The sequence below is a fragment of the Papaver somniferum genome, unplaced genomic scaffold (genome assembly GCF_003573695.1).
Source record: "Papaver somniferum cultivar HN1 unplaced genomic scaffold, ASM357369v1 unplaced-scaffold_24, whole genome shotgun sequence".
Lineage (NCBI taxonomy): Eukaryota > Viridiplantae > Streptophyta > Magnoliopsida > Ranunculales > Papaveraceae > Papaver > Papaver somniferum.
The window spans coordinates 1,292,977-1,365,065 of record NW_020634374.1 but is presented as its reverse complement, the minus strand read 5'-3'; the positions used below and the strand labels follow the sequence as shown (position 1 = coordinate 1,365,065).

Sequence of the window (72,089 nt, the reverse complement as noted above, 5' to 3'; positions counted from 1 at the left end):
AGTACCCCAACCAGGGTCATCCGGGTCAAGAAGATTATACCGGTATGTTTTTACTGATCAACATATGTTTCACTGTTTGCCGATGAATGACAAAAGTTTTCTTCTGTATAGAGATATCCCATCGGAGAGTGCGTTACCATTATTGATGAAGATGATTCAGTCAACCCTCTTCCTTCATGCCTGATCCCACGGACTGCTGCAGATATGGAGAACGCCGATTTAGGAATTTCTTGTCATGAGTATCCCAATGCAGGTTCGTCGTTCGGGACCCGTATGAGGTGTCTTTCCTCTAACTACCGGAACGTTGGCGGGTTCCTGGTGCGGAAAGAATTCATGACTCTTTACACGAAGATATGGAGGATATATGGTCACATTGCCACCAGGAGTGTGGTGAAGTGTTGTTCGCCTGCTCTAGTTTCCATAGTGAATTGTCTCTTGCCGATGGTTGCCGAAATGGAGAGTATGTCTATCCGTGCCGTCACGGAATCGACTACCTGTGAATCTCTATATTTTAATGTCAGTTAGTTGCGACATCGTCTTGATATTGTGAAAGTCGACAGAGCCGGTATTTTTGCTGGCGTGGTCCCTGCTACGAAAGCTATGCTGGAAGAGGAGAAAGCTTTGGCCATGGAGTCGCAGAAGGTGGAAAAATCAATCCGGAATTTGAAAAGTAGGACTGAAAGGTATCAAAGACGGTTAAAGATTATGCTTTCGAGGGATTACAATCTGTTAGACAGGCTTTTCTGAGTTATGTAGTTGAGAGATGTTTGATTTCTTTCTGGGTTTTTAGGTGCGTTTTTCCCTTTTTTTATCACTTTTGAAAGAATAAGAAAATTTTATTGCCTTGCTTTGATCCAACAAAATTAAAGGAATTTGATATGTAAGATGTGGAAAGAAAATGAAAAGATGCCTGGTTATCCGTGTTTGCGATACGACGAGGCGCAAGCCGTAGTTAGGCGTAGTATGCCTTAAGCCACTTTCCGTTGATGACCGCTTCCAGTTTTCCTCCGTCTTCGTTGATGACCTTATAGTACCCATTTGTAGATGGTGGATTTTCGACAAAGGCTAAAATCGTAAACCCATAATTATACGAACTTCTGATCCAGAAGTCAGACGTGAGTATTGAGACACGTGTCTCTCATCGAATCCTCTGACTGAGAATACTTTCTCTCAGAGTACATGCAGATATGTAGTCTCTCGGCTGGAAAACGACGTATCTCATGAATACTGAACACTTTAGTAATTATTTCTATATAGAATCACGAGATGGACAGCTCCTAAACAGCTTGCTCTGCTAGTATAGAGCGATACCGTCTTCAGGATACAAACAACGAGTTTCCATGACTATATAAAGGATATGAATCTCCAGCAAGATCATGTCAGAATAATTAATGCTCCTAGACAGCTTTCTCTTCTAGTATAGAGCCATAAGTTAATTATTCCTAAATTCTTGGATTCATCCACTGAATTTCCGAAAATATTCAAATATTTTCGCAGATATTTCATTACTGCAAACTATGGTTCTTCCCAGCAGAATTCCATGGGTTAGTAATAAATATTCAACGTGCGGGCGTCTGAGCTACCTCCGAGTAAGCCCCGACTCAAAAGGTGCAAGTGTACTCAACGATGATACACTAACAATCACCGCACGAACGAGTATTTCAAAATACGACGACGAAACGATGAACCTATGCAAAATAGGGAAGAAAATAATAAATAATTAAAATATTGACCAAGGCGCCAGGGGATTGGGCTCACCGACCGGCCGACCGTGCCGTGACCAATCCCACGCCAGTTTTATATTTTATCATATTTTTTGTTATTTTCCTTGGTCTTATGAAAATCCTTTCATTTGAACAAATATCCTTCGTTTTGAGAGAAACTCCTCAGTTTCATGGTGATTCCTTCGCAAAAAGGAAATAATATAAAATTGGGAAAAATATTATGGGGCCGTGATTGTTGGCCAACCGACCATGCCTTGATCCCTGCCGGCCCCACACCTTATGGTTCCTCATTATTTTATTATTATTTCCCTCATCTCATGAAAAACCCTTCATCTCATGGTATTTTCATAAATCCATAAAAATAACATATAAAATTAGGAAAACCATGGGACCAGGCCCCAGCCGTCCGGCCATGCCCTAGCCGGTCCCACACGCCCCTTTATTTTATTATTATTATTTTAGGGTTTCCTTCATCCCATGAAACTCCTTGATTTCATGGTATTTCTCTCAAATTAAGAAAACTCCTTCAAATCATGGAAAAATATACAGAAAATACATAAAAATTAGGGAAACTTGTGGGACCGGGCCCAAGCCGGCCGACCATGCCCTAGCCGGTCCTACACACCCATATTTTTATTATTTTAATATTATTTGCTTCCTTGATCCCATGGAAACTCATTCACTTCAAGGAAACTCCTTAATTTCAACAAACTCCTTTATTTCATGATATTTTCATAAAATCATGAAAAATAATATAAAATAAGGAAAAGGCACCATGGGACCGTGGTCACTGGACGATCGGCCATGCCTTGGACTCAGCGGTCCCACGCTTCATCATTCCTTCATTTTATAATTATTTTCCTTCATCTCATGAAGTTTCCTCAGTTTCAGCAAAACCCTGATTTTGTCATATTTTCTCGAATGGTTGCTCATGCGCACCGAAAAACATCAAAATTCTCAGAACTGAGACAGGGACATGTGGACGACGTGAGCATGTTACCTTGACCGTCCAAGGTTGGCTTTTTGGCTTGTAATGAGCCGGTCCCGCATATTTTCATGATTTGACCTAATTTGCGCAATTGCATGTATTAGGTCCAAAACTCTTCCAAATAATTTTGGAATATTCATGGAGTAATCGTCATTCGATCCCGTGATCGCACATGGCCGGTTTCATGACCCCTTGGTCGGTCTCTCACCTCTTAATAATTAATTATGTTTTATCACCTAAGGCTCAGACGAGCATTATTTTTGTTAGAGCATTGCTCGGTTGAACCCACCAAGCGTTGGTATGTCAAGTTTGGTTGTCATATTTTAGTGAATCAAAACTCATGTTAAGAGTCGCTTGATTATGTACTAGAGTTATACATCGTAAAGGTTAGCTTGAAAGCATTAGGATATGAGACATTACAAGTATTGCGAAGTCTTGAAGATGTGAAGAAGCGAGGAGCTACAACGACTACAATCATCCTTCCACTTGAGGTTAGTGATATTTGACTTGAACTGTTTCAGTCCCTAACGAATCTTTCAAGTCGTGCATATTGAAAACATAACCGGGAAGCATGTTGAACTCTATATAGACATAGTATTAAGGAATACAGTACGAGTTTATTGCTTAACCATTAAACTTTGTAGATAAGACATCGCCATAATCATTTGAATGCTATTGTGATTATGTATGAGTATAAGGTGAGGATTTCATCCTAGGTAACAATGCTTTCATGTGATCTAAAGAAGTAAGTTCATAAACTTGTTTTGTGAACCGAAAAGGAAATTGCCAGGCGTTATTGGTTTTGTTATTCATTGCATATCTTATGAACAACCAATATGTGTGATAGAGTAGAACCGCTCACAACTTGTTGTTTTCTTGGTAGAACTAATTCACAAAGGCCTGACTTTTGTATTGGTAGAACTTTTATTAGTAAAACCAATCTTAAGTAATCACCTTGGTATGTATCGGTTTTGCAGCTGCCAATGGTAAAAGGGGAACCGATCCTTGTAAGGGGTGAAGGGGAACCGATCCTAGTAAGGGGTGCAGTGCAATAGGGGAACCAATCCTTATATGGGGTGCAACACGTTTACAGAAGAAAGGGGAACCAATCCTATGAAGGGGTGCAACACATATAAGTTAGATACCATATATATGTGGGGAACCGATCCTAGTACCTAGTCAACCATATCTTTGGTAAGCTAGTGTGACTATGCGTAGTACTCACATGGAGGTAGAACCGAAACTTGTTTTCGTAAAACCGCAAACTCATGAGTGTGATTGAATGTTGGTTTGATCAATCACATAGTTCTTGAAAGTCAGATGAACCAATTCTAAACTTGTTTGGAAGTGTGGCAAATAGGTTTCAAGGTTGTAAGTGTGAAAGAGAACTTATAAAGTAAAGATGTCGACAAACTTTGAACACGTGATGAATGCTTATTTCTATAATTGTTCAAAGATATTCCTTAAAGGCTAAATGGAAGAGAATCCCAGAATCGAAACATAAGTAAGTTAAGAATCTTTTAATTAAAGTTATTAATTTATCTTGATATGGAAATTATGAAATTGGTAATGTGAATTTACTAATTATATTTTCCAAGAGATTTCGATTGTTATTTTTGGACAGAGCATTTCCAGGAATTATGAAAACCGAATCTGTGCATTAATGAATATCTTGAGTATATTTTCGGTTTTGGAAATTCCTTGGTGTCCAAACTTCCTTGTCTATAAATACACGAAGTTTGCCTTTCTAGCAAACTAATCCTTCGTAACAATTTGACTTCCTCTTTTGTTATTGTTATTGGTGTAGCCGACTATCGGAGAGGAGAGTAATCTAATTAGGTGAAATCTCTTACGACCGCTCGTTTTAAAGATTTCTTTGGGATTGAGAAGCTCTAGCGCGACCCGTTGGTGGGAAACTAGATAACTGCGGTTTATCTTTGTTTTCGATTGATTTGATTGACTAACGGTGGTTGAAATATGTTTGCACCTAGTTTGTTTATTCTTGAGAATCTTCTCTTCTGATATAAGATTCACTCAAACTAGTACAGAGTTTCGACAGGGATCTTTAGACTGTTGTTAGTGCTAAAGACGATCTTGTGATAATCCATTGTTAACAGACTCCGTTCTGTGCGTGATTGATCACAAGAAAATTCAAGTGATTGTGTGCAGGTGTTTATTGAAGATTTAAGAAGATTTGAAGACAAAGAAGATATTGAAGATCTGACTTGGGTTTTATAATCTTTGGTGTGCACAATACTTGTTTGGGAAAAGAGGATCCAATTAATAATCGGTTTATCCTTGTGGTAGATTGGATTGATTAATTGAGTAGATTGGCATCAACACGATTCCTTGAGATTAAAGGTGTTGTTGGCTTAATCTTAACCGATTACCTTAGGGTGATTGAACATAAGATAGATCTAGACCTGAAAAAGGAGTTTATGTTGAGATAAACGGAAGAACCTGTGTACAACTCATATCACTTGGTTGAAGAGAGTTGATACCAAACAGATTTCGTGTTCCTTTACTGCCTGGAATATGAACCAAAGGGATTGTTCCAAGTACGTGACTGAGGCGTGGGAATACATACGGAACTAGGTATACTATAGAGTTAGGTGCTTGGTCTCAACTATACGAAGTAAGTGTATTTTGTGTAGCGGCTTAATCTTGAGAGTATTCAATTCTGGACAAGGTCCCGAGGTTTTTCTGCATTTGCGGTTTCCTCGTTAAGAAAATCTTGTTGTATCATTTACTTTATATTTCCGCATTATAGTTGTTCTTATTATAATTAAAGTAAATCACACAAACGTTAATCTCCTATTACTTGATAAGTAAATCCTATTGTGTTTGGTTAAGTCCGAACCTTTTTGATCAAGTAACAGACTTTGTCGTTGTATTGTCTCGATCTCGTATTCATAGAAAATCACACAAAGTGTGAACCGATTAGCTGTATTGTCTCGATCTCGTATCCATAGACAATCACTTTCGGAGGAAAGGACTTATAGGTCGGAAAGGTTTTAGCTTGAGGTATATTTGGATACCCTCGCCTTTTCAATTTTAATAAATGATTGAACCAACATTCGATCATCATCTCACCAACTCTTCAAGAGATCTTGGTATTTGCTCACGCGAGCGTATGGGCGCTACATGGTCAACCCACGGTCCCATGAAGCCGGTTACCCTTCATTCCATGGTTAATTTTCAATTAACCATCAACTGATCATCAATTGATCAAATTAGGGTTTCTGAGTCCAAAGATCGTAATTCCAGACTCGAACACTAATAATTTTAAGACGATCTCATGATCATCATTTTATTTATTATACTCGGTTCAACTACCAGTATTCTAATTTTATTTTGGTCACGCTACCAATAATTCATCAGACGAACAACACTTGCTCAAATCAAGGAATATTGGTCCAGCTATCAATATTCAACAATTCATCGAATGAGCAATACTTGCTCGCCTCAACGTGAGAATTATACCTCTGTCTCAACAGACACAACTCATGAGTTTCAGAACATTTTGCAGAATCATGTTCAACTCAACAAATACATGGACTCATCGTCCCATGAAGTCAGCAACTGACTAACTAAATACACGTCTGCCTTGCAGACTCCACGTTCACAAGACATCAATCGTGTCACTTTGGGGGGATATCAACTAGGGTTTTGGTTTGGCGGTCTACGACACGTGTGTTCATACACACGTTGGAATGTGATCGATTCGTGCAATCAGTTGAAGGAGTTAACAAAGTAGTGGATTGAAAATCGACCAAGTCTCCGCAAGATGAGCAACTGGTTTCAAACACGATTTCCATTTCCCCACTCTTTGATTCCATCAACTGTCACACTTCATGGGATCATGGTGTCTGCAATTCCAGCAATATAAATAAGTCTCTGAATCATGAATGAAACATTATCAATCTCACTTCTCACAGACAACACGAGATCAACAACTCATCAATTGAGCAATTACTCTCAACTGATTAATTTCAATCATTCAGAACTTATCTTATTCAGAATACACAACACACCTACAATCTTTGATTACCATTAATTCTACACATTTCTCAGCTTCCCTCCTACAGATCAACCCATCCTCTCTTGTGACCGAATTTACTCTGAAATGGCCATTGTCTTGGTTTAGGCCGGAGTACTACAGATTGATCTCTCGAATTCAAAGCACTCCCTTCTTGAAGTGCATCTGTACGAGGTTGAACATTTCGCTCGGATCAAGTAGTTCCCTCCGTACGGTCGTCTCCTCAATTCCATAAAAACCAGCAAATCGTTTTGCCTCATCTACACCATTGTTGTATGATTTCGTGACTATATAAGATCCTTCCCATTTCGCGGAGAATTTTGGTGCGGATGCGTCTTGTTGAATGTGTTTTGCAGTCTTCAGTACCAAGTCTCCTACTTGAAAAACCCGAGGCCTCACGGTTTTGTTGTATGCTTTGGAGACTCGATTACTGTATGCTCTCGCGTGTTCTCCCTCCTTGGACCTTCTGGAATCTATAGTGTTCAACTCTGCGACTCTAGCGCTTAATTCTTCAGCTTCATCTCATCCTAATCCGCTTGCTTCAGCAATCCTAGCCGATGGGATTTTAATTTCTGATGGGAGGACGACGTCTGCGCCGTAAACGAGAGAGTAGGGAGAGGTGCCGGTGGAACTTCTTGGTGATGTATGGTACGCCCAAAGCGCCATTGGCAGTTGCTCATGCCATATTCGAGGATTATCATGCACGGTCCGACTGAGGATTCGGATCAGAGTCTTGTTGGTGCTTTCAGCCTGCCCATTCCCTTGGGGATAGTACACGGTAGAGAAGACTTGTTTAATTACGTATTCTTCGAGTAACTCTCGTACTTGTTTGTTTGCGAAAGGAGTGCCGTTGTCGGTGATGATATGTTTAGGTACGCCAAATCGGCAGACAATGTACTCCTAATGAAAGCCGCGATTGTGGCTCCATTCGTTCCTCGCAAAGGTATGGCCTCGACCCATTTAGTGAAATATTCGATTGCTGTTATTATGTACTCGTGGTGTTTTGAAGACGACGGGTTGATCTTCTCAATGATGTCGAGTCCCCAGCTGTGGAAGGGCCACAGGCTGCTTATCGAATGCAGGGGAGTTGATGGGACATGGATAAGATTCCCGTGAATTTGGCATTTTTTGCATCTCTGGACGAAGATAGCTGCATCATCCTCCATTGTTGGCCAGTAGTATTTCTCATGTATTTGAAGAAACAATTTCCGTTTCCCTTGATGTTCACCTTCGTGCATCTCTTTCAGCATGATTGGGATTTCTACTTCACCCAGACATCGTAGCAAACTTCCTCCAAAGATTTTATGATATAAGATTCCTTCGTGGAACACGAACCTCTCAGACTTGTGTTTTATCTTGGCTGCATCCTTCTTGTTGGCGGGGGAGTGCGCCGTCACGAAGGTAAGTGATGTAGGGCTCTTTCCAGTCCCCAGTGTGACCATTATTGAAAACTTCTAATTGATGCGGCGGCGCTTGACAGCTGGAACAGTCTCTTTGAAGCATCCAGGATTGATCATCCATTTCTTGCCAGTAGTAGCCAAGGCGTTGCAAGCGGCGGTAGAGTGTTACCACTAATGTTTCCCAGCAGACTTCATTATGGACGTGGTTGAGTTGTTGTTGTGCTTCTCCCTTTCCAAGACATCTTGACAAGGAACCGTATGGATTTCGGTGGTATAACACTCCTCGGGGCATGAATAAATTTTATAAGGTTTTAAAACTGACCTTCCCATGTAAAAGTGAGTTGTTAAGCTCTTGGATAATTGGTGTTCTCCAGTCGTCAGCTTCATCCTCTTCGGGTTGTGAGAGCCATGTTGAAGCCACGGTTCGTCTTTTCACCGTCAAGGTTTCCTCAAAACCTTCAAACTGTAGTTTTGATGCTAGTGTAGCTAGGCAATCAGCTTGTTGGTTTCCGCTGCGCCCGATGTGCGTTATGGTTGCGTCAGCGAAGTAGTTTAGCAGCTTTTGTGCTTCGGCTCTGTATAGAACCAAGGTTACTGGTGAAGAAAGTAACCTTAGAGTCACCTCTTATTTCTAGACGTGTGGCTCCGGCTCGTTTAGCCAAGGATATTCCGATGAGAAAGGCTTCATATTCTGCCGAATTGTTGGTGCAAGGGAAGTCTAGCTTGAAGGAGTGCTAGAATACTTCGCCAGCTGGGGATACTAGAACTACACCTGCTCCTCCAGTACCGTTGTTGGGAGTAGCAGAGCCGTCAAATAATAGTAGCCACTTTTCTCCTTGTGTGAAAGAGATTTCCGGAAAATCTCCAGGGAGGTCTTCGTGTAGTGTCACGGTATTTTCTCCTGCAAACGCCGCCAATAAATCTGCGACTGCTTGCCCTTTGATGGATTTCAGGGAAGCGCAGGTTATGTCGAACTCTGACATTTGGAGGAGCCATTTGGCCGGTCTTCCTATCAGGGCCGGTTTTGAGAGGAGGAACTTCACAGGATCGGACTTTGCGATTAGCACCACTTTATTGGAAAGTAGGTAATGCCTGAAATTTTGGATGGAGTGAACCAAAGCTAAGCACACTTTTTCTGCTTTGGGATACCTGAGTTCTAAAGTTCGACTGAAGTAGTAGATGTGATGTTCAATTCCTCCGTCATCTTCTTGGGCGAGGAGAGCCCCGACAGCGGTGTCACTAAAAGCAGTGTAGAGGTGTAGTGGTTTCCCTTGTACGGGTGACTTCATGACGGTTGGGGAGAATAATGTCTGTTGAATCTTCCGAAATGCCTCCTGTTGTAGTGCAGTCCATGCGAAGCTCGCTCCCTTCTTTAGTAAGGGGGTAAATGAAGCAACAAGTTGAGTTAATCCTGGTATGAAGCGGCGAATGTAGTTTATTTTACCCATGAATCTCTGGAGTTCTTTCACGGTTCGCGGTGGTGGCATCATGAGGATAGCTTGCGTTTTGATTGGGTTAACCTTAATTCCCTCGGCAGTCACCTGGAAACCTAGGAATTTGCCCGAAGAGACTCCAAAAGCGCACTTCAATAGGTTCATCTTCAGTTTGTACTCACGACATCTTTCGAATACTTGTCGCAGAATTCCTATATGGGATGCCCGGGTTCTTGAATTGACCACTATGTCATCTACCTAATCTTCGACTTGCTTGTGCATCATATCGTGAAAAATGGTGGTCATGGCGCATTGGTATGTGGCGCCAGCGTTTTTCAAACCGAACGACATTACAGTGTAGTAAAAGTTTCCAAGAGGAGTTCAAAAATCCGTCTTACTTGCGTCGTGCTCGTACATCTTTATTTGGTTGTAGCCGCTATACCCATCCATGAAAGAGAACATACCATGTCCACTGGTGGCATCTACTAGCATTTCAATGTTGGGGAGCGGAAAGTCGTCTTTAGGGCAGCATTTGTTCAGATCTCTAAAGTCGACACAACACCTGATCTGACCATTCTTCCTTTTTACCGGAACTACGTTGGCCAACCAAGTAGGGTGGTGAATTGGTTTGATGAAACCAGCCGCTAGTAACTTTTGAATCTCCGCCTTAATATGTTCTTCCACATCGTGTCGGAATTGTATCGGGGTTTGTTTAACCGGTATGGATCCAGGTATCACATGTAAATGATGAGTGACTAGATTTTCGTCCAAGCCAGGTATCTCCTCATACGTCCATGCGAATACGTCTTGATATTCCTTGAGGAGGTTTACCAGTCTCACGCGTTTGTCTGCGCACAAGGTCGAGCTTATCGAGATGGGTCGCGGAGATTCCTCACTTCCGACATTAACAACCTCAAGTTCGTCCACGATGGAGTTGTTACCGTCTTGTAGTTGTCGTGGTGCTTCAGGTACTTCTTCATGCGTCTCGTCACCTCGTTTGTGTTCCATTGGGCGGGGAGACTATGTGGTAGTCTCCCCTGTTAATTTCTAACAGCGCCGCTGATATACGTTTTTCCTTTTTCATCATGACTCATAAAAGTCCGCCCTCGTTTGGTATGGGTGTAAGCCGAATTCCGGTTCGGCGGGTGGAGATTTCCGTGTCGCTCTTTAGAAGGAGTGATGTGAGATCGGGTTTCTTCCTGGAATTGTGCAATACTATCACTTTCTTCAATAGACGCCCATTTCGACAGTGGAGTGTGGTGAGCTTTGTCGGTCGTGGCTTGCGGGCCTTTTCTTGGCTCAAAAATCTCCATGCCACATATTGGTGCATAAGGAGACAATGACGTGGCGATGCGAATGACTTCTCCGTTAATCATGGTTTTCAAGCACTGGTGATATATTGACGGGATGATTCTATTGTAGTGTAGCTATGGTCTTCCAAGTATCATGTGGTAATCTGGTTCCTTTTCAATTACTTCGAACCTTACCTTTGACTGGACGGGTCCTACCGATAGATTCAGGTTGACGTATCCATACATGTTGGTTTGGTTCCCTTTAAAATCGATCGTTGTAGTGGACCGTCGCACAACTTCGTTCGGTCGTACCCTGGTTGTTCTCAGCATCCTGAGGGTAACTACGTTGGAGGATGCTCCTGTGTCGATGAGAGCCCTTTTGAATTCCGAGTCTTTGATACGAGCCATGACGTGCAGGGCCCGGTAATGGACTTTCTTTGCCATCATGTCGTCGTCGGTAAACGTGATATTGTTGATGGACATCTCCGGCGTTCTTGACGTTCCAAGTCGTGAAAGAACCAGGGACGCGTTTTACGTTATTCGATTGATGGCGGTGAATGTCTCCAGCCGTTGATCCTTCGAAAGATGAAAGAGCTCGCATAGATTTTCCACCAGTGAGGCCGCTTCCTGGCGTACCGGTTTCTTATTAGTAGTGAAGCAGTTGACCTGGGGGTGATCGTTTGGGATATTAGTCCCCGGTCTTGGAGTTTCCGGAGCAAGTGAATCGCTCGACTCCGCCGTTAAGTTGATGAGGAAGTCTAGTATGGTGCTGATCGCATATTTCATCATCCCCATGTTCTTGGTATCGATTTCCTGCATCCGCACCAGGTCAGTCAGACTGGGTATCCCTTCGTCGATTGCGTTGTTGGGCATTGTGTTAGGGGGGAAAGCATTGTCGTTCTCCTAAGCGGAATTTGAGGACACTTATTCAACCCTAAAACCGACCATCCTCTTGAATTAGAGGAGCGTATTCTAAAATTGATATTGGAACCGAGAGATTGATCTCCCACTGTGGTCGCCAATTGTTTGTGGGTGAAAATGGTTTCTGCTGATTTCGGTAATTTCGGGTGTGTGGGTGATAAACGAATTTAAACCCTAAACAATGTACTGCACGGGAGTACTTTAGATTCGAGAGATCAATCTGTACAAGTCCGGCCTAAACCAAGAAATGGCCGTTCCAGACTTGATTCAGTCACAAAATGAAGGAGAATGGGTTGGTTTTGGGGAGGGAAGCGAAGAAAGTGTTGAGACCAGGTTGATTCTGGAAGAGTAGTTGTTTCAAGACTTGTATCATAAAATGGGAAGCTAACAGATGGAAAGCTAGCAAATATTTCTGAGTGTTGTATTGCTCCTGACTGAACTTGTAGTTCGGTGGAAATAGGTAAGACCTATTTATACAAGTCGAAGTGAAACATACACTGGTCTCATTAAGAAATGGTAAATGAGTGAGTAAATGGGAGGAGGTGATGACCGGCCATGCTTGGAATTGATGTTCCATAAAAGAAAGTGTTTCACCATTATTTCCCATGTTTACTAACCGCCCCATTCTTATTACACTTTCTTATAACGGGCGTAGTGTACGCCGCACGCTGTAAACCGCCAAACCAATACCCAAATAGGATCCCCCAGTTTGTGATATATGTTGATGTCTCGAATGTTTTCGTGGAAACCATGTAGCTGTTATTGTTGCCTGGTAAGTCGAGCTTGGGAGACTTGCTAGCTTGGTGACCTTCGACGGTCGAGATTTTGCATCTCAGGAGGAAAGGTGGCCGTTGATCGTCGCACACTTTCATATTAGTAGTCGCATAGAGAGGCCATCATGGTGGCGGGGATAGGTTGGCAATGCCATTGGCGTGGCCAAACTAGGGTTTCGGGCCAAAAGGTTACCATGCGTTGTCTGGCAACCTTGGATGGCTAGGATTCGATCCTGGGATTGAAGGGCGACCGTTGATTGTCGCACACCTTCGTTTTAGTAGCCGCATATGGAAGGCCAACATGGTGGCGCAGTTTGGTTGGCATGCCATTGGCGCGGTTTGGCGTGGCCAAACTAGGGTTTCGGGCCAAAAGGTTACCATGCGTTGTCTGGTAACTTGGATGGCTAGGATTCGATACTGGGATTGAAGGGCGACCGTTGATTCTCGCACGCCTTCGTTTTAGTAGCCGCATAGGTAAGGCCAACATGGTGGCGCGGCTTGGTTGGCATGCCTTTGGCGTGGCCAAACTAGGGTTTCGGGCCAAAAGGTTACCATGCGTTATCTGGTAACCTTGGATGGCTAGGATTCGATCCTGGGATTGAAGGGCGACCGTTGATTTTCACACGCCTTCGTTCTAGTATCCGCATAGAGAAGGCCAACATGGTGGCGCGGCTAGGTTGGCATGCCATTGGCGCGGTTTGGCATGGCCAAATTAGGGTTTCGGGCCAAAAGGTTACCATACGTTGTCTGGTAACCTTGGATGGCTAGGATTCGATCCAGGGATTGAAGGGCGACCGTTGATTGTTGCACGCCTTCGTTTTAGTAGCCGCATAGGGAAGGCTAACATGGTGGCGCGGCTAGGTTGGCATGCCATTGGCGCGGTTAGGCGTGGCCAAATTAGGGTTTCGGGCCAAAAGGTTACCATGCGTTGTCTGGTAACCTTGGATGGATAGGATTCGATCTTGGGATTGAAGGGCGACCGTTGATTGTCGCATGCCTTCGTTTTAGTAGCTGCATAGGGAAGGCCAGCTTGGTGGCGCGGCTAGGTTGGAATGGTGCATTTGGCATGTGGGGTCAAGGGTTTGGCATGCTGTTTGGCACATGGTGCGGCTATCATGGCTAGGTGCGTTTTGGCATGTGGGGCCAAGGGCTTGGCATGTTGTTTGGCGTATGTGCGTCTAGCATGGCTAGGTGCGTTTTGGCATGTGGGGCCAAGGGCTTGGCATGCCGTTTCGCACGTGGTGCGGCTAGCATCGCTAGGTGCGTTTTGGCATGTGGGGCCAAGGGCTTGGCATGCCGTTTGGCGTATGTGCGGCAAGCGGTGGCTAGGCGCGATTGGCTTGGCATAGCGGGTCCAAGGTATTGGCATGCCGTTCGGCACATGTGCGGCTATCATTGGCTAGGCGCGTTTGGCTTGGCTTAGCGGGGCCAAGGGCTTGGCATGCCGTTTGGCACATGTGCGGATAGCATTGGCTAGGCGCGTTTGGATTGGCATAGCAGGTCCAAGGGCTTGGCATGCCGTTTGGCACATGTGGTGCGGCTGGCATGGTTGGCATGAATTGGCACGGAGGTGTGGTTGGCTCGGTTTTCCATTGGCACAGTGGTGCGGATGGCTTGGTTGGCATGCCTTGGCGCGGAGGTTTGGCTGGTACGGTTTTCCATTGGCACATCGGTGCGGCTGGCATGGTTGGCATGCCTTGGCGCGGAGGTGTGGCTGGCACGGTTTTCCATTGGCATAGTGGTGCGGCTGGCATGGTTGGCATGCCTTGGCGCGGTAGCATAAAAATATTAGGGTTTTGTACAGGTGATGTCGACCAAGGTTAAGGGTTCTGCCGTGGAACATGACTCATAAAAGAAAAAGATATCCTGGTAATTATGACGTAAGCATGCTGAACAATTCAATAAAAGTGCTAATGATCATAATGACGTCGTGTCAGATGTGAGGTTTTACGATTTTAACCATAGGCTAAAAACCACCATCAACATGCATTATAATTTTTTTATTATAATTAAAGTAAATTACGCAAACGTTAATTCCTATTTACTTGATAAGCAATCCTATTGTGTTTGGTTAAGTCTGAACCTTTAAATCAAGTAAACATACTTCGTTGTTGTATTGCCTCGATATCGTATCCATAGAAGATCACACGAAGTTTGAACCGAATAGTTGTATTTTCCCGACTCAGTCCATAGACAATCACTTTCGGAGAAAGGACTTATAGGTAGGAAAAGTTTTAGCTTGAGGTATATTTGGGTACCCTCGCTATTTCAGATACAAAATAGTTAGGGTTTTGAGGTTTTGGGGATTTGAATATAATCTTCTTCCTTAAAGGCCTTCACATAATAAGCTCTCACGTTGAACGGTGATGAGACCCTTGCTTCCTATTGGCTGAAATAGGCCTTTTCTAATGTAGAAGCCATGGTGAGGACACTTGGCATAACTCTATTAGTTAGAATATTAAAAATTGGGTTACACTTTGTTTACATCAAGTATTTAACCGTTCGTCAGTAACGTCGTTGAATAAAAGGTAGGTCGACAACACTTCAATCAGAATTATGAATACTTTTGTTACATCGTGTTTACACCAAATACGTAACTGTACGTTAACCTGAATACTTTTGTTACACCGTGTTTACACAAAATACGTAACTGTACGTTAGTAACGTAGTATCAGGTAGACAACACTTCCGTCTATAAGGGAAATTTTCTCCATACATAAAATCTTGCTATGACCAAAAATTTTCCGATAAAATATTTCTATATTTATAAACCTAAACCGTGTAAAATTTAAGGACCTACACCGTGTATTAACAAAAAAAAAACGTGTTTAATTAGGAAACCAAGTAGTTCATGATATTAAGGAAACTGGGTTAACAAGTTGTTGATGGTGGTTTTTAGGACAAGGGTAAAACCGTAAAGCCTCGTACCTGGCATGACGTCACTAAAGCATTTATTAAATCATTCAATGCGCTTGCGCAGAAATAACCAGGGGTATCTTTTTTAATACTGAATTAGGGCTTCGAAGTACCAAACCCTAATTCTCACGTGCACCGTTCCAGCAGCATGCCAATCATGCCAGCCGCGCTACTGTGCCAGCAGCATGCCAATCATGCCAGCCGCGCTACCGTGCCAGCAGCATGCCAATCATGCCAGCCGCACTACCGTTCCAGCAGCGTGCCAATCGTGCCAGCAACATGTCAAACATACCAGCGCTTCCCTTGCCCCAAGCCTTGGACGGCCTCGCCACATGTGCCAAGCGCACATACAAAGCGCTTCCCAAAACATGCAATCATTGCGCTATATATGGCAACCATGCCAAAAATCCCAAAAACGCAATGATTGTGCGCAATATGGCAACCATGCCAAAATACCAAATGCACAATCATTGCACACGCCACACGCACCATTGGCACATGCCACGCAACCCTTGCAACCTGGCATGCCAAGCCGTGTAAACCTAAGGCCAAAGCCGCCACACGCGCCATTGGCACATGCCATACAACCCTTGCAACCTGGCATGCCAAGCCGTGCAAACCTAAGGCCAAAGCCGCCACACGCGCCATTGGCACATGCCACGCAACCCTTGCAACCTGGCATGCCAGGCCGTGCAAACCTAAGGCAACAGCCGCCACACGCGCCATTGACACATGCCACGCAACCCTTGAAACCTGGCATGCCAGGTCGTGCAAACCTAAGGCCAAAGCCTCCACACGCGCCATTGGCACATGCCACGCAACCCTTGCAACCTGGCATGCCAAGCCGTGCAAACCTAAGGCCAAAGCCGCCACACGCGCCATCGGCACATGCCACGCAACCCTTGCAACCTGGCATGCCAAGCCGTGCAAACCTAAGGCCAAAGCCGCCACACGCGCCATCGGCACATGCCACGCAACCATTGCAACCTAGCATGCCAAGCCGTGCAAACCTAAGGCCAAAGCCGCCACACGCGCCATCGGCACATGCAACGCAACCCTTGCAACCTGGCATGCCAAGCCGTGCAAACCTAAGGTCAAAGCCGCCACACGGCCATTGGAACATGCCACACAACCCTTGCAACCTGGCATGCCAAGCCGTACAACTAAAATCTAACCTTGACCATGCTGCCACCCCTTCCAAATTCTTCCTGATTTTACTGTCGAGCTGTTTTAGCCCCCTAAACAAGCTCAAAACCTAAATATTCCCGCGTGAGGAGATAAAGAATTCTGTTTTGTTTCTGATAAAGGGGCGGACCGTCAAAATCCGAGTATGTATGCGGATTCTAGTAAAGGGCGCTAATTAGGGTTTCGGCATGTCAAACCCTAATTTAGACAAAGTCGCAAGCGCTTCCCTTCCAAGTCGCCCGCTACCAGCGGCTCCACACATGCCATTGGAAATGCCGTGCAACACTTGCACTTTGGCGTTCGCACCAGACGTGCAACCTAGGGCAAAGGCATACCACACATGGCATTGGCACATACCATGCAACCCTTGCACTTTGGCATGCCGCGCCTAGATCAAAGGCCACGATTCCTCTTAAGATGCAAAATCTTGACCGTCGAAGGTCTCCACTAAGCCGGCAAGTCTCTTAAGCTCAACTTATCAAACACCAGCGACATGCTACATGTTTTCCACGAAAACACTCGAGACATCAACACATGTCACAAACTGGGGGATGCTCATTAGGGTATTGGTTTGGCGGTCTACAGCGTGCGGCATACACAAATGCCCGTTTCAAGACAGTGTCATAAGAATAAAACGGTTAGTAAATGCAGGAAGTAATGGTGAAACGCTCTTTCATTATGGAATATCAATTCCATCAATACCAGGCGTTACCCCCTCTTCCCATTTAACTCATCAGTTTCTTTTCTTACGAGGCCAGAGTACGTTTCACTTGGACTTGTATTAATAGGTTTTACCTATTTCCACCAAAACACAAGTTTTTGGTCAGGAGAAATACAACATTCAGAAAAGGAACTCTTGCTAGATTTCTCAAAGCTTTCACTTTCTGATACAAGTCAAGTACTACTCTTCCAGAACTGTTCTGGTCTCAACACTCTCTTCGCTTCCCTCCCTAAACCAGCCCTTCTCCTCCTCTTTGTGACCGAAGCAAGTCTGGAACGTCCATTTTTTAGTTTAGGCCAGATTTGGATAGATTGATCTCTCGAATCTAAAGTACTCCCGTGCAGTACATTTGCTTAGGGTTTAGATTTTTTTCTCACCCACTCACCGAAATTACCAAAATCAGCAGAAACGATTTTCACCCATAAACAATTGGCGACCACAGTGGGAGATTGATATTTCGGTTACAATGTTAGTTTTCAATCCTCGATCTCATACTTCGATCCAGACATCAGGACGACAGAAGCAAGCGATCTGTGAAGGGATCCACAACTCGACTACCAGACAACCTGGTTACCAGTCGCAAACCGCAAGACACGGCTGGGGACTTCACAGAAACCGAAAGCAAACGATCAAGTCATCAAGTGACTCAAAAAGACTGGGGACTTTCCACAATCGCGGCGGTGCTTCCCACAAAACTCGATCCTACGCACAGAGGATCCCTTTTTCATCAGGAGATTCGGTAAACCGAGTAAGTCTTGCCTAGACATAATATATGGTTTACAATTTTAAGTTTTCACGAGAATGATAAAACCGATAGCCATGTTATATTTTATCCCATGTCATCTACAAACACGCAACGTTCAAGATTCCATATCTTCCCTGAGATGTTCGTATCGTTTACAATCATAACCAAAAATGACATCATCATAAAACGTTCATCCTGAATAATAACCCAAGACCCTCATAAGAAACACTTGTCTATCAACCCAGAAATCCAGAAAATCAAAACCATAAGCCAGGTTTTTCATTTGTTTTCAAAAAAAAAAAAACAGAAGAATTTCAGAAGACCGAAGTGCATCCAAAGGAAGCCATTCAACAGTGGTTTACTCTTCTCGAAGAAGAAGTCCTTCGTCATTTGGAGGACCGCCTGTTTCAGCTCCAACTCTTTGTACAACCTTCCAACCTCCGCCTCTTGTTGTTTGACCACATCCGTAGAAGGACCTTTGGTCACCTTGGCCTGCAACCTTGGGTCTCAGAGAAACCCTAACACCCAGTATTCGTGGAACCAGTTGCATGCTCATGTGTACCTGCTTTGCATCATAACGATTACCAGTCACTATTCATGAGGTATATGACGCTACTACGGTAATATTCGAAGAACAATATTTCTACAGATTTATGGGAGGCATACCTATGGCTAGGGTTTGCACCAACACAATAAACGCTACAGTACAAACCTGGAATATGATGGCCCACTTTATTGCTACCGCGCCACGCCAAGACAGCGCCCACGCCGGAACCAGCACCCACGCCAAGCCAGCGACGTGCCAAGCCAGCGTTGTGCCAAGCCAGCATCCATGCCAAGCTAACGCTCGTTCCAACAAGATCCAGCGCTAACAATTTGCATCTTTCCAGGGCCAGCAGCTTGCATCTATTCCAGCGCGCTGACAGCTTGCGTCCTTCCAGCATCGGCAACCTGCGTCTTCCAGCGCTGACAACTTGCGTCATTCCAGCGTCACACTTGCACTTCCAGCTTGCATCTTTACAACAACTTGCATTTTACAGCAGCCTGCATCTTTACATCAGCTTGCATCTTCCCAGCGCTAGCAGCTTGCATCCTTCTAGCGTTACACTTGAACGCCCCGTAGGGAATCAGCAATCCGATTTCATCACACTTAAAGATCAGGACGACTTCTCCAAAATCGAAGCAAGGAAAATCAGCAAACCCTCTGGGTTCACGAAGACCCTCTTCCTGTCAAGAGACGCATGATTTCTGGGGACTTCTCCAAAATCGAAGCAAGGAAAATCAGCAAACCCTCTGGGTTCACGAAGACTCTCTTCCTGTCAAGAGACGCATGATTTCTGGGGACTTCTCCCACAAAACTGTGCGGTCCATGATGAAAAATTTATGTGAGATTCTATGTTTCCCCAAGGCACAACGTCAAGATATATTTGCATCTCTCAACCGCACCGCATCAGGGAAGCAACCTTTTCCAACCAGAGAAATTGTTCCCAAATCCCAACCTCTCTTGGAAGATCACGATTGATAGATGAAACTGGGGACTCCTAACCGCTGTCCGCTTGAAGGGCGCCCAGACTTACAGTACACTGATTGACGCAGCCTCTCCATCAGCTCAGCTTCAATGTTCGCTTCAGCAGCCACTCCGCCTTAACATACGCTCCAACAGACGCTTCACTTCAACGTTCTTTCCATAAGCTGCTCTAGGATACGAACACGAAACTTCAGCGTTTTTACTCCATAAGTTTCAACGTCCTCTCCGAGAATCGAAGCCACTTCAATGCCTCCTTCCTGCCAAGGATCGTGTCGTAGCCGTTGTTTTTCTTTTTAAGGATCTTGTCGTGGCCGCCGCTCTTCCTTGCCGAGGGTCGTGCTGTAATCACCACTCCTTCATTCCAAATTTGCTCACTTCGCATCCAGACAATCCATTTACTTCCATAGACAGTCTCTTCTGATCACATCTGATGCCAAGAAATGCCACCGTCCGTTTGACGATACCAGCCAGAGTTTCACCATGGAAACAATTACTATAAATGTAACTCATACTCCTCCATATTTTAGTTACGCGTGGAAGAAGTTAAAAAAAAATCATAAGTACGGATATACGATGGTGGTATCCTTATCATGGTCAACCCACTGACCACAAAAGATGGAAACATGCAAACTACACTTGGGGACTGGGAATATACACGAAATCCCTTCACTGTCGAAGCTCAGAAGACACGATCAGCCATCAGATCACGACCAGAAAAACCGAAAATATACAGGAAATGCCTTATTCAATTATTCAAGAGCTCTGAAGGGATTGGAAGGTCGAACAACCTAATCTAATGGAAGATTAAGGTCTTTCAAATAAGAAGTTTTATTCAAAGATGTGAAACCGCAAGCGGGGTGCAAATTGGCGAAATCCTAACTTCGCCATGAATACGAAGAAGATAACAATAAGTCTGCAAAAACATAAAGATGTCTATGCGACAAAGAGAAACAAAAAAAATGGAAACTGGTCATCAAAAGAAAATACACGAGTTGACGACGCCTCTGTCAGAAATTCTTCAAGCACTTTCCTCAACAATCTCTCGGGAAACAAAGGTTCCACCCGAAAGCAGTACGACCAGTAGCCGACGCCTCAACATCCCACCTGGAAACCGCCTCAGCAGCAACATTATCCGTCTCCTTCCCGACGTCCGCTTCAACAGCCGACCTAGCATAGGCCACCATGACTTCCCCAGCGCCACCACCAACAGTTTCGTTGTCCGCTCCGTAAGTTGTTTTAGTCTCACCGTCAACCGCAACGTCATCTTTCTCAAAAATCTCCTCAGAAACCTCTTAAAGAGGATTTGCCGATTCATCCGCATCGGAATAAAGGACTATGACACCACCTTGAACAGGGAAGTTACGATGTCCTTCTCCTGCAAGTTTTACAAACTCAGATTTCTGTCGTTTCAACCGAGAGGCGGACCATTCCGCCCTAACACCTGGCCGTGAAGAATTTTTGTTACATTGAAGCCTCTCAATGCACCGGGATACTTTGTCATCTTCCCGCTCTTCCTCCATATTCACCGAAGCCAAGAGGGTCTGGACACACACCTTCATCTCGCCTAGATAGGTAGAAAGGCAATAAGATACGAGGAAAGTTTCACATCTTTCCATACAAAATGATTCGGATTTTGTGAGGAACGCAGAAAGCGTAATACTCTCTGAATTTGAATAAGGAAAGGATTTCCTATTTTGCCTAAGTAAGGAGGAGAGGAAATCAGGCCCGCAAAGACAAGCCAACACCGTGCCAATAAATCTGCGCTTTTCCTCTGCACCAGCACTATGCCAAGCAGTCTGCACTTCCCTATGCCAGTACCATACCAAATAGTCCGCACCCTTGCTTCGCCAACGCCATTCCTGGACAAAGCGAAGCAGCCCACGCCCATTCCAAGCCAAATCAGTGCTAATGGGTCCATTTCATGCCGAGTCTATGCTAGCAGCTCCGTCTCGCGTTCCAAAAGCCTAGACCTGAAGATGCGCAATCATACCAGGATTTACGCAAAGCTGCAAGTCGCAAGGATCGCGGATTCTACTTATCTCTTGGAAAAAGGAGGTATGATCGTTGCTAGGAGATTCCATCACAGTACCAAACCAGGAGGAGGAACGAGCTTTACCCTACCTTCACCAACAAACAACTGGAAAGAGGAAGATGATACAATTTCACCAGCAATATATGTATTGCACAAACCCCAAAAAGGGGAAAGGAGAAGTAACGCTCTCTTGTGGGTGTAACGCTTCCAGATTTTTGAATAAGGAAAGAATTCACTGTTAAAGCCGCGCATGAAGAAAGGCAATCGGTCCTACAAGAGAAAGCCTTACCACTCCCAAGACATCAACGCTTTCCTTGCCAGTGGCAGTCTTGCTAGCGCTCCACGTTCAGTTTTGCAACAATCTGCGCCTGCTAATGCCAGCCATGCCTTTCCGTACCAGCGCCTTCCTTCCAGCACCGGCCTCACCAGCGCTAAACGTTGGCCCTTGCCAATTCGCGCCAACCATGCAGTCCGCGCCATCCACACCAATCTACACTCCCCTTACCAACGCCATGCTCTGCCAAGCGGCCCACGCCTATTCCAAGCTCGTTAATGCAGATAAGTCCTTTCATACCAAGTCTATGCTAGCAGCTCCGCCTCGCGTTCCAAATCCTGGCCCCAAAGACACCTAGTCATGCTGGGATTTGTGTAAAGCTACCAAATGCAAGGATTGCGAATTCTACTCACATCTCGAAAAAGGTCATAAAAATCTCTTCGGCCCTCTTTCGCGACTTACTGTCCCAGTTCTGTCCTCGTCTGTCACCATCTTATGCTTACCTCGCAACAAGGCCCCTGTTCCAAGCTAAGAAGGGGACTTAATGTTTATGGTGGTTTTTAGGACAAGGGTAAAACCGTAAAGCCTCGTACCTGGCATGACGTCACTAAAGCATTTATTAAATCATTGAATGCGCTAGCTCAGAAATAACCAGGGGTATCTTTTTTAATACTGAATTAGGGCTTCGAAGTACCAAACCCTAATTCTCACGTGCACCGTGCCAGCAACATGCCAATCATGCCAACCGCACTACCGTGCCAGCAGCGTGCGAATCATGTCAGCAGCATGCCAAACATACCAGCGCTTCCCTTGCGCCAAGCCTTGGCCGGCCCCACCACATTGCCAAGCGCACATACAAAGCGCTTCCCAAAACGCGCAATCACTGCGCTATATATAGCAACCATGCCAAAAATCCCAAAAGCGCAATGATTGCGCGCAATATGGCAACCATGCCAAAATCCCAAACGCGCAATCATTGCACATGCCACACGTGCCATTGGCACATGTCACGCAACCCTTGCAACCTGGCATGCCAAGCCGTGCAAACCTAAGGCCAAAGACGCCACACGCACCATTGGCACATGCCACGCAACCCTTGCAACCTGGCATCCCAAGACGTGCAAACCTAAGGCCAAAGCCGCCACACGCGCCATTGGCACATGCCACACAACCCTTGAAACCTGGCATGCCAAGCCGTGCAAACCTAAGGCCAAAGCCGGCACACGCGCCATTGACACATGCCACGCAACCCTTGCAACCTGGCATGCCAAGCCGTGCAAACCTAAAGCCAAAGCCGCCACACACGCCATTGGCACATGCCAAGAAACCCTTGCAACCTGGCATGCCAAGCCGTCCAAACCTAAGGCCAAAGCCTCCACACGCGCCATTGGCACATGCCACGCAGCCGTTGCAACCTGGCATGCCAAGCCGTGCAAACCTAAGGCTAAAGCCGCCACACGCGCCATTGGCACATACCACAAAACCCTTGCAACCTGGCATGCCAAGCCGTACAACTAAAATCTAACCTTAGCCATGCTGCCACCCCTTCCGAATTCTTCCTGATTTACTGTCGGGCAGTTTTACCCCCCTAAACAAGCTCAAAACCTAAGTATTCCCGCATGAGGGGATAGAGAATTCTGTTTTGTGTCCGATAAAGGGGCGGACCGTCGAAATCCGAGTCTGTACCCGGATTCTAGTAAAGGGCGCTAATTAGGGTTTCGGCATGTCAAACCCTAATTTAGAGAAAGCCATAAGCGCTTCCCTTCCAAGCCGCCCGCTACCAGCGGCTCCACACATGCCGTGCAACACTTGCACTTTGGCATTCGCACCCGACGTGCAACCTAGGGCCAAGGCATGCCACACATGCCGTTGGCACATGCCGTGCAACCCTTGCACTTTGGCATGCCGCGCCTACATCAAAGGCCACGATTCCTCTTAAGATGCAAAATCTCGACCGTCGAAGGTCGCCACTGAGCCGAAAAGTCTCTTAAGCTCAACTTATCAAACACCGGCGACATGCTATATGTTTTCCACGAAAACACTCGAGACATCAACACATGTCACAATCTGAGGGATGCTCATTAGGGTATTGGTTTGGCGGTCTACAACGTGCGGCATACACAAATGCCCGTTTCAAGATAGTGTCATAAGAATAAAACGGTTAGTAAATGCAGGAAGTAATGGTGAAACGCTCTTTCATTATGGAACATCAATTCCATCAACTTCCATCAATACCAGGCGTTACCACCTCTTCCCATTTAACTCATCCGTTTCTTTTCTTACGAGGCCAGAGTACGTTTCACTTGGACTTGTATAAATAAGTTTTACCTATTTCCACCAAAACACAAGTTTTTGGTCAGGAGAAATACAACATTCAGAAAAGCAACTCTTGCTAGCTTTCTCAAAGCTTTCACTTTCTGATACAAGTCAAGTACTACTCTTCCAGAAATGTTCTGGTCTCAACACTCTCTTCGCTTCCCTCCCTAAACCAGCCCTTCTCCTACTTTTTGTGACCGAAGCAAGTATGGAACGACCATTTCTTGGTTTAGGCTAGATTTGTATAGATTGATCTCTCGAATCTAAAGTACTCCCGTGCAGTACATTTGTTTAGGGTTTAGATTTGTTTCTCACCCACTCACCGAAATTACCAAAATCAGCAGAAACGATTTTCACCCATAAACAAAAGCAAACCAGAAACCGGTCTTTAAAAAATTTCAATCAATTTCTTAGGGAGTTTGAGCTTTCTGTTATTTGTAGCTTCACAATACTTTTCTTTTTGTTTCATTCTCTTGATCCAGCCAAATTCTCAACCTCTGTTTCCATGGTCGTGCAAGTAGGAGGAGAAAGCACACGTGTATTCACTTTTGCAATTTATTGCGCTATTCTTATTTTTTTCAATTATACGCATGAATGAGTGTCAAAATTACAACCCATGATGATTTTTCGAATCGAAAAACACTACAAGATAAATGGCTTTTGACAACGGAAATATGACAGTGTTTTGCGAAACGTTGTCGATAAGTGAGCTTTCCACAACACTTACCCTATAAAACCATTGTTGAATCCTGTTCCACCCAAACAACAGTTATAAATTTAGTTTTTCGACAACGTTTCTTTTAAAAACGTTGTTGATCTTATATTTTCACAATGTTTATAGTGCATTGTCAAGTTAATTTTTTGTTTATTTAAAAGCTTTGAAGGGAAAGATACTAGGATTCAAATCGGATTTTAGTAAATATCAGTTGTAGTGTGAATCACGTAGAAAAATTATGAGGTTCGTCATGAAAGGCTTACATTCACATTGTGAAGATGTAAATTGCTCTAGTCTGATTCTTCTTAATCGTTTTTGCAGAACAACAACAAATTAAGTTATTTATAACGAGCATTGGAGATGGTTCGACATTTTGAAAGTTTACACATCCTCCATACTTTGTAAATATCGATCAGTACGAGCACTCTGTAACCTCATGTGTTTACGACAATAATTATTGATGTGAGTCTATCATCACCCTGAGCTCAGATATACTCCAAATCAACATGAAAATAAATATAAATAAATTTGCGACATGGATGCATCAAAAACTCGCAAACCAATCCTAAGTGCAGATTAGTTGGATCAAGGAAGGTGCAGCCAATACTCAATACTTTCATACTAAGATGAAGATAAGGGAAGCAACAAACTTAATAAGTGAAATTGAAGATAGTCAAGGAAATATTATTACTGATCAAACACTTATTGTTGACCATTTAGTTCATCACTTTCAACAAAAACTTGAATTTCAAGAAGTCCAGATTGCAGACAAATTGTTGGATGTTATCCCTTCATCAATTACCTCTTCAGATCAAGCAATGTTGGATGCATTACCAAGTACTGAAGAAATTAAGAACATCATTTTTGACATGTATCCAGAGAGTGCTCCAGGTCCTGATAATTTTCTGGAATTTTCTATGGAACTTGTTGGGAGATTATATGCAATGATCTGGTAGCATCAATTCAATTCTGTTGGGAAAGAAGATTCATTCCAAAAGGGATCGATTCCAATTTTTTAGTTCTTCTTCCCAAATGTCAAGGAGCAAAAAAAACTAATCAGACCCATTGGATTGAGTAATGTATTATTCAAAATTTTCACAAAAATCATCACTACAAGGATGAATCAACTAATGGTGAAATTGATATCTCCCCAACAAGCAGGTTATATTAAAGGAAGGAGTATCCATGAAAAGATTTTGCTTGCATCAGAGATGGTGAATGAAATGAAAAAGAAGAGAAGAGGAGGTAATGTTTCTTTCAAGTTAGATATATCTCAAGCTTATGATTCTATTAGCTGGAGATTTCTTTTTCAAGTATTGCGAAAATATGGATTCTGTTCTTCATGGTGCAATTGGCTTCTAACATTATTTGAATCAGCAAAAATGTCTTTTATGGTCAATGGTGGACCTTGTGGCTTTTTTTCAGTTGCCAGAGGCTTAAAGCAGGGTGATCCATTATCACCAATACTCTTTGTGCTAATGGAAGATGTACTCAGTAGTAACATCTCTCACTTAGTTGAACAAGGTAAAATACTTCCAATGGTGGTCAAGAATGGTATTCATCCAACTCACCTCTTCTTTGCGGATGATGTCTTTCTATTTTTCAATGGAGCTAAGAGCACTTTAAACAACTTATTTACTTTACTTGATGAGTACCAAGCTAGTTCTGGTCAATTAATAAATAAGGAGAAAAGTAAGTGTTTTATAGATGGTGTTACTTCAATCAGGAAACATCAAATTTGTGAAATGGTAAATATGGAACTATCAAAATTTCCTGATAAGTATTTAGGTGTTATCTTAGCTCCTGGAAGAGTAGCTTCATCTATGGTTTGGCCAGTGGTAGAAATGATTCAACACAAATTAGCTAAATGGAAGGGTAAACTACTATCTTTTGCTGATAGATTAGTTATTGTCAAATCTGTTTTATGCAGCATTCCATTATATAACATGACAGTTTATAGATGGCATGTTTCTGTCATTAATATTTGTGAAAAGTTGATCAGAAATTTCTTATGCTCTGGTGACAGTGAAGTGAGAAAGTATAAAACATTTTCATGGAAAAAAGTATGCACACCAAATAAGGAGGGAGGTCTTGGTATTAGGAGATTGGATATCATTAACAAAGCTTTCTTAATGAAAATAATGTGGAAGATGGTGAATTCTAAAGATGAATGGACATTATTTTTCCTCGCGTTTTTAGGGGCCACTCAAAAGGATTTATGGGCCAACAATAAAACAAAAAAGGTCATCCAAAGGGAAAATGTAGCCAGCCCTTATCTCGCGTAATTCGTAATGGCGAAATTACCCTTATATATTCGGAGGATATGATAACATTGTTATCCTCCGATTGTAATCGGAAGCCAAAATATTACACAGACTCCCGATTGTAGTCGGTGCAGTATTAGAATGATTTCTGTTTCATTTTTTCCATTTCTTTTTCATTTTTGAGTTGTTAGAATTATAGAGAAGAATGTGAAGGAAAAAAGGGAAAACCCATTTTATCACTACAAAAATGGATGGATATGAAGAAGAAGGTGAGAATCATGGAGAAGAACAAAATGTTGAGGGTTCACGACCATTTAGAGAAGACGATTTGGGCTATATGTTGAATGATCCAAACTTTTGTGGAGAGGAAAACCTAGACGACCCTTTCATGGAAGAAAATGGAGAATCGCCTGATATTGAAGCTAACGATGCATGTAAAACAAAGGTATTGTGTTAAGAAACTCAAATACTCGATTTGCATGCGTTTGTGTGCTTTTGTAAACAAGAAAAACCGATTATTGCATGCATTGAATGCCATGAACTATCCAGATTCGGTAGATAATTTCTCGAATAAACTTACGAATATAACACACTGAGTACCAAATATGTATATTCGGTAGTTCCAAGATAGTATTTTACTGCCGAGTATGAGAAAAAACCCCAAACTGGTTTTCCAAAACAATCTACATTCGGTAGTTATGTAGAGTTATTTTCCCCCGAATGGCCCCAAAAACGAATTCCTCAAAAAATTTCAAAACTCAGTATTCTTATCCTTTACAATCGGTAATAGTTTAACATTATTTGACTGCCGAATATAACAGTGGCCTCAAAATAAAATTTCCGAAAACTTGAAAACGGATGTGAAGTGCCGAAAGGGACTGAAGACAATCGGATCCAAGTATTGGATGACAATGCCTAAATTTGGATATCTCCTAGCGGACGTTTTGAATTGCGTGGTACATTTCTTTGTTCCTCCTATGTATGGACTTAGCATGACGTTTGCACCCACAATAACGGCTTGCGACGAGTCGGCTAAAGATAGAAGAATCGTAATGGCATTTGTGAATGAAATGCATTTTATCGGTTTAAGAGTAAAGAAAGATTGTCCGTTACCTCCATTGAGTAAGTGGCACGATTACTTCCCGATGAACCATTGCAAGGATTGGGTGAAACAATATGAGTCCAACATGGTTGATTGAGATCGCGTTATGGACCACAACTTTCGCACTGAGTTACTCGAATTGATCCCCTCGGATGATGACGATGTTTGATATTTTTTTTCGAACATGTAATTTGTACAAGTTTTTTGGAAACTTTTTTGTGAAGATATATGATTTAATCGGTCGCAGATAATACAATGTTGTCTCCCGAATGTAGGAATCGGGCTCTTTGATACAAGTTTTGATTATGAATATTAATCAGTAATCGGAACAACAATATTATAACACTTCAATCCGATTAATCATATTCGGGAATTCCATATTTTATCAAACCGCCGATTAATATTAAAAATTTGAATTTACAACACTCAAACATCACATGTTATTCTTTTTCCCAGTCCGAGATGCAACAATCAATGCGGCTTCGAAATGTAGAAACGACTCTCCTCTCCACTTGGAATAAGCATCTTGCTCCGCAAACCTGTCGTCTCTGTGCCTAGCAAGAATACAGTTGTACTCGGTGCACAATTTTATAACATGGTGCACCCTTGAAGAAACATGGGATGGTTCATAATTGTGGCGTGGCTTCTTGTACTTACCAACAAAAGGACCCAATGAGACGTTAATCCAAAATATACGATCGTCCTGCTGTTCTTTGGGTAGATCTTTCACAATGTAATAATTTTTTATCCATTCGGTCTCTTCCTCAACTTGTTTTAATCTTTCTCTATGATGGAATTGTTCTTCACCTCGCTTCTTAGCCTTGATTTTCTCTTCCTCCTCCTTCGTTGCCACTAACGATGGTTTAATTTTTTTGGGTTGTTTGTTCCTTTTTTGTATTTCTTTTTCCATTGCTGCAATTGATGTAGTTGTTCGCTTGCATCTTCGAAGTATGTTGTCGATTGATGATGGACTTTCCATTGAAAAGTTTTTTAATTCTGATTTTTTACTCAATAATAACTGAGAGGGGTTACCCTCCTTATATAGATTAGAGTTCCAACGGCTCTAATTTTTGAAAATATGGCTGTTGAGGTTTCTGAAAATATGGCCGTTGAGGTTTCGTACCAATAATGCACTACAATCGGTTGCTAATGATACACGTATTCCCTCCGAATAAAACATTCGGAGGATAATTTTTTTTGTAAAGTTCCGAATGAACGATGGCCCAAAAATCAGAATTTGGGAAAAACTGATACTTTTCAAATTTTGAACTTGAAATAATCGGAAGGTAACTCAGTTACCAGAACTTCCGAATATGGGGTGTCTAACCTTCTATATTGGCCCTTGGAACCACCTAGAGCCATGGCATGGTTTGTTTTGAACTTGTAATATTCAGAGGATAATTTTTTTTGGTAAAGTTCCGAATGTACGATGGCCCAAAAATCAGAATTTGGGAAAAACTGATACTTTTCAAATTTTGAACTTCAGATAATCGGAAGTTAACTCAGTTACCAGAACTTCCGAATATAGGGTGTCTAACCTTCTATATTGGCCCTTGGAACCACCTAGAGCCATGGCATGGTTTGTTTTGAACTTGCAATATTCGGAGGATAATTTTTTTTGTAAAGTTCCGAATGAACGATGGCCCAAAAATCAGAATTTGGGAAAAACTGATACTTTTCAAATTTTGAACTTGAAATAATCGGAAGGTAACTCAGTTACCAGAACTTCCGAATATGGGGTGTCTAACCTTCTATATTGGCCCTTGGAACCACCTAGAGCCATGGGATGGTTTGTTTTGAACTTGTAATATTCGGAGGATAATTTTTTTTGTAAAGTTCCGAATGAACGATGGCCCAAAAATCAGAATTTGGGAAAAACTGATACTTTTCAAATTTTGAACTTGAAATAATCGGAAGTTAACTCAGTTACCAAAACTTCCGAATATGGGGTGTCTAACCTTCTATATTGGCCCTTGGAACCACCTAGAGCCATGGCATGGTTTGTTTTGAACTTGCAATATTCGGAGGATAATTTTTTTTGTAAAGTTCTGAATGAACGATGGCCCAAAAATCAGAATTTGGGAAAAACTGATACTTTTCAAATTTTGAACTTGAAATAATCGGAAGTTAACTCAGCTACCAGAACTTCCGAATATGGGGTGTCTAAGAGCGTCCACAGTGGGAGAGTAAACCCAAATATTTTTTCTTTTGAACAGACGTAGTGGAACGTACTATCGATCAAATTTTGATCAACGACTAAAACCCAGAGTATATTTGGTCTGGGACCAAGACTAAACCCAAATATAGTCGAGCGTTGGTATACTTCACGCCCCACCACCAGGCGAACATATAGTGCACGTCCCACATCAGGCGGACGTATATTCCACGCCCCACATCAGGCGTTGGTATAGTCTACGCTCCACATGGGGCGTACGCAAAGTTTACGCCCCATTTTTTTTATTATTATTTTGTATGGGGCGGGCATTATACCCCCGCCCCATTCTTTGTTTTCAAAACCATTTTAGTGGGGCGGGCTTTATACCTCTGCCCCACTTCTTTCATTTTTTTTTTTTTTAGGATCTACCCAATCAGGCGTTGGTATAGTCTACGCCCCACACCAGGTGAACGTATAATGTACGTCTGACCAAATTTAGTCTTTCCACCGTAGCGTCACACACCATACTAAACCCAAAATTTGATCTTTTTTTCCCTCTTTGGTCTTTGGTTATACTCGCACCACTGCAGTTGCTCTAACCTTCTATATTGGCCCTTGGAACCACCTAGAGCCATGGCATGGTTTGTTTTGAACTTGCAATATTCGGAGGATAATTTTTTTTGTAAAGTTCCGAATGAACGATGGCCCAAAAATCAGAATTTGGGAAAAACTGATACTTTTCAAATTTTGAACTTGAAATAATCGGAAGGTAACTCAGTTACCAGAACTTCCGAATATGGGGTGTCTAACCTTCTATATTGGCCCTTGGAACCACCTAGAGCCATGGGATGGTTTGTTTTGAACTTGTAATATTCGGAGGATAATTTTTTTTGTAAAGTTCCGAATGTACGATGGCCCAAAAATCAGAATTTGGGAAAAACTGATACTTTTCAAATTTTGAACTTCAAATAATCGGAAGTTAACTTAGTTACCAAAATTTTCGAATGTACCACACAAATCATTGTCATTTGAACTTGTCTAACTTAGTTACCCAAACTACCGAATGTACAACACAAATCATTGTTATTTATCTGCTCTTCTTTACTTTACGACCGTGACTACCTCCCAGTCCTGCACGACCACGGGTTTGAGCACCTTCAGTTGGAGCAGCTTCAGCGCTCGATGAAGCTCGAGTTCTTTTACCCGTCTTTGATACTGCCACCTTGGGCTGATGCCTCTTCGTGACTTTCTCCCCAAACTGGGCAGCATAATCTTCGTTATCCATATTATCAACTAGGATGTGATACCTTGTTATACCAACTCATATAGTCTGGAGAATTTTCATCACCTCGGGTGGTTCGTCTACCAGTGTCGATAATGAAGTCATTCCTCTTATCCCAGTTATCAAGAACAGTAGGTGGGCCTGTGTGAACAATCGTGAGATTATCACCACTAGAAGAGCACAACTCCAACTCCAATTTGTAGTAATCCCCCATTTTCTCCACAGGTTGCTGTTGTATATACCCGTGTTGTCGCATCACCCTAGAGGGGTTATACATCACATATCCTGTGGGGTGCCACAACGGTCCAAAATAAAGGGACAAGTCCGACCGAACATTTATATGCCCACTGGCTCGATCTTCCTTGTATGGATCAAAGCATACGTCCGAGGCCTTCAATTGGTCCAAAATCTCCCTCATGCGAATCAACTGCTGCTCTTTTGTCCTAGAACGGTTGTCTTCAAATATATACTTTGTTCCTCTAGGAGTACCTTTGCACCACCCCGGGTTCTCTCCGGCCAACTTCAGGATAGGGAAGTGGTCATAGATCCATGCCTATATACATAAGAAACCAAGTTTTAGTAAATAGATTGTGTATATTCGGTAGTAATTTCCAAACTTTATTTCCGATTATATATAATCGGAAATAAAACTGAATACCTATCCACCGAATACCAAACATTCGGAAATAGATGGATCATTTCCTACCGAATATGCGTCATTTGGAGTTCAGTAACCTATAGTTTTTTGGCCTGTATATTCGGTTCTAATATCAAAAGAATATTTCCGATTATATATAATCGGAAACAAAGTAAGTACCTAACCACCGAATAACCAACATTCGGAAAGAGATGGATCATTTCCTACCGAATATGCGTCATTTGGAGTTCAGTAACCTATAGTTTTTCTGGCCTGTATATTCGGTTCTAATATCAAAAGAATATTTCCGATTGTATATAATCGGAAAACAAAGTAAGTACCTAACCACCGAATAACCAACATTCGGAAAAGAGATGGATAATTTCCTACCGAATATGCGTCATTTGGAGTTCAGTAACCTATAGCTTTTTGGCCTGTATATTCGGTTCTAATATCAAAAGAATATTTCCGATTGTATATAATCGGAAAACAAAGTAAGTACCTAACCACGAATAACCAACATTCGGAAAAGAGATGGATAATTTCCTACCGAATATGCGTCATTTGGAGTTATGGATATGCATCATATGTATTGTCTACCGAATAACTATAGAGTGAGTTATAGAGTTAAAGAAAAAACCTGCAATAGAGCCACGTTCCCGGCAACTTGGCAGGTTCCTAGCCTCGAAGCCTTTCTCAACTCTTCCATCAAGAATGCTAGGCATGCCGTGCCCCAAGAATAGTCACCGACTTCATGGAGAGGATCCAAAAGTTGTATAAGGTTGGCGTCGATCCGGTTGCCAGAAGTATTGGGGAATATGACACATCCCAATACACAAAGGAGATATGCGGTGGCAGCGTGGTTCACTTGCTCATCAGTTAACGTTCCATTCTTTTCCTTCTCCAAGGTGCCTCGAACATATTCATCAAAGCTGTAATGTTGATCTGTCTTGTTCTGTAACTTGCATGCCTCCTAAACTCTGCTGTTGTTGTCTCTTCATCCCAACCTAAGCACTTTTTAGTTAGAGCATAAAGTTGTGCCCAACTTAACTGCTTTGTGTAGTTAAACTTCACAGCTGTGCCTTGGTCGGGAAGGTTAAGAATCTGCACAACATCATCCGGAGTAATCGTCATCTCCCCAAACGGCATATGGAAAGTATCGGTCTCAGGATACATTCTCTCCACGAACGCCGATATGGCCACACGATCATGTTCCAACAATGAATTCTCGGCGGCATTAGCTAACCCCGAGTTGGCAACAATTGACTTGAACCTTTCACATTCACCGGATAAAGGCCACGCAAGCATTTTTGTTGGTGCGGCGGTAGGTTTGAGTAGACGGACCGCATCTTGATGATCCTATTAAAGTACATAAAAAAATCCTTAATACAAATATTACGATATAACACATAGACAATACATTAATAAAAAATAGTAATTTTATTACCTCGGTTTCGTATATTTCTCTGGCCCATGAGTCTTTGTATCCAAATAGCAATTTTCCTCCATCCGCCGGTAGCCCAAGGATTGTGCCTGCTAAATACCCTTCTTCTTCAAGTGCTGAGGGACAAGATGTGATGCTTTCTTAGCAATATCCTTCTTTACACCATCTTTTCCTTTTTTGGCTTTTTGGGTACCACTTGGTTGTCCTTCTTCTTCTACTCTTGGCACTGGATCAACTGGTTCAATTTCATGGTGGGGTGTAACTTGTGGAGCAGTTGGTTCTGCACTTTGTTGAGCGGCTTGTTCAACACTTGGTTGCACCCCTTGTTCACTGCCTTGTTGTTCTACACTTTGTTCAGCACTTGGTTGCACTCCTTGTTGACTGCTTTGTTCTTGTAAGCTTTGTTGAGCACTTGAATTATCTTTGGCGCTCCTTTCCCTCCTAGCACTAGCTGTCACTTTCTTCCTCCTTTCTCGACTTTGTCTAAACAACAAAGAAAGGAACAATATTTACAAACTATACAATCGGAAGACAAAGTATGGAAATATAACCCGAATGTACACATTCGGACGTAAGACACATATGTTCCCGAATACAAAACAATCGAAAGCTAACTAAACATATTTACAACCGAATATGCATCAATTGGAGTTCAGAAGCTCTAAATTTTTCATCCTACACAATCGGAAGACAAAGTACACAACTATAACCCGAATGAACAAATTCGGAAGTAAGAAGACACATATTTTTCCCGAATGAAAAACAATCGGAATATAACTAAACATGTTTACAACCGAATATTCATCAACTGGAGTTCAGAAACTCTAAAATTTTATCCTACACAATCGGAGGTATAAAACATTATATTGTCTTCCGAATAAATACTGGCCCCAAAATGGGATTTTTCCTATATCAGAAATTTTGAGATTTTTTCAATATATATATTCGGTAGTGAGTGTACTTCCGAATACTGTGTGTCTACTTAAATATATTCGGAGCCAAAAAATTCATTAAACTACCGATTATTACCAGTTTGTATCCAGGAAGATATGGCCAACAATATTCGGCAGATAACCATCAAATATTTCTCCCGAATACTGTCGATGTTCTTGAGAAATGAAGAACACGACTACATTCGGAAGTAAATAAGCATGAATATCGCCCGAATCTGGATAAAAACCGAAAACCCTAGAAATTTTTTTTCTCGATTCGTCGAATTAAAGCGAAATAAACACCAAAAATGATAGATTCTTACCTAATTGGGGCCATTTGAAGTTGACGAAGTGTTTGACTATCGGAATCGCCACCACCGACTACATTGCGGGTACTTGTTCTTCGCGTTCTTCTTCATTTGCAGCAAGAATTTCTTTATTTCTTGCTAAAATCCCAATCTTTGGATCGATACCCCGAGCAACATTTTTGGTTCTAGGTCTGTGGGTTTCATTTCCCTTATCCATTGTTTTATAAACGAATCGACGATGTTTTGATTTTACGATTCGCGGCGATGTTTCGGTTGAACGAGGGAAAGTTTTTTTTCTTCCACAATCGGAAGATATGAAACTGGAAGAAGAAGAGTTGAAATGAGTAGAATTTTTTTTGATTTGGTTTTTATACGGTTTTACCAGAAGGGCATTTATGTAACTTCAATATCATATAGGGTACCCCTTAACTAGAGTCTTTGGATGGGTATAAATTGATGGCCCCTAAATCCTTTTGAGTGGCCCCTAAAAACGCGAGGTTATTTTTTGCTGCTAAATTTTGAAAATAAACAAGGTCAATGGTTTAAAAACTGGAAACAAGCATCTGTCTATTCTGGACTGAAATGGGCTTGGCCTACTTTAAAAGAAGACATTAAATGGAAGATTGGTGATGGTACTGCTATTTCAGTGTGGTTTGATTCTTGGTATGAATCATTTCCAATAATTTCTCAAGTTGGATATTCAGATTTTGTTAAAAGTAACCTGCAAATGAAAGTGAAGGATTTGATAAATAGTAGTAACTGGAAATTCCCATTGAATTGCAGTCTATGTTTGTAATGAATGGCATGCCTGCAATTGGTGGTGGTGATGATAACATGGTTTGGACTGGAAGCTCTAATGGGACATTTACTACTGCAATGGCAGTGGAAAAGCTAAGCAACAACTGGTATGGCCTTCTTTATTTGGAAATCCTTCTTACATCCTAATATTGCCTGTAATATATGGAAGCTTTTACAAGGTGTATATATAGATGATGAAACTATGAGAAATGAAAGATATGAAATGCCCTCTAGATGTTGTGTGTGTGAAGCTAAACAGGATAATATGGAGCATACTCTATGGCACTGCCATTTTAGTGTTCAGATTTGGAACTAGCTTTGTACAGTCTTTACATTTCCCAGGCCATTATCATTTACAAAAGTTTGTGCTGCAGCAAATCATCAGAGTCCACTTGTTAAGGAAATATGGTTTACTGCAGCCTGTGTTACTATGAGGGAGTTATGGTTTCAAAAAAATTCAATTTTTTTTTTTACAGTGGGAAGGTCAATACTAATAAATTCAAATGCAGAATTCTTCGGGTGGTTCATGAAGAGGGTGTAAGAATGAAGGGTAATAGATGGGCTCATACATATGATTCCCAGATAATATCTTTTTTCAATTTAAATTCCAGGATAGCTAGTCAAAAAGTTTAGTTTGATTCTTTGAAGTTTTAGTTCTTTTCTCATTAGGCCTGTAAGTTACATTTCTTTCGGCTTCTTGTTTGCTCTATCTTGATGTAAACTTTTTGTAATTCTTTAGTTATTCAACTGAATAAAAGTTAGCAAAAACTTTTTGTAATTCTTTAATCAAACCTTTCTCTAATCATAGCAACATATTTCGGGTAGGGTCTCGAATATCAAAACTTCCCCTAGAGTTCAACTCTCAGTAGCCAGGAACGGAAACGAGGTGGGGAGCGGGAGCGGGAGCGAGGTCGGGAACGGGATTCGTGAAAATCTCAAAAAATGAAATTCGTGGAACGTATCAGGAGCGTAAATTAGGTTCATAGAAAAATTAGATATACTACTAATTTTCCTACACTATCGTTCATTTTCTTTTTTATTTTTGTGTCTTCGGGAATTTGGAAGCTAGTTTGGTGCATAGAAAATATAGTGAAGATATTGGGCTTGGGCTCCAACTTAGCCCACGGTAAAAACAAGATATTTTTAATTAAAAATAACCCAAGCCAATTCTAGGGTTTTAATTCAAAACAACATTTTTTCTTCTTCTTATTTTTCACGCAGCCGTCTTCTTCTTCCTTGCTTCTTACTTTCTTGCCCAGTCTTTTTTCTCTGCTCTCTTTCTTCCTGTTCTTCTACTATACTTTCTTTCCCCTTTCCTCTTCCCTTTCTTTTTCTTTGCGATTTTTCCCCTTTCTTTTTTTTCCCTTGCACTGAAACGTTTCTCACCGAGTGGGAGCGCGTTTCTTCCATGTCAGGAGCGCGTTCCCATCACGAATTTCAGTGGGGAACGCAAAATCGCGATTTCGAATGAGATTCGTGAGGTAGTTGGACGTTCCTGGCTACTAAGGTTCAACTGTTCATTGACAAGTGTATCTAGAATATGCTCCCTCTTACCTCTATTGTCGCTAGATACACTAATATAGTTAACTCTTGTACTTTTTCAATTACCATGGCAAGACAATGGAACATCTCTTTCTCCAATGTCCTTTTGCTAGGAGTGTCTGGTTTGCCAGCACTGCTAACTCCTCCTCAGGTTTGATCCACATTTCTGTTAAAAACTGGATTCTGGATTGGAATACTAACCCTGCAGGATGGTATAAAGAAGGAGACTGGAATGCCTTTTGTGCTTCAATTCTCTGACACATTTGGTAGGCTAGATGCCAGAATATTTTCAAGGAAACACGTCCTGACCCGGGAAAGACCCAACCTATGGCTAGACCTTTCTGTCTAGAACATTCTAAAAAAAAAGAAGCAGAATAGGTAGACTGCACCAGCTGACACTCACTGGCAACTTCCACCCACTAACATTCTAAAACTCATTATGGCTGTAAAATTATGCAAGGAATCCAATATTGGGATCGTAGCTCTAATCTTAAGGGACTGTTGGTGCTTGTGCAGCGAAGTAAGAAGCAAAACTTTGACAGCTCAGAATAAGGACGAGGTGGACATGCTGGGAATGGTGGAGGCACTTGTTTGGGGGCTTTCTACTGCAAATCAAGAAATTATTATAGATACAGCTGCAATGATCTTGTTAAAGAAGTCGATGGAAGAAGAACCAAATGGGATGGCAGGCAAAGGCTTACTGGCAAGACCATTAAACCACACACCTTTTGAATTATGATAGCTTTAAGAATTTAAACTCTGTCTGTGTAACTAATCAGGCGGCTTTTGCATCAGTCCACCAAGTTATTGCAAACTCTACCTGTTTAAATAGCTATTATCCACCAAGTTGATGCAGTCTCTACCTGTTTTTAGCCACCTAGTGGGACTTTTCACATTTTGAACTCAGACAGGAAACAAGCTACTAGGCCAGAGTCGAGCCTTTATGCAATTTTTCTTTTGCTAATCATAGAATATTTGGATCCTGGTTAGTCATGCAAGAGTTGTTGGATCATGTAATTATGTTACAGTAATTTTCTGGAAGCAAAATCCCATGTTTGCCACATGCGAACATGAAGGTAAAGCAAAATCCCATATGTTTGACATTACTGATAGTGTCAGAACTCTCCACCTCCAATTGATGGTGATGGTGATACCAGTCAAAGATCCTAACTCTGAACCTTCAAAACGATGACAATATCCGTTGAGCAAAGGAAGAGGAGGTCGATATTCAAATAAAGATTTTTCCTCCGGTCCGGAAAATCAACAATCATTGCTTACCGGAGATCCACATTTTCGATTGGTTGAAGATGCAAGAAGTTGGATTCAGGCAGGAAAATTGACGGGTAATCAACAGTACGGTACACCACCACCACAACACGCATCCATTTCCGCATCCTTCACGACACGCATTCATTTCCGCATCCTTCACTGCAACAATAGCCATCTCCGGAAAAAAAAGAATTACAAGAACCAGCCATATACAACCGCAGAGTGAAGAGAGCGAAAATTCATAATTCACCGTTGAATTTGCAAAAGAAAAAAGATTATTCATCTCGCTTTGTCTTTGTTTCGTTTTTCTACATCATTGACAAAGACAACCTTGATGGTGGAAGAACCCATTGTGTTATTTTCGAAAAGGAAAACACTATGGATCCAACAAAAATGGAACCCTCTGGTGTCCATACCCTTCTGGGATGCATAAAACTGATCAAGGCCAAGATAAAATTTGTTCATATTCTGGCAGTTGGCACTAAATAAAGTTAAAAGGTGTATTACTGACTTCAGAAATGTGTAAATTATGGTACTGAATAAGCATTTTCTTGACGTTTCAATAAGACAGAAAGTAAACAAAAACACGTAGTAAATGACAATTTTATACAGCACTAACAAAATAGCTCAATGGTTGTTCAACACTGTATGGTGTTGGCATTTCCTCTTTTTACGCTGTTATGATATCTTACTCCCCGAACTCTTACCATTATCCCAAGTCAAACAAAGATATCACAAATTCACTGACCTTTCAAGAACACAAAGTAGACAAAAACTATAATCTTTAACGGATGAACAATAAAGCTAAATCACATTGGATTCACATAAAATGACGATCTATACTAATTAACAAAAGGCGCCAGATCTATACCAAGGAAACAAGGGTATTCATGTGAGGAATTGCTTGAAGGCATGAAAAACGATTACCATTCCAAGCTTTGTTAAACTTGAGGTACTATTGTCATAGCGTTTTGCTAGGTGTTTTAAAGAAACAAGGGTATTCATGTGAGGAATTGCTTCAACCCATGACATTCTTTTACCTTCGCTGTCCCAAAGCTTAGTTAGAGTTGATGTATCTTTGTTGTAGCAATATATCATCTTCATGCCATAATAAAACTTCATTGCTCCTTGTAATTGCAAATGGCCTGCACTTATACTTATCTGGGTCTGCGATATTGCTATACTCTCAATTCTTTTTTTGAATGCCCAAATTATGATTGCTCCGCCTCCAACATACTGAAGTGCACATAAGTTGCGTCTTATAACGTGCTCCACGGCACCCCTTGCCCATCCAATGAATATCATCGAGAAAGGAGAACGAGAGAGATTGTGGTAGTTCATGCATACAGCGCACCTCATAGTTTAAGACGTTAGGTAAATCACGCCATCATTGCCGCGGCGACCTATAAGTCTTTCTTCCCTCTCCAAAAACATTATTTTCTTCTCTAAAACAACTCACTGATCAAAATGTCTGGGGACGCAGGTTTTTGTTAATAGCCAATTTTTCTTCATATGATTTCAAATATACATGTGGAGTTGTTCAAGATTTTCAGACTTTTTTTTGGTTCTGCTAGGAACTTGAACATTTATGGCAAGATTTGAGATCAGAAGTTATCCACAGTGAATCCTAAACTGGTGAACATCTATGTGGACAACTTCTACTCTAAGTTCCGCTCATAACCGTTCAAGATCCCAAACTAATACACATAGTGATTGAGAAGGCGAGGGGTTTCGCCCGGCCGGCTGCTGCTGATACAATGCATGTTAATATTTCCATCACTATGGTCTATGGTTGCTTCAAAAAATGATATATAAGGTTACAACATTCCATATAAGATCACATATTCTGAACATTTGGGCCTACATTTCCATCACTATGGTTCCTTGAATCCTTGCAATGTAGAAGCATATTATGAACGATTTTTTGGTACCATGATTTTATTTTGGGTAAAGACATTAGAAGTAAATCTAGGTCATCTCTTATCTAGATATTTATATTAATACCTAAATTACCCTCCTGATTAATTTTGGGTGATGATTAGTTAGTGTTAATAGTAGTTAGTGAGATGATTAAGTTAAAGATATTAGTGAGATTAAAAACTCAGATGGTTTTTTTTTTAAGAAGTATAATTATTGAGAGAGTAAAGTTAGAGAAGATGAAAAAGGAAAACATGAAAAATGATGGATTTTACCAACCACAACCGGAGGAAGGGTATTTGGGTACCCAAGTATGCTTCAAACTTAGATAATGTTGGTTGAATTGTTCCAAACTTTCAAAAAAAATGAAATTTTTTATGTAGATTTGTGCCAGTTCGGTTACCATATGTCAAGAACATGTAACCGAACACACCTGAAAGTGTAGTTCGGTTACGTTTTCCAAACATGCAGGTTACTGAACTCGCTCGTTAATGGAGGTTTTGGTCGTACAGTGTAATGTTCGGTTACCTAGGATAAAATGGTAGGTAACCGAACTTTGAACTTAACAATTTATTTGGGTACATCTTGTGTGTTTGGTTAGTTCGCAAACTTCAACGCAACCAAGTTCCCAACCGAACTACATGTTAAAAGTAACCTAGTGTTAGAAGTTCGGTTGGTTCACAAACTTCAACATATTTTGCGAATCAACCGAACTGGGCTTATATATGCATATATGCAATTAGGCAAACGTTGGGTTACGAATTTTCAAAGGTAGAGTTCAGTTACAAAGAAAACTTAACATTTTTGCGAACAAACCGAACTTGTGGACTTCTCATTATTTTCGTAAACTAAAGTTCGGTGATATCCTTATTTTGCGAAGGAACCAAACTTATGGACTTGTGTTGTTCTAATACAAGGAGTTCGGTTAAAAGTATTTTTTGCGATTCAACCGAACTCTGAGTTCGGTTAAGAAAAAATTAATTCGTGATAACCGAACTTTTCTCTGGAAAAAAACCCTCCATTAAACCTCTTTACAACTTCCATTCTCAACTCATTTTAATGATTACTTCTCATTTATTCAACCAAAAACGAATTAGTAATGGTTTTGTGAGAATATCTTTGTTAATGTTTTAAATTAAGCTATATATATAGTGGTGGTGGTGGTGGTAATCGGTGGTTGGTGGCGGTGATAATCGGAGGTGGTGGTGATGGTAATCGGCGGTGGTGGCGGTGGTGGTGGTGGTAATCGGTGGTTGGTGGTGGTAATAATCGGAAGTGGTGGTGGTGGTAATCGGCGATGTTGGGAGGTGGTGGTGGTTATATATATATATATATATATATATATATATATATATATATATAGGTGGTTATTGGGTTGGTTTTAAATTAAATTAGGTTAAGAGTAGGTTAGTCATTTCAATGTTTTAGGACACCCCTTATAATTATAGGGAATGTGACCTAATAAAACTATGGTCCCTCAAAAAAAACCTGGTCCTGAAAAATCGTGTTCCATATTATGGTTAATTTCCCAAGGCCCAAACAATAGTATGCTTGATTTTGCTCACCCATGTATCAAAACCAGTTTCAACCAAAGCAAAAGAAAACAACACATCATGACAGCATCAATGTTTGTTGCTTGCTTCCAGAGAAAACAGAAAAGATAAAGCTCGCTGGACCATACTTACATTTTTTTTGTCTTTTTATCTCAATTGCATCTTCTTCTCCATCCAGAGGAGGAGAGATGAAGAGAAGGCCAACGGCAGTTGTTGTTGGGGGAAGTATAGCAGGGATATGTTGTGCTCACTCACTGATAAAATCGGGATGGGACGTAGTGGTGATTGAGAAATCAGATTCGCCCCGGACTGGTATTTCAACCGGCGCAGGTCTTGGACTCGACCAACAAGCTCAAAGTTTCATTGAACTCTGGTTGAACCAAACGGAGCTCCACAACGCTACCTTGCCTCTTACAATCGATCTGGTACGTATTCCTCTATCATATGCTTCGGTTATTCCTAGTGATTGCATAATTTTAACAGAATGAAGGTTATAAATCTCATAATTTGAACAGAACCAAGCAACAGACAGTGAGAAGAAGATTTGTAAGTATTGACAAGAGATGACAATTTCAATTTTAGGGCAGCTCATTGGGAGCTTTACCGCCAGATGTTGTCCTTTGGGGCCACCACTTTCTCTCCTTCTGCATTTCAGATGACAAAGCTTCTGTAAGAGTTAAGGCAAAAGTACTACAAACAAATGAGACAGCAGAAATAATTGGTGAGCGGATGGTTGTCTGTCAACAATTCGTAAATATTTCCTCCCAGATTTTAAGTTGAGGTAGTTTCAAATCAATCTACCAATGACATTTGGGCTTTAAAAACAAATTAAAGTGGTAATTGTTGAACTTCATTCGCTTTCTGTTTAATGTACTAGAGATAGCTGTACACAGGTATTCAGGTTACTCTGCATGGAGAGGAGTACTTGATTTTATGGGAAATGAAAATTCTGATACTATCACCAATCTCCGTAAGGCTTTCCTTGAGCTTGGGAAATGCTTGTATTTTGATATGGGTTGTAGAACTCATTGTGTATTTTACGAGCTTCAAAACAGAAGGATCAATTGGATATGGTATGTCAATCAACCAGAACCAGAATTGAAGGTAATTACTCTACTCTTCCTTACTTCAAACTACTGCTCAATAAGTACTGAAAATTTTGAACTTCTATTCAAGTTCTCCTAAGCTAATAGAGAAAAAATGGTTCAGGGAAATTCAATGACAATGAAAATAAGCAATGAGATGATTGAACAGATGCATAAAGAGGCTGAATGTGTTTGGGCTCCAGAGTTGGCAAGGGTAATGAAAGAAACAAAAGAACCTTTCATCAATCTCATATATGATAGTGATTCTTTAAAAGAGATTCACTGGGATAATGTGGTGTTAATCGGAGATGCAGCTCATCCCACATCTCCACATGGTCTAAGAAGCACAAATATGTCAATTTTAGATGCTGCAGTTTTAGGCAAATGCCTTGAGAAGTGGGGATTAGAGAACTTGGGTGTGGCTCTGAATGAATTCCAGGCTATCCGGCTCCCTGTTATCTCTAAGCAAGTTTTACACTCAAGAAGAATGGGACGGATTAAACAGGGACTAGATCTACCTGATCGTGAAATTTTGGATCCCATGAAAGCCGTTTCAGAGATTTGTCAAGAACTTCAGCAGAGAAACATGCCATTCTTTGCTGATGCACCTACAGCAGTAAATATCACTTGATGGTTCCCCTCCATCTTTAAAAACCAGACTAGTTTTGGTACTTTTCTTGAGACCATTGCTGCAAAAAATGCTTAACATTGTTAGCCATGATAGCATATATATCCACAGCATAGTAATAACCTTTGGAGATACGGTATGTTTCAAGCTATATATAATTGTGAAAAATATATATGATATAGAATACATCAATACCATCTAAATGTACCTCATTGAGTGAGCTGATAACAGATGGGGCTACATGCCCGTATGATTTATGGCTCCAAAAGTTAAGTTCTACTGTGGACATGTATACCAAACACATATTGGTGACCTCCAAGTTGCTTGAACTGAAAGTATTGTGAGCGTCTCCATGTGAGTGACAGAGGGTAATTTTAATGCCAACCAAGATGTTTCAGATTCTGCTGCACTGACAAGGTATAACTATTTTAGATCACTCAAAATCCAAGTTCCTAGAATTATTAGGTTTCCAACATTTCTCTTGCACCCAATGTCCTGTTAGGATCAATGCTTAGGATTAACCTCACAAGACACTAATAGTTCTTTGGATCAACGTAGAACTAAAGAAAACAGAAATAAGATGCACTAAACGAAGCAAAGAAAGACACAAGATTTAACGTGGTTCGGCAATATGCCTACGTTCACAAACGGCTACGATCAACTCTTATTATAGAACGAATTACAGAGAATAAACCACAACTATGACCAGCAGGATGTTGTTCACAAATCTTAAACAATTCTCTATGAACCAAACGTTCTAAACCCTAAAATTCTCTAGTTATGAGAACTCTTCTATGAATTGTGTTGTGTGTTTTCCCTTAAGACTTGTACACCTATTTATATAGGTTACAAACTTGTCTTCCAAGTATATGAGTTATACTAGGAAACCTAAACATAGCTACAAAAGGAAACCTTGAGTTTAACTAAATTAGGAAACCTCTAGCTATACTAAATTAAGGAAACACCTAGACGATTCTAGAATACTCTAGAATCTTCCTAAAACATCGACAACATAACAATTCTCCACCTTGCCGATGTTTCCACCAAACTGATCTTGATCTTCTCAAGTTAACCGTAGCCTCAAATTCCCCTAGGGCCTCAACAACGAGCAATATTGATCAAGCTGAGACACCTCTCAAAATTGACCTTCGGAACGACTTTCGTCAACATGTCTGTTGGATTATCTTCAGTATCAACCTTCAATTGTTGTACTAATCCGTTATCAACAACTTCTCGTACCTTATGATAACAAACATCAATATGCTTGGTGCGTGCATGATAAACTTGGTTCTTATCTAAATGAATAGCACTCTGACTATCACAGTTTACAACAACACTCCGTTGTATAATCCCCAAGTCTTTAACTAAACCACGAAGCCATAATGCTTCCTTAACAGCCTCCGTCACAGCAATATACTCTGCCTCCGTAGTAGACAAAGCTACGATTGGTTGTAACATAGACCTCCAATTGATAGGTCCTCCACTCAATGTAAAACAATACGTTGAAGTAGAACGACACTTATCCCTATCACCCGCATAATCAGAATCAACAAATCCACAGACCTTCAAATTCTGCTCCTTCTCAAACACTAAACCAATATCCAAGGTCCCTTGAAGATATCTCAAAATTCCCTTCACCGCGTACCAATGTGCTCTTCCAGGATTAGCCATATAACGACTAACTAAACCAACTGCATGTGAAGTATCCGGACGAGTACAAACCATAACATACATCAAAGAACCTACCACATTAGCATAAGGAACCTTTGACATAAACTCTTTCTCCTCAGTTGTAGTAGGACACAACTGTTTTGATAACTTAACTGTAGGCGGAATTGGAACACTAATAGCTTTGGAGTTATGCATTCCAAAGCGACGAAGAACTCTCTCAAGATAGGATTTATGAGTAAGACATAACTTCCCCTTAGATCTATCTCGAGTAATCTCCATACCCAAAATCTTCTTAGCTGGACCCAAATCCTTCATCTCGAACTCTAAACTCAATTGTTTCATTAAAACATCAATTTCTGACTTGCTCTGTGCGGCTATGAGCATGTCATCCACGTAGAGTAAAATATAAACAAAACTTCCATTTGGAAACTTCTTAAAGTACACACACTGATCATACTTGCTACGAGTATACTTTTGCTGCAACATAAACGTATCAAACCTCTTGTACCATTGTCTTGGCGACTGTTTCAAACCACACAATGATTTCTCAAGTCGACACACATAATCTTCCTTACCAGCAACTTCATAACCAATGGGCTGTGACATATAAATGTCTTCCTCCAAATTTCCATGCAAGAATGTTGTGTTGACATCTAATTGCTCGAGCTCTTAGTCAAACTGCGCCACAAGTGCTAAAAGTACTCGGATAGAAGTGTGTTTAACAACCGGAGAGAAAACTTCATTATAATCCACACCTTCCCTTTGTGCATATCCCTTAGCTACTAACCTTGCTTTGTATCGTACACCACTAACGACACCCTTGGAATCTGGAATTCCATCCTTTACCGTATAGACCCACTTGCACCCAATCTTCTTTCGACCCTTAGGCAACTTAACAAGCTCCCAAGTGTGATTCTTGTGAAGAGACTTCATCTCCTCATCCATGGCTGTTTTCTACTCAACGACATGAGTATTACTCATTGCCTCCTAAAAGGTAAACGACTCATCCTCAAAAACAGAGAATGCATAAGACGCAAACTCATCAAAACCATAACGGAATGGTGCACATCTCTCACGTTGAGACGTCAAGGACGGAATATTCTCAACTTGTTGCTGTGTAGATTCCTCACTAGGAACCTCAAACTCAACTTCATCTTATACAAGAGTTTCTTTTTCTTCTTCTATAGTAGATGAACTAGGAACCCTTTGCTCCACCTGCATCGAATCATCTTCAACACCGCTACTACTCTCACTTTCAATTTGAGAGTCCCTATCAGTGTACTTCTTTGAATCAAGCATCGCTTTCTCATTAAAGGTCACATTACGACTGATAATAAACTTGTTCAGTTCTGGGCACCATAGCCGATACCCCTTAACACCTAATGGATAACCTAAGAAAATTGCTTTCTTAGCCCTAACACCCAACTTATCTTCTTTCACATGAAAATAGGCTGGACAACCAAACACCTTCAAATTAGAATAATTGACGGGATTACCGGTCCATACCTCCATAGGTGACTTACACTTAATAGCTGTTGATGGTGATCGATTCACTAAATAGCACGCCGTATTAACTGCTTCAGCCCACCAAATCTTGTCTAAACTTGCGTTTGACAACATGCACCGTGCTCTCTCAAGTAACGTTCGATTCATTCTTTCCGCTACTCCATTTTGTTGTGGTGTACCCTTGACTGTGAAGTGCCTAACGATACCTTGTTCCTCACAAAACTCCTTCAATGGGTCTTCGATGTATTCACCGCCATTATCGGAACGTATCTTCTTAATCACACGACCAAGTTGTTTATCTACCATGGTCTTCCACTTCTTAAACACCTCGGTGACTTCATTCTTATGCTTCATGGTGTAAAGCCAAACTCTCCTCGAAAAGTCATCAATAAAGGTCACAAACCACCTAGCACCTCCCTTAGAAACTGTACGAGAGGGACCCCAAACATCCGAATGGATGTAATCTAAAATACCCTGCGTTTGATGTGCGGCGGTACCAAAACTGCTCCTACATTGCTTCCCGAAGATACAATGCTCACAGAAATCAAGCTTGCAAGTCTTTTCACCTCCAAGCAAGCCTTTACTACTCAACACGGACATACCTTTCTCACTCATATACCCAAGACGCATATGCCATAAACGTGTTGACTCCACCTGTTTCTCATCAATTGATTGAGAAACCATAGCTCCACCACAAACTATATCTCCTTGTAAGAAATATAAATTACCATGTCTTTCACCGGTCATCTTCAAACTACCGTCGTAGTATACCTTCAAGAATCCATATTCAGCAACATACTTGTATCCAAGTGATTCAAGTACTCCTAACGAAATCAAACTCTTCCTCAAATCTGGAACATGTCTAACCTCTGAAAGTATTGTGATAACACCACGCGAACGAACCTGTATCGTACCAACTCCAACTGTTTTGCAGGCATTAGAATTTCCCATCATCACAGTACCACCATTCACCTCTTTATAAGTAGTGAAACAATCCTTTGAAGGACACATATGATACGAAGCACCGGAATCAAGCATCCAACCATCATTGAGATAACTCTTTGATGTAACGGTTAACACTTCCTCATCAAAACCACACATTGGGTCTTCTAAAACTTCACTGCCTTCCGCAACCGAAGCAACAACATTATTCGAATCTGATTTCTCACGTTTCTCATCTCTTGCCTTAAGCTTGAGACAATCAGCCCTAATACGACCAGTTTTACGACAATAATAACACTCAATATCGTTCTTCTTGAAACGATTCTTCGACTTCTGCTTCTTATTACTATTCTTTCCTCTATCAACAAACAAACCCTCGGCTTGTGCTTCATCGCTTAACTCTCGTTTCCTTAATGCCTTAGCTTGTAAAGCAGCGACCACATCATCGAAAACCAACTTATTGTCTCCTTCGATTTTCACACTCAGCAAGTAGTCAACGAAAACATCATACGATGGATGCAAAGAACATAATAATATCATAGATTTGTCCGTATCAGAAATAATCATACTGGTGTTAGATAAATCAGAACATATCTTATTAAACTCGTTAATATGATCAACCATAGGCTTACCTGAAACCATCTGAAAGGCATGAAGCATGCGCTTCAAGTAAAGCTCTGAAGTCAAATCCTTTTGCAAGTAGAGCTTCTCTAACTTATCCCACAACACCTTTGCAGAGGTTTCACTCGAAAAATTATGAGTGATCTCCCTTGACAAACATAACTGAATAGTTGCACACGCCTCCAAAACAAGATCATCCCACTTGTCATCGCTCCACTCCTTTGGTAACGCTGCTGGTTTGTCCTTGATCGCTTTGATTTGTTTCATACTAACAAGAATATCTTTAACATCAGTTTGCCATGATGTAAAATTATTCTTCCCGTTGAATTTGATAATATCAAATCCATGCACATTCGAAAAACTTCCACTTGATGTAGAACTAGACATCTTCACTTCCAACTATGATCCTCTCCACGCTCACCGCACCACTTGTTAGGATTAATGCCTTAGGATTAACCTCACAAGACACTAATAGTTCTTTGGATCAACGTAGAACTAAAGAAAATAGAAATAAGATGCACTAAACGAAACAAGAAAGACACAAGATTTAACGTGGTTCGGCAATATGCCTACGTCCACAAAGGGCTATGATCAACTCTTATTATAGAACGAATTACAGAGAATAAACCACTACTATGACCAGCAGGATGCTGTTCACAAACCCTAAACAATTCTCTATGAACCAAACGTTCTAAACCCTAAAATTCTCTAGTTATGAGAACTCTTCTCTGAATTGTGCTGTGTGTTTTCCCTTAAGACTTGTACACCTATTTATATAGGTTACAAACTTGTCTTCCAAGTATATGAGTTATACTAGGAAACCTAAACATAGCTACAAAAGGAAACCTTGAGTTTAACTAAATTAGGAAACCTCTAGCTATACTAAATTAAGGAAACACCTAGACGATTCTAGAATACTCTAGAATCTTCCTAAAACATCGACAACATAACATGTCCATCATGTGAACTGTCTAAAGTATACCATGCTTGGCCTTAATGAATAAAACAGTATAGAATCAGGTCTTGATGCTTCTCAAGTTTTCTTCTGAACTAAACATCACACGACTCGTATCATTCAACAGGCTATAAATGTTGCTAATCTCTGGATGGGAAGAGCCTCCTACAAGAAATTCATGTATAACGCCATTCAGCTCAATTGAACTGCATCCAGGCAGTTTTTGCCCTCCTAAAGACTTCATCTTCCTCCCGACTCTGTTAACATCCTCCCATCTTTCAGCCGCTGCATAAATATTTGCTAGAAGTGTAAGAATACCAGAATTGTTGGATTCTTTTACAGAAAGACGGTTTGCTATACGTTCACTTGTCTCGACATTTCCATGGATTTTGCATGCCCCTAGTAAAGAACCCCATAATGGCAGCAAATTGTCAGCATTATCAATATTTGGGATTTTTTCGACTATATCTTCAGCTTCACTAATCTTCCCAGCACGCCCAAGTAGATCAACCAAACACCCATAGTGTTCTAACTTAGGTTCGATTTAATAGATTGTCTTCATGGATTCAAAATAAGATCGGCCTTCGTCCACTATATGCGCATGATTACATGCACTTAAAACACCAATGGAAGTAATATCATCCGGTTTCACCCCAGCCAGTTTCATCTCTGAGAACAGCTCCAGAGCTTTATTTGTCTGCCCATTCAGAGCGAGCCCACAAATAATAGCAGTCCATATGGATCTATCCCTTTCATCTACTTTCAAGAAAATCTCCATAGATTTCTCTATGAAGCCACATTTAGCATACATATCTATAAGAGCAGCACCAACTACAGCATCCATTCTAATATTGTGATCTTTCGATGTATCCATGGATCCATCTCCCTTGTTCCAGGGCTCCCAATTGAGCACAACCTGTTAGCAGAGCAACAAAAGTAAATCCATCCGGTTTTAATCCACTAGTTTGCATCTCATTAAAAAGAGACAAAGCCTCGTCGATCTGATTAAACTGCACATATCCATTGATCATAGCTGTCCAAAGAACAACATCCCTTACTGGACTTCTTTTGAAAAGCTCTCTAGCTTCATCTATTTGACCAGCTTTCACATATCCAGACACAACACTGGTCCAAGTAATCAAATTTTTAACCGGCATCTCATCGAAAACTTGACGTGCCTGAATTAAACATCCGCATTTCGAGTACATTCCCAACAAAGCATTACTAAGTAAAACTGTAAATCCAAGTTCACTCCTAATATACAACTGTATTTCCTTACCCAATTCCAAATTTCTCAAGGCAGCACAAGCAGAAAGTGTGCTAACAAGAGTAGCTTCATCAGGTTTGAATCCAGATTCTTCTCTCATCTTGCGATAAATGACTAGAGCATTTCTCAATTTTTCCACACCTAACATACCCAGAAATCAAAACATTCCAACAAACTAAATCTCTCTCTGGGTTTTCTTCAAAAAGAAAACGTAATGTCTCAACATCACCCATCTCTGTGTACATATCCATAAGAGAGTTTCTCACAAAAGATACAAACTCAAACCCAGTTTTTACAATGAGCCCATGGATCTTTTTTCCCTCCAAAACCATCTTCGAACATCCAATCGCCTTGAGAACAAATGGGAAAGTGAAATTATCAGGAGATAAACCATCTTCCCTTAATCCAATAAAAAGAGAAACACATCTTCTTAAGTTACCCAGTTTAGTAGATGCTCTGATCATTAAGTTGTATAAGAATAAAGTTGGCTCTTCTGTGTAACTGAAAACTCTCTCTGCATATTGAAAATTTCCAGACTTTGGGTCTGTACAGAAAACCAAGAGTTCGTTTACTGCATCTCTATTTTGACTTAGCCCTACTCTGAAAACCTGGGATTGGATTTGTCTTAGTTCTTTCATGGATTTGCAGTGCTGTAAGTGTATCAGAAATTCTTGCTTAGTCAGCCGTCTGGTTTTGGGGGTAGATGATGAGAAGAACTGATGTGATTTTGCAAGGAAACGGAGGGAAATTAAACCAAGCACTGGAACCTTTAGCTGATAAGACATGGGAAAGTGGGAGATCGTGTGCAGCGTGTTGCATGTATTATTTGTGCTTGACACCTAGACGGATGTTTATGCTGGTCCAGGTCCTTAAACTTTAAATTTGATTCCGGCAACTCCACTGTTTGTAGCCTTACATGATGTACCTGCCACTGAGAGGATCATATATATTGCACTATAAGCTGATGAGACCAAATAACGAATTCGTTTCTACTTGAACTACCATACATTCACAAATCACACTACTAAAAATAGCAGGCTATTGTCTGTAAATTGATTTACTGAAGGACAACTTGATTTGGATAGTATTTTTGTTTTCCACAACACTAGGCACGTCAATTACGAGAATCACTCTTAACAATTCCAAAGAATCGCTTCTTGATGCCCGATTTGTTTCTTAATCTATTCACTGTATTATTTTTGAGTTAAGAATAATGTATCAGTAGTTTAAATTTCCTTCTTTGTACAGGTAAAAATTCAAAAAGGAGACTTTCATTGAACAATGCAGTTGCAATTTTGGCAATACGAACAATTCGACATGAATAAAACGAGATACCATAAAAGACGATGAACACTTGCTCATCATTCCAGGATTTCAATACGTTCCTTAACTGTGTCTTGCTCCTACTTTACGATTCCAACCCCCTCACCTTTCGGCTTTCTTTTTTTGTTTAGCTGACACAAATGAGAAAACAAAATATTTATATGTTTTCATCCATATAAAACTTTCACATCAAGCTAGTAAAAGGGGAATAACCAAAGTGGCATACAAGTATATATGATTATTTCAAAGTGAAATCTCTGCACCAGAAGAAGAAGAAAATAACGGATTAAACTACAATGCCAAGAGCAACACTAACTTCCAACATTTTTTTCTTAAACAACTTCACCGATAAAGACTTAAGCTCATGCCCAAGCTTCAACAGGATGAAGCTTTAGCGAAACTTAACCCAACCCTTCAGTCAATGAAATCAAAGGTGGGTAACTATAACTAGAAGTGATTCTCTTAGGATTTTCAACAAACATTTGAAAGACATTTTACAGGGTTAATATTTGGTCTGATAAATTACAGACCTGTAATTTTGGTTGGTATTCAGATGATGATTTTGATCGAACCAAGCGCGGAATTTATGAACCAGACAATGAAAATCAAGATGACAGTCAGACAGAACATGTCTGGTCACCAATGTGTAGTTTTCTTCGTGAGAGAGAGGAGGGGAGAATTCGGTTTTGGGGTAATTCTCATAATTCGATTGGATCCATGGACTGGATCTGTTTAAGACGCAGGTTTAGTGTAGTGGGCTGCTCAGAGGGTAAGCCCGAAATGGTTTTCCCTTCGACTTCATAAGCTTTTTTTTTTCTTTTGTTTAGGGGTGTGCATAAAAACCGAAACCGCGGTTTTCACCCGCAACCGTCCGCAAAATTGCGGGTGAAAACCAATCCGCAAGAGTCTATGGATCGGACACGGTTGAGTTTTCAAATCCGCAAGGTTTAGCGGTTTGGTTGCGGTTGGACTTTGAAATCCGCGGATTCACCCGCACCCGCAAAAATTGAGTTTCAGATTTTAGATTAGATATCTCTAATTTAATTTACTGGGAATAAGAGGTTCGTCCTCTTCAGAGAACATTTCAAGATCTGCATAATCTTCTTGAAGAAACTGAAGGTTTTGAAGTTTCTCGATGCTTGCATGTGATCCACTCCGTGCGTTGTGAGAACTACTGGAAAAAGAAGCTGTGTCCTCCTCTTAATACTGAAAAAATAAACACAAAACAAGGTAGCAGTTAATTATCCGCCAAAGGTGGTCTAATGTGGACAAGAATCCTGCTAAAGCACTAATCCAGGAAATTTATCCTGCTATTTGTCAATTCATAGAGGAAATTAAATTCGTTTTCAAAAACAAGGTGCTACATCAAATGATTAAAGATCACTACACTTATCAGTTGCAGTGTTAATTAAGATTACTACCTCGTAAGTATATATTGTACTCATAATGTTGTGCAACAAAACTTTGGCATTTGCTTCATTGTTATTAATTTATTATCATGGGAGTGAGACAGTGAGTTAACATAAATAGAGAGATCAATTACCCATACGAAGGGATTTTCACGGATAGGTAGACTTTTTTTATTATTATTAATTCTAAATCCGCGGTTAATCCGCATCCGGTCCGCATCACCCGCTAATCCGTGGATGTCAAATCCTCGAGTGATTGGTCCGGTAACGGTTCAATTTTCCAAATCCACAACTTTGACGGTTTGGTTGCGGGTGACTCCTAATCCGCAACCGTCCGTCCGTTGCACACCCCTACTTTTGTTGACTTAAAATGCACTTGCAATGCTATAAAGTGGCAGTAGTCAAGATTAAGAAGAAAAAAAAATATTAAGAAGAAAGAAAAAGAAGAAAAGAAGCGCTCTTGCAATGCTACAAAAAAAAAAGACCAGCAAATGTTCCAAAATAATAAAGAATAGAAAGCCTACAAACTAATGTTTTTTCTTAGTAAGCTTGAAAATCTTTACCCACGCCCCGGATTCTCGTTGTTTGAAACTCCACGAAAAATTTAGTCGCTCCTTTATCCAATTTCGAAGGTTTCAACTTGTGCATAGAGTCATCATAAATGGTCATTGTTTTGACGGTCTTCGTTCCGCAAGAAGTACCTAATCAGTTAGTGATTAATTTGGAAGAGTTTTTCCTTGTGATGCTCACTTTCCATAGGCTTTAAGGTAGGAGTTTTTTCAATGACTTCAATTTCTCTAAGATTATTTCCTTTTTATTCTCAATTCCCATACTATCACTGGTTGTTTCAAATTATGATTCACCGGAAGAATCATCTCTAGTATCCCTAGCAGTCTCTTTCTTTTTTATCTTTATCGTAGTTGTCCTTTTCTAAATTCATCTTCCCTGATTTCAGTTAACACATTATGGTTCTCTGAAATGAGGAGGGTATCACTATACCACAATCTTTTCGTATCAACCTATTTAGACACACCTTGTAGTTCAAAAGATTATGTTAACAAGATATAACTTGGTATATCTTAAAACATTGCTCGGTTGGACCCACAAGTTTTGCTATCTCAAGTTTGTGGTCAATGTTAGGTGATCAAAACTACTAGTCTACTAAGTCAAGTTTAGGATAAGTTAGAATTGTAGTTGAGTATCAGAGATCACCCTTGAAGACTGAAGATCGACGGAGACATTTGGATAACTTATATTTCAGATATGTGAAGACTAAACCATTTTATTTTACTCATCATACCATCATTCTATCTATAGAGACTATGTCGTACAAGTCATAGAATTAAAAAGAAGAAGTTTCGAGTCAAGCTTGTCCTGTGAAAAATCTCGAAATATGATTTAGCAATTAGATGTTCAAAGGTCCTTAACAATATTAAAATATAACCCCTATAAAATAATAGCATTGGGATCGACAAAATTTATCAATTTATCGCAATATTAAATAATCGCATATATTCTATATTAATTAGTTTATCAAAATATTGTTTAATTATTAAAAAAACAACAATTATTCTCGTCACTGTAAGATTCATTCAATGGATGACACTGTAGCAAAGAATCCAAGTAAAGCGTTAAATAATAAATGAACTAGATAATTGCAAAATTTAATCAATGGATTTAATTATAACAGTGGAATGGATTTTGAATTTCTTTTAAACTGCCCTCAAAAGGATATTATTTCAGATTTGTTGACTGACGAAGAAATAATTGAGACTATCAAGGGAAAAGACAAAAGTTATGATGTGAAAGTCGAAGATGAAATTATATTTACAGATCCAGCTTCCCGTAAAGTAGTTATTAAAGATGCAAATATATTGAATAGGTTTTTATTGCTTAAGGAAACGACAACACCAAAAACTCTTCTAATGTTAAGAAAAATCCAAGATGAAATTCAATGTGACATCAATTTTAAGAAAAACCAAGTCACAATTGAATCATTCTTTACCAAATTAGCATAAATGTAAAACTAAATTTATATAAATTGGAGAATTATTAGAGGCTAAAACGAACTTATTATTTTATAAATTTTTTGAATTATTAATTTAGCACGTAGGTCCTGACTCGGTACCGTTATCGTGATTATTAATTTTATCGTAGATTAAATTATAGGGGATTTAAGTAGTTTTATGAATCAATCTGTGGATCAACTGAAAATTTCCCATGCAAATGTTTCAAACATCATAAGAGAGAAAGATGAACTTATTGATATTTCTACTCAGGGTAAGTTGGCGAACCAGTTTGCAACCATATGTGAAAGCACTGCTCGGTCGAACTCGCAAGCGTTGCTATCTCAAGCTTGTTTGTCAATGTTAGTGATCAAGACTATAATTCTTGATTTCTAGTCTACTTATAGTAATGTCTCGGACTAGGATAGATTGTGTAGTTGAGCATTAGACTTCACGGCGTTCATCAATTGAAGACGAAGAACTACTAAGGAGAGCTTATGGAACTTCATTAGCAAAAGATATGTGGAGACTGAAACTCATCTATCACTTGGAAAGTCTATTTCTACTCTACCTCTTATATTGAGACAAAAGTTGTATTATTATATAGTTGTTGATTATACCCATTTGATATTTCGAGCTGAGTTTAACTCGCTTACATATTTCTCGGAATATGTGTTGGTAAGCTTTCGCTTCAACCAAGTTCATCTTATCATGTGAAAATCGTCGAGTAACATCTTACATGGTTTGTGTGATACAATCATTAGATGTACACTTGGAATTTTTCTTTATGATTATTTCAACAACTTGAAAATTGCTTTGATGCTAATAGTGTGTGAAAACGGCTATTTTCATCCTCTAAGAAAGTTTCAATGATTGAAATAAAGAGTTTAGAATACTTAACCATCATTGGATTACAAACATAGTGTGCATTCTTGCATGTATGTGATCCATGACCGGAACTAAAGTATGCATACCCGTATGCATACTTGTAGTTGAGAAATTCCGTGTACCAAGTACACATACCGGTACGCATATTTGCGTGAGGTATAGGTTCAAGAATTTCTGTTGGGTTTGGGAAGTGAACTAAGTATGCGTACCCATTTACATACTGGCGAACTCAAACCCAGACCGGTTACTTAAGTATGGTACCCGTTTGCATACTTGAGTGGTTAAAGTTCTAAAATCGATTGGATCATGGACTAATACATTTATATATTAAGGAATGCATTCTTTGCAAACCGTAGATATAATGTTCATGAATTGATTCGATTGAATCAAACCGATTTTGCTTCAATTGTGTTCTTGTATACTTCTATGAGAATATAGCAATTGAACAACTCTTTAACTAGTTTCAGTTGAGTCATTTGAACTAGTTATGTTTAAGATGAATAAGGTATGAGAGTGTTCATATATCCAACCTCGGTTAACTACGATTGAGACAACATTGTTTACATGTTTAGGTACGGTTACTAAATCTAAATGAGGGTACATTTCATTTGTGTATAACAATCTAAGTTCGATCTAACGGTTGAAAGATATTAGCTTGAATCTAATCAGGTTTTCATCTAACGGTGAATACTGAATGCTTTGTTACCAAGATAACTTAGATTTCAAACCCTGATTTGGAAACTATATAAAGGAGAACTCTAGCAATTGGAAAACTAATTTCCACACCTCTTATGTTATACTAGTTGTATTAGCTAGAGTCGGTTCTCCTTTTACCTTAGGTTTTTGACGAAACCCTGTAGGTTAACGACTTAAATACTTCATTGGGATTGTGAAGCCACACCCAACTATTTTCTATGTAGTTGTGTGATTTGATCTTGTTGTTTCTATCGTATTTGAGTATTATCTTATTTAAGATTGGCTCTAGATTTAATCTTTGATAGGCAAGATAAAAAGTAGTCACAAACATCTTCGTCTCATCGTTTGTGATTCAACAATATCTTGTTTCGCTACCATACGATTAAGATTATTGTGAGGTGATTGATATTTCTATGTTGTTCTTCAGGAATATAGGTATGGTATATCAATTGGTTCTTGGTCACCTTGGTTTATCAAAATACGGAACAAAACTCGTAGGTATTTCTGCGGGAGACAGATTATCTATTCTTATAGACTTTTCTATGTGAGACAAATTTGTATATCAACTCTACGAATTTGTGTCGTAACAACTCTTGGTTGTGAGTGAGATCAGCTAAGGGAATCAAGTGCGTAGTATCTTGCTGGGATCAGAGACGTAAGGAGCGCAACTGTACCTTGAATCAGTGTGAGGTTCAACTACAGTCCAGTCCGAACTTCATTGGTAGTAGGCTAGTGTCTGTAGCGGCTTAATATAATATGGTGTTCAAACCTGGACTAGGTCCCGAGGTTTTTCTGCATTTGCGGTTTTCCTCGTTAACAAACTGTTGGTGTTTGTGTTATTTATTTTCCGCATTATATTTTGTTATATAATAAAAATATCACAGGTTGTGCGTTGTACCGATAAATTGGTAAATCTAACCTTTGGTTGTTGATTGTAATTGATTGATCCTTGAACATTGGTCTTTGGTACCGTTCAAGTCGTTTTACATAATAATCAGGCTCGCGGATTCCTATCTGTTTGATTTGCTGATTACATTGTGAAACATTGATATAAAACTCTTTGATATACTTTTATCTAGATTGAGTCTAACTGTCTAGTTGATTCAATTGAAAGTATATTGGAGTTTGTCTATTCAGATTACCAAACGAAATATTGGGGGTGGTTGTTAGACCCCCGCCTTTTCAATTGGTATCAGAGCAAACAAACACTTTTAAAACCTTATAAGTATGTGTTTGTAGCGATCTGAATATGGGCAGGAGTGCTATCTCTCTAAATGTACCACCAGTCTTCGATGACTTTAATTACTTATTGTTAGAGCATTGCTCGGTTGAACCCACCAAGCTTTGGTAAGTCAAGTTTGGTTGTCATATATTAGTGAATCAAAACTCATGTTAAGAGTCGCTTGATTTTGTACTAGAGTTATACTTCGTATAAGTTAGCTTGAAATCTTAGGATATGAGATATTATAAGTATTTTGGAGTCTTGAGATGTGAAGAAGTACGGAGCTACAACAACGACAATCATCCTTCCACTTGAGGTTAGTGATATTTGACTTGAACTGTTTCATTCCCTAACATATCTTTCAAGTCGTACATATTGAAAACATAACTGCGAAGCATGTTGAACTCTAGATAGACATAGTATTAAGGAATACAATACGAGGTTTATTGCTTAACCATTAAACTTTGTAGATAAGACATTGCCATAATCATTTGAATGCTATTGTGATTATGTATGGGTATAAGGTGAGGATTTCATCCTAGGGAACAATGTTTACATGTGTTCTAAGGAAGTAAGTTCATAAACTTGTTTTGTGAACCGAAAAGGAAATTGTCGAGCGTTATTGGTTTTGTTATTCATTGCATATCTTATGAACAACCAATATGTGTGATAGAGTAGAACCGCTTACAACTTGTAGTGTTCTTGGTAGAACTAATTCACAATGGCCTGACTTTTGTATTGGTAGAACTTTTATTAGTAAAACCAATCTTAAGTAATCACCTTGGTATGATCGTATTTTGAACTTCCAATGGAAGAGGGGAACCGATCCTTGTAAGGTGTGAATGGAATCGATCCTGGTAAGAGGTGTAACGGGAACCGATCCTTGTAAGGGGTGAAGGGAACTGATCCTAGTAAGGGGTGCAGTGCAAAGAGGGAAACGATCCTTGTATGTGGTGCAACACGTTTACAGAAGAAAGGGGAACCGATCCTGTGAAGGGGTGCAACACATATGAGTTAGATACCATATATATTTGGGTAACCGATCCTAGTACCTAGACAACCATATCTTTGGTAAGATAGTGTGAGTATGCTTAGTACTCACATGGAGGTAGAACCGAAACTTGTTTTGGTAGAACCGCAAACCCATGATTGTGATTGAATGTTTGATTTGATCAATCACATAGTTCTTGAAAGTCAGATGAACCAATTCTAAACTTGTTTGGAAGTGTGGCAAATCAGTTTCAAGATTGTAAGTGTGAAAGAGAACTTACAAAGTAAAGATGTCGACAAACTTTGAACACGTGCTGAATGCGTATTTCAATAATTGTTCAAAGAATTCCTTAAAGGCTAAATGGAAGAGAATCCCAGAATCGAAACATAAGTAAGTTAAAAATCTTTTAATTAAGGTTTTTAATTTATCTTGGAAGGAAACATATGGAATTGGTAATGTGCATTTACTAATTATATTTTCCAAGAGATTTTGATTGTTATTTTTGGACACAGCATTTCAAGGAATTATGAAAACCGAATTTGTGCATTAATGAATATCTTGAGTATATTTTCGGTTTTGGAAATTCCTTGGTGTCCAAACTTCCAAGTCTATAAATACTGATGTTTGCCTCTACTAGCAAACTAATCCTTCGTAACAATTTGACTTCCTCTTTTGTCATTGTTACTGGTGTAGCCGCCTATCGGAGAGGAGAGTAATCTAATTAGGTGAAATCTCTTACGGCCGCTCGTTTTAAAGTCTTCTTTGGAATTGAGAATCTCTAGCGCGACCCTTTGGTGGGAAACTAGATAATTGTGGTTTATCTTTGTTTTCGATTGATTTGATTGACAAACGGTGGTTGAAATATGATTGCACCTAGTTTGTTTATGTTTGAGAATCTTCTCTTCTGATATAAGATTCACTCAAACTAGTTCAGAGTTTCGACATGGATCCTTAGATTGTTTGTAGATCTAAAGACGATCTTGTGATAATCCATTGTTAACAGACTCCGTTCTGTGCGTGATTGATCACAAGAGATTTAAGTGATTGTGTGCAAGTGTTTATTGAAGATCAAAGAAGATTTGAAGACAAAGAAGATATTGAAGATCTGACTTGGGTTTATAATCTTTGGTGTGCACAATACTTGTTTGGGAAAAGAGGATCCAATTAATAATCGGTTTATCCTTGTGGTAGATTGGATTGATTAATTGAAGTAGATCGACATTAACACGGTTCCTTTGGATTAAAGGTGTTGTTGGCTTCATCTTAATTGATTAACTTCGGGTGATTAAACATAAGATAGATCTTGTTCCTATTGGACAAAGGCTCTTCCGCTTACCTTAACATAAACTCCTTCGTCAGGTCTAGATCTATCTTATGTTTAATCACCCGAAGTTAATCAATTAAGATTAAGCCAACAACACATTTAATCCAAAGGAACCGTATTGATTCCGATCTACTTCAATTAATCAATCCAATTTACCACAAGGATAAACCGATTATTAATTGGATCCTCTTTTCCAAAACAAGTATTGTGCACACCAAAGATTATAAAACCCAAGTCAGATCTTCAATATCTTCTTTGTCTTCAAATCTTCTTTGATCTTCAATAAACACCTGCACACAATCACTTGAATCTCTTGTGATCAATCACGCACAGAACGGAGTCTGTTAACAATGGATTATCACAAGATCGTCTTTAGATCTACAAACAGTCTAAAGATCCCTGTCGAAACTCTGAACTAGTTTGAGTGAATCTTATATCAGAAGAGAAGACTCTCAAGCATAAACAAACTAGGTGCAATCATATTTCAACCACCGTTAGTCAATCAAATCAATCGAAAACAAAGATAAACCGCAATTATCTAGTTTCCCACCAACGGGTCGCGCTAGATCTTCTCAATCCCAAAGAAGATTTAAAACGAGCGGCCGTCAGAGATTTCACTTAATTAGATTAATCTCTTCTCTGATAGGCGGATACACCAGTAACAATGACAAAAGAGGAAGTCAAATTGTTACGAAGGATTAGTTTGCTAGTAGAGGCAAACTTCGGTATTTATAGACTTGGAAGTTTGGACACCAAGGAATTTCCAAAACCGAAAATATACTCAAGATATTCATTAATGCACATATTCGGTTTTCATAATTCCTGGAAATGCTCTGTCCAAAAATAACAATCGAAATCTCTTGGAAAATATAATTAGTAAATGCACATTACCAATTCCATATGTTTCCTTCCAAGATAAATTAAAAACCTTAATTAAAATATTCTTAACTTACTTATGTTTCGATTCTGGGTTTCTCTTCCATTTATCCTTTAAGGAATTCTTTGAACAATTATAGAAATACGCATTCAGCACGTGTTCAAAGTTTGTCGACATCTTTACTTTGTAAGTTCTCTTTCACACTTACAATCTTGAAACTGATTTTCCACACTTCCAAACAAGTTTAGAATTGGTTCATCTGACTTTCAAGAACTATGTGATTGATCAAATCAAACATTCAATCATAATCATGGGTTTGTGGTTCTACCAAAACAAGTTTCGGTTCTACCTCCATGTGAGTACTAAGGATAGTCACACTAGCTTACCAGAGATATGGTTGACTAGGTACTAGGATCGGTTCCCAACATATATATGGTATCTAACTCATATGTGTTGCACCCCTTCACAGGATCGGTTCCCCTTTCTTCTGTAAACGTGTTGCACCCCATACAAGGGTCGGTTCCCTCTTTGCACTGCACCCCTTACTAGGATCGGTTCCCTTCACCCCTTACAAGGATAGGTTCCCCTTACACCCCTTACTAGGATCGGTTCCATTCACCCCTTACATGGATCGGTTCCCCTCTTCCATTGGCAGTTCAAAATTCGATCATACCAAGGTGATTACTTAAGATTGGTTTTACTAAAAAAAGTTCTACAATACAAAAGTCAGGCCATTGTGAATTAGTTCTACCAAGAACACAACAAGTTGTGAGCGGTTCTACTCTATCACACATATTGGTTGTTCATAAGATATGCAATGAATAACAAAACCAATAACGCCCGGGAATTTCCTTTTCGGTTCAGAAAACAAGTTTATGAACTTACTTCCTTAGAACACATGTAAACATTGTTCCCTAAGATGAAATCCTCACCTTATACCCATACATAATCACAATAGCATTCAAATGATTATGGCGATGTCTTATCTACAAAGTTTAATGGTTAAGCAATAAACCTTGTATTGTATTCCTTAATACTGTGTCTATCTAGAGTTTAACATGCTTCGCAGTTATGTTTTCAATATGCACGACTTGAAAGATACGTTAGGGAATGAAACAGTTCAAGTCAAATATCACTAACCTCAAGTGGTAGGATGATTGTTGTTGTTGTAGCTCCGTACTTCTTCACATAAGATTTCGCAATACTTGTAATGTCTCATATCCTAATGCTTTCAAGCTAACCTATACGAAGTATAACTCTAGTACATAATCAAGCGACTCTTAATATGAGTTTTGATTCACTAAAATATAACAACCAAACTTGACATACCAACTCTTGGTGGGTTCAACCGAGCAATGCTCTAACAGTTGTTACCAAACAGATTTCTTGTTCCTTTACTGTTTGGAATACGAACCAAATGGATTGTTCCGAGTACGTGACTTAACAAAGGTCGAAGGCGTGGGAATACAGACGCAACTAGGTATACTATAGAGTTAGGTACTTGGTCTCAACTATACGAAGTAAGTGTATTTTGTGTAGCGGCTTAATCCTGAGAGTATTCAATTCTGGACAAGGTCCCGGGGTTTTTCTGCATTTGCGGTTTCCTCATTAACAAAATCTTACTGTGTCATTTACTTTTATTTTCCGCATTATAATTGTTTTATTATAATTAAAGTAAATCACACAAATGTTAATATCCTATTTACTTGATAAGCAATCCTATTGTGTTTGGTTAAGTCCGAACCTCTATATCAAGTAAACACACTTTGTCGTTGTATTGTCTCGATCTCGTATCCATAGACGATCACACGAAGTGTAAACCGATTAGTTGTATTGTCTCGATCTCGTATCCACATACAATCACTTTCAGGGAAAGGACTTATAGGTAGGAAAAGTTTTGGTTTGAGGTATATTTGGGTACCCTTGCCTTTTCAATTGGTATCAGAGCAGGCAAACACGAAAATATCTAACAATCTGTGTTTGGTGCGATCCAATCGATAAGATATGGGTCAAGGTAAAGTTAAGCGTGAGCGAAGACTAAAGAAAGACTCATTTAACGTATCACAAGAAGGTTTTGATTTTAAGAAATGCTTAAAAGGATCTTCTTCAACAAGTTCTACTTGCTCTTCTGAGAATAAGTCTGAATGTTCTCTAGACGAGACTAAGTTAAGCCCTGTATTCGAAATCAATGATTCAGACTATGAAAAATTCCTTTTTGGTAACGAGAATTTTCTGAGTTCTATACTTGAGATTTCTGATGAAAGATCAAGTGTAAAAACTTCTGAACTAAAAGAATTTAGAAAACAATTTCTTTTCAGTTCTAATGAACTTTTTTCAGCAGTTGAAAGAGAACGAGATTTAACTTTAAAGTTTGAAAATCTCAATGAAGAGCATAACTTGATGAAAGAAGAATACTCACAAAAATTGCTCACTTTCAAAAATGCATGTGTGAGAAATCAGGATGTTTCTGAAGCAATTGAAAGGATACGTCAAGATCACAATAAGTTTACGGAAGATACTTTTCAACAAATACATGGTCTTGAAGAAAGAAAAAAAAGAGGAGCGTGATGCTTCTCTTGAAAAAATTCTTTTGTTGGAAGAGAAACTTGTTGAATATGATGCAAGGATTAACTCTCAACAAAAGAGTTTTGAAGAGAAAGAAGGTGTATATCTATCACGAGAAAAACGCCTTGAGGCTGATCTAGCTAGTGATCTTGATAAAATCAAGATGTTGGAAGAAGAAAATTTGGACCTTAAAAAGTTCAATGCTAGCTCAAACAATCTAACCTCAATGTCAGAAGCAAGTAGAAATCATCGTGATACACGAGGATTGGGCTATAAGGGAATAAATGCTTCAAATATTAGCAAAGTGGTAAAAGTTGACAAAGCTACAAATTCTTCTCAATCAGAGGCTTTCACTGATGACAAAGATGCTCATATTTCTTGGAAGGAAGAGAAGTATGTCAAGAAGGCAACAACGTTGAACAAGGATAAGAACAAGAAGAAGAAAACTCGCCAAGCTCCAATGCAAGAGGATCCACAAAAAGGTAACAATAAAACTCATACTTCGTATTTTTATACTAATCATTGTTTTTATTATGGTAATATAGGACACTTGCAATGGGGATGCAAAGTTCGTAAGATGCAAGATGCACTTTCTATTGTATCAAACGGATTAGCTAAGTTTTCTCCTCATAAGAACTCAGATCGGTATTGTCCTAAGTTTAGGAAAAAGAATTATTATAATGATAGTTCAAATTTGGCATATCACTCAACAAGGTCGCTTCATAAGAGACCCAATTATAGAAAGAGAGGTGACTTTTTAAATGCAAAAACAAGATCTGATGTTCCAAATTGGAGAAAGGATGTTTAGCAAAACATTCAAAAGGGAGATGATCCTAATGATATGAAGGAGAAAGCTGCTCCTGCGAAACCCAACTCTAAATGGGTCCCTAAGTCCTCCATAGCCAAGAAGGGACCAAAAGTTAGTCACAAGAATGACTCTCAGGTGTTAATTGTTGGTGACAATAATTACAAGAGTCTTCTTGAAAGGCTAAAGAAATACATTATGTCTGAAATCTCTTGTACTAGTAAAGGTGGTGATAATGACACTCTTCATCACAAGTCAAAGAAGAAAAACAAGAGATGGAACAAGAGAAAACAAACCAAGCAAGAGGTCAAGAATGATGATTCGGTGTTAGTCACTTGTAACGAACAAGACAAGGATCAACTTAACACAACCTAGTTGTGTTAGAATGTGCATGCTCACCTTAGTGCTCAATCTTTTTAAAGGTGAGGAAGCACATGAAAAACTGAGCACATGATCTCTCGATTATTATATGACTAATTTAGCATCGTTAGGGAGATTTATCTTCTATACTCATACCTTATCTATCTATATTTGATCTTTTGATAGAAACGGTAATTTTGAGTTGATGATGTTGATATCTACTGATCATATATATGTGTATCTCTTGCTTTTGTGGTCAAAACGAGCCAAAAATCACTGAATTCGGACATCGTATGCAAAAGTTATGTCGAAAACAGTTTAGTGTTGTGATCCATCACAAGAACACTTTGGGGGGAACCGATCTTAGTGATGGGTGCAATGGAGGGGAACCGATCCTAGTGAGAGGTCCCCTTACGAAGAAGTGTAAAAACTGTTTTGCACATAATTTCTTCGTCCAAACTCGGAATGACCTCATTCTTTTTGCGTTGTTTTCAAAATTCAATTTTCTACAAGATTGAGGTAATTGCAATACTTGATTTTATGTTGAATATTTATGGTGTATTGAAAATTGATTATGAGATGTATGTTTTCGGTTTTACTACCTTAATGTTCGATCTCATATGTGAACCCTCATGGTTTGGGTGACTTTTTGATTTAGAGGGATTAAGTTCCAACCCAAGTAGGTAGGACTTATAAAAGGATTGTGAGGGGTTCTCATAGAAACAGTATGTGAAAAAGTCACAATATGTTGAATCGGTTTTGGTTTAGCATAAAAGCATATGTATTTCGACGGTTTTCGACTTTTGCTTGCAATTGTTAAAACCGGTTTTCAACCTTTCTCTGGTAAAGGTTGAGGTGTGTTGTTATTCTTTTTGTTTGCGCATAAGGATGACAATGAGAGGAGATATTTGGTTATCAATCCTCCCTGGACGAAGCTGCTATCATATTGGAGGAGTGGATGCGAAATCGAGGTAACAATGTTGTTAATTAATTGTTTTCCTGTTTAAGAAAAGCCTGAGCTTATATATATATATGTATTGCTTTTTCTTAACGAAAATTAGGTGCAATTGATTTTTATTCCATGATGTATGTGTGGATGTGTGTTTCAATTGATTCCTGTTAAGAAAAACTATTGTTATCTTACTTTATTGTGTGGTATCAATCATTTAGGCTTACAAAATTGTGGTTCAATTGATGTGTGTGATGATTCAATTGGTTCTAGTTAAGGAAAACCATTATTGTCTTACTTTTGTTTGGTATCAATGGTTTAGACTTACAAAAGTGCGCTACAATTGATATGTTGGTAATTCAATTGGTTCCAGTTAAGAAAAACCTTTGGTATTTTTCTTTGGTAGTATATCACTGGTTTAGGCTTACAAAATTGCGGTGCTTATAATGTCTTATGTTGATTCAATTGCCTCCGGTTGAGATGAATAATTTTGCAAGTTGATTTATGTTAGTTTGTATGAATTATTTATGGCTTAACGAAATAATACCCTACACATAAGGATGGTACGAGTTGTTTAGTCCAATTCGATTCCAGATAAAAAATTAAGTTAATTCTGATCTTAGTTTGTCTTATCAAAGTGAGGTCTCGGTTATTCAAGTCTAATCGAATGCCTAAACAAAGAAATGCTAGTTAACTAACCTAGTATTTGGTTTGTTTGAAATTGAAAGGTCTAATTTGTGGATAATTAGAACCTGATGAGAAAGATGGAGTTTTATACTTTATTTTGGTCTTATCGAATCAAGCGGTTGTTCTTGAACAATCGGTTTAGCAAAGCAGCTAATTTGATTAGTTGTTTTTTGGTTTGCTAAACTAAATGGGATTAATTGTTTCGGGAAATTTTTTCCTTGGAAACATATCAAAATAAAACCACTTGTAGTTTCGGTTTTGATATTGGTTATCAGAACGTGATGTGTGGAACCCTCGTGCCTAACTCTACAGGTTTGCAAGTCTATTTATGAGATTTGTAAGATTCTTTTCGTGTTGTCCTTTATTTTTTCGTTTCTTTGTCATTTTTGTGACAAAAAGGGGGAGAAATATATGGAGTAAACAGGTGATACTGGCATTGATATTTATATTGATTGGTATCAGTAGGGAAAAGAACATTGGTGCTTGAAAGTTATATCTAACGAAAGAGTGAAAGCACAAACTAAGGGGGAGTAACATGTCATATTGATTGGTATAACAAAGCCGTGCGGATTGAATATCTACCTATCTTCCTTAGGGGGGGTATTTGCTTTGTTATTATGATGTCAACAACGACATATTCAAGGATTGAATGTAAGCGGGTTTTCTGTGTTGTTGAATCGGGAATCAAGCGGTGTAATGAATTCTTGTAATTTGTTTAACCATATGATGTAAGAGTTTTGTCACTAAAATTGACAAAGGGGGAGATTTTTAGAGCATTGCTTGGTTGAACCCACCAAGCGTTGGTATGTCAAGTTTGGTTGTCATATTTTAGTGAATCAAAACTCATGTTAAGAGTCGCTTGATTATGTACTAGAGTTATACTTCGTATAAGTTAGCTTGAAAGCATTAGGATATGAGACATTACAAGTATTGCGAAGTATTGAAGATGTGAAGAAGTACGGAGCTACAACAACAACAATCATCCTTCCACTTGAGGTTTGTGATATTTTACTTGAACTGTTTCATTCCCTAACATATCTTTCAAGTCGTGCATATTGAAAACATAACTGCGAAGCATGTTGAACTCTAGATAGACATAATATTAAGGAATACGATACGAGGTTTATTGCTTAACCATTAAAATTTGTAGATAAGACATCGTCATAATCATTTGAATTCTATTGTGATTATGTATGGGTATAAGTTGAGGATTTCATCCTAGGGAACAATGTTTACATGTGTTCTAAGGAAGTAAGTTCGTAAACTTGTTTTGTGAACCGAAAAGGAAATTATCGGGCGTTATTGGTTTTGTTATTCATTGCATATCTTATGAACAACCAATATGTGTGATAGAATAGAACCGCTCAAAACTTATTGTGTTCTTGGTAGAACTAATTCACAATGTCCTGAATTTTGTATTGGTAGAACATTTATTAGTAAAATCAATCTTAAGTAATCACCTTGGTATGATCGGACTTTGAACTGCCAATGGAAGAGGGGAACCGATCCTTGTAAGGGGTGAAGGGAACCGATCCTAGTAAGGGGTGTAAGGGGAACCGATCCTTGTAAGGGGTGAAGGGAACCGATTCTAGTAAGGGGTGCAGTGCAAAGAGGGAACCGATCCTTGTACAGGGTGCAACACGTTTACAGAAGAAAGGGGAACCGATCCTGTGAAGGGGTGCAACACATATGAGTTAGATACCATATATATGTGGGGAACCGATCCTAGTACCTAGTCAACCATATATTTGGTAATCTAGTGTGACTATGCTTAGTACTCACATGGAGGTAGAACCGAAACTTGTTTTGGTAGAACCGCAAACCCATGATTGTGATTGAATGTTTGATTTGATCAATCACATAGTTCTTGAAAGTCAGATGAACCAATTCTAAACTTGTTTGGAAGTGTGACAAATCGGTTTCAAGATTGTAAGTGTGAAAGAGAACTTACAAAGTAAAGATGTCGACAAACTTTGAACACGTGCTGAATGCGTATATGTATAATTGTTCAAAGATATTCCTTAAAGGCTAAATGGAAGATAATCCCAGAATCGAAACATAAGTAAGTTAAGAATCTTTTAATTAAGGTTATTAATTTATCTTGGAAGGAAACATATGGAATTGGTAATGTGCATTTACTAATTATATTTTCCAAGAGATTTCGATTGTTATTTTTGGACAGAGCATTTCCAGGAATTATGAAAACCGAATCTGTGCATTAATGAATATCTTGAGTATATTTTCGGTTTTGGAAATTCCTTGGTGTCCAAACTTCCAAGTCTATAAATACCGAAGTTTGCCTCTACTAGCAAACTAATCCTTAGTAACAATTTGACTTCCTCTTTTGTCATTGTTACTAGTGTAGCCGCCTATCAGAGAGGAGATTACTCTAATTAGGTGAAATCTCTTACGGCCGCTCGTTTTAAATCTTCTTTGGGATTGAGAAGCTCTAGCGCGACCCGTTGGTGGGAAACTAGATAATTGCGGTTTATCTTTGTTTTCGATTGATTTGATTGACTAACGGTGGTTGAAATATGATTGCACCTAGTTTGTTTATGCTTGAGAATCTTCTCTTCTGATATAAGATTCACTCAAACTAGTTTAGAGTTTCGACAGGGATCTTTAGACTGTTTGTAGATCTAAAGACGATCTTGTGATAATCCATTGTTAACAGACTCCGTTCTGTGCGTGATTGATCACAAGAGATTCAAGTGATTGTGTGCAGGTGTTTATTGAAGATCAAAGAATATTTGAAGACAAAGAAGATATTGAAGATCTGACTTGGGTTTTATAATCTTTGGTATGCACAATACTTGTTTGGGAAAAGAGGATCCAATTAATAATCGGTTTATCCTTATGGTAGATTGGATTGATTAATTGAAGTAGACCGGCATCAACACGGTTCCTTTGGATTAAAGGTGTTGTTGGCTTAATCTTAATTGATTAACTTCGGGTGATTAAACATAAGATATATCTATACCTGACGAAGGAGTTTACGTTAAGATAAACGGAAGAGCCTTTGTCCGACTCATATCACTTGGTTGAATAGAGTTGTTACCAAACTGATTTCTTGTTCCTTTACTGTTTTGAATACGAACCAAAGGGATTGTTCCAAGTACGTGACTTAACAAAGGTCGGAGGCGTGGGAATACAGACGGAACTAGGTATACTATAGAGTTAGGTACTTGGTCTCAACTATACGAAGTAAGTGTATTTTGTGTAGCGGCTTAATCCTGAGAGTATTCAATTCTGGACAAGGTCCCGGGGTTTTTCTGCATTTGCGGTTTCCTCGTTAACAAAATCTTGCTGTGTCATTTACTTTTATTTTCCGCATTATAATTGTTTTATGATAATTAAAGTAAATCACACAAACGTTAATATCCTATTTACTTGATAAGCAATCCTATTGTGTTTGGTTAATTCTGAACCTCTATACCAAGTAAACACACTTTGTCATTGTATTGTCTCGATCTCATATCCATAGACGATCACACGAAGTGTGAACCGATTAGTTGTATTGTCTCGATCTGGTATCCATAGACAATCACTTTCGGGGAAAGGACTTATAGGTAGGAAAAGTTTTAGTTTGAGGTATATTTGGGTACCCTCGCCTTTTCACTTATGGTGGAAAATTGATATGCGTTCCTTTTTTCAAGCGCGTGATTTTCAATCATGGGTTTACGTAGTTAATGGTTATAATCCTTCGATTGTTGCATAAGGCGATGCAACTGTTCCAAAGGATATTGGTGCATACGAACCTGCCGAGATTCTCACTACAAAGCAAAATTTTAAAGGTCTAAATGTTAGCATTGATACATTACCCCAAATCTTCAGCACCATTTGACTACGTGGACTCGGCCTAAAGATGTTTGGGATATCTTAAAAATCGTATTTGAAGGGAATACCCGTGAAAAGGAAGCTAGGATGCAAAACCTAAATTATGATTGGGAAAACCTTCATATGGCATATGAATATTCATTTGATGACTATAATCACAAAGTGTCTGAAATTGTTAATGCATATTTTGCGTTGGGTAAGACTATTCCTGAAAAGGACATTGTGATGGAAATTCTCAGATCGCTGCCATCTAGATACGATTATAAGAAGCATGCCACCGTTGAAGTTAATAACCTTGCAACTATTTCCAGAAATACTCTGGTTGGAAAGTTAAATATCTTTGATCATGAGCTTACATCCAAATCCGGAAATGATGTGGCATTTAAAGCATAAAAGAACACTAAATTACTTGACAAAAGTAAAAGTGTTTTCATCTCTGAAGATGATCTTTCTAAGGCTGATTCATAAGATGAAGATCTTGACAAGTCAGTCACCTTGATCAAAATACGGTCTAGGGATCTTCTTTGAAGAGAAGTAAACATTTCTCCAGAGATAAACCCAGGTCATCAGTTAAACCTCATAATCGGGTTCCTCCTAAAAACAGGGATAATGATGAAACTGATGACAAGGATATGCCTCATTGCTTTAAGTGTAAAGGTTTTGGTCATTTTTAAAATGAGTGTCCAAATCGTAAAAAATATAATGGGAACAAAGGTCTTGCTGCAACTCTTGATGAAATGTCTGACAACTATGATTCTAATGAAGACGAAAAGTCAAGTGTTGCACTTCTTTGTAAAATATTGATTTTGATAATTGTAGCAATACATATATCAATCTTGATATACCTTTAGAAGAAATCTCAATCGATCTGGAAGGAAAAATGTATCTACATGTTTCTACTGGAAACTCTTTTTCTGATTTTTCAGGTTCCACTATCTGTCTATCCGCATACACATCTCGGGCGTCTGAATCATCGTCAAGGTTGACATGCTCTCTCAAAGGTCATGAACTTCCAAAGTGTTTCAAGTAAAAAAACAAAATGAGATATGTCAACAAACTTCAACGAAGAGCGAATCGATTAGCAAACAATCTCAAACTTGTTCAAAAATCATCAAAGGTATGTAAACACATTTCTTCTTCAAAGAAGTTAGTTTCCAAAGAAAAGACTAGATCATTAGAGAGAAAACCATGGTCTAAATACTATGAGAAACAAGGATCTATGAATTTCTTTCGAAAAGGATATGGTGGAAAGATTATGTTCACCCCAGCA

The 72,089-nt window shown here is 39.6% G+C and overlaps 2 pseudogenes; one reads left to right on the top strand and one right to left on the bottom strand.

Annotated features, from left to right (window-relative positions):
* Positions 1 to 42,290: 42,290 nt before the first annotated feature.
* LOC113340890 lies at positions 42,291 to 44,226 on the top strand (annotated as a pseudogene).
* Positions 44,227 to 49,674: 5,448 nt separating this feature from the next.
* On the bottom strand, positions 49,675 to 52,880 carry LOC113340846 (annotated as a pseudogene).
* Positions 52,881 to 72,089: the final 19,209 nt, after the last annotated feature.